We start from the raw sequence: 70229 nt of genomic DNA, 5'->3' as shown, positions 1-70229 counted from the left end.
TGATCGATCCTGGGTAGCCCGAAGGGGTCTTTTGGGCAGTGTTTGTTGAGGTCGGTGTAGTCAACACACATTCTCCACTCGTTGTTTTTCTTACGAACGAGTACGGGATTGGCGAGCCAGTCAGGATGAAAGACTTCTTTGATGAACCCTGCCGCGAGTAGCTTGGCTAACTCTTTTTTGATTGCTCCTTGTCTGTCTTGAGCGAACCGGCGTAGTCGTTAGCATTTTGGAGTAGCTTTAGGGTCGACATTGAGAGAATGCTCAATCAGCTCCTTGGGCACACCTGGCATGTCAGCCAGTTTCCAAGCGAAGATATTATGGTTAGCCCGAAGGAAGCTGACGAGCGTGAATTCCTATTTAGGATCTAGCCCTGTTCCGATCAGGGCTGTCTTGGAAGGATCACCCATATGGAGGTCAACTGATTTGAAGTCTTGCTCACTGGCGGGTTTCACCTTTGTGGACCCCGACTTGTTTTCCGGGATCTCCAGTTCGGTTGGGTGGAGCTTCTTTGAAGCTGTGAAGACTTGCTGCATGGGACTAGGAGATTGAGTAGTCGCAGCAATTTCCACGGCTTCGGTGTCGCATTCATAGGATCTCCGTAGATCTCCTCGCAGTGTGAGTTCTCCCTTGGGGCCTAGCATTTTGAGTACCAGGTAACATAATGTGGTATGGCCATGAATTTGGTGAGTGCTAGCCTTCCGAGTATAGCAAGGTAAGATGTCTCGAAGTCGGCGACTTCGAATCTGATGTAGTTGGTACGGCAATGTTCCTTAGTTCCGAAGGTGACTGGAAGGACAACTTGTCCTAGTGGTATAGCCGCATTTCGAGGGACGATGCCGTAGAAAGGCGAATCCATTGGAGTAAGCATTTCAGTAACGTCGAGGCACATCTTCCTCAATGTCTTGGCGAAAATGACATTGAGTCCGCTTCCGCCGTCGATGAGTACTTTGGTTAACTTTGAGCCTGCCACAACCGGATCCAGGACTAGTGGGAAACGGCCTGGTTCTGAGAACTTGGTCCATTGATCTTTTCTACTGAAAGAAATGGGAACTTCTGACCATTTTAACGATGTTGGATCCATTGGTTCGATGGCCATGATCTCCCTGAGTATGAGCTTGTTGGCTCGCTTGGATGCGGTGCCTGGGATACCGCCGAAAATGACATTGATGGTTTTTGAGACTGTCTGGAAGTCGCCTTCTTCGTCTTCATCATTGTGGGCTTTGTTCTTGCCCTTATCTCTTTTCTTGGTGTACTCTTTGGGAGGTGGTGGTGCGGGTAAATCTTGCATGACTCGGCGCATGCTGTAGCAGTCAATGGTCGAGTGTTTGCTAGTCGGGTGCCATGGGCACTGCTTTTTGACTAGTTCAGTGAAGGTTGGCCCTTCATCATTTTTACGGGGTCCCTTTTTCTCGAAGTTGGTCATGGCGGCAACAGTGTTGTCGGGCTTCCTTTTGCGATTGTGATTACTCGAATAATTGTTCCGAGCATCATTATGTCGAGTTCTATCTTGGTCGTTGTTGTGATTTTTGTCGCGTCCACGGTTACGGTGGGAGCCGAATCGTTCTCGCTCTTTGTCTTCTTCATCCGCCCACTCCTACACCATGACTTTGAGTTCTTTGACATCAGCTGGTCGTCGACCACCGAAGTCTTGGTATGTTCGTCGATCATAGAGTCTGTTCTAGAAGCACTCGATGACGTCTGTTTCGGAGATGTCAACTATGGTAGCCTTCTTTTCAAAGAACCATCGTAGATAGTCGCGTAGGGTCTCGCCTTCTTTTTGCTTAATTTGACTCAAGTCAATCTTGTTGCCTGGTCTAGCCATGGAGCCGGTGAAGTTGTTGGTGAAAGCCTTTGTCAAGTCTGCCCAGGAGTCAATGGACTTGGGTTTGAGCGACTCAAGCCAGGTCAACGGTGCGGGTTCCATGCATATGGGAAAGTGATGCGAGGGCGGATGCTTTTAACCGAGTTGGTGCAGCTAACCTCGCCAACATCCTTATGGCGAGCTAGGGATTTGTGCTCGCTTGGGCCTTGGATGTGCTGCCTAGGTTGGTTAACTTCATAGCCGTTGTTTGGGACATTGTTGTTATCTGCAGCTCCCCTACTGCCTTCTTGGTGAGCAGTGATGCGAGGAATAGATGGAATTGCTGATTCTTTGTCGAGTAACTTGTAAGCTTGCTACGCGAGTTGTGAGATCAGTCCGTTACCGCACTGTACGAGTTGAGCTGTGGCTTCGTTATCCTTATCCTGGGGCATCAACGTTGTTAAAAGGTTGATTGAGGCGATAGCCACGAGTGGAGTATTGTGCTCTTGAGCCTGAACTGCGTTGAAAGCCCTTTCAAGATTTGTGATGGGAATATTTGTAGCCATCGACTATCGTCACTCGGCTCGAGTAGCGTTGCGCGTCCTTCTTTGGTTACGTTGCTCGAAAGTTTCATCGTGAGGGGCGTCAGCTGTAGACTCATCTTCGGAGATGTTGTCGATTTGTGCTAATTGCCTAGGGGTTCTGTTCTGGCTAGTACCCGGGTTGTTATTCTGAGTAATAACAAGTATCTCCCTGTCCAGGTAGTAGCTTCCGGAGCTTGATGTTGCAATTTCCGTGGAACTTTCCTCGCGGTTGGAAGTGAGTGGAACGCCTTCTTGATACGGGAGGTTGTCTATATGAGCGACAAGGCGCGAGTCGTAGTCACGGTTAAGGAGAGATGGGCGCAATCTCGGCCAGTGGACGAATCTGCCTTGTGATGTTGAAGTTATTACCAATCCTTGGGCTGGACCAGATAATGGTATCTCTGGCGAATAGGACGAGTCAGAGTCGATGTCTTCGTCATGCCCGAGTTCGAATCTGGTTTGAGTAAGAAAACCTTGGTGGACTTTGGTTGTGTTGCGGAGTCCGTGCGGGAACCGCTTTGAAATCGAAACCGACTTGGACACTGGCTAGGACCGACTTGTTCGAGGCAAGTCCGACCCTGAGTTCTGGGGTTAGCCAAGCCCGGCCCTTTGGGGGAGTAGCTCCGCTTCGCCCGACCCCAAGGGGTGAAACTCCGCCTCGCCCGACCCTGAGTCCTGAGGTCAGCTAAGCCCGACCCCTAAGCAGAGGGTTGGAGTAATCCGAGGCGAAGTTGAATCCGACGCGTAGTCGAACTTGAACTCGTCGACATTGAAATTTTGGTTTTTTCCGATCAGATTTTCTGGTTTCTTCTCCTGAACGTCGACGATGTGGCGTCAGAATGAACCCGAACCTTCGGCGACGCAAAGCCAGGATCCGAAAATGAAGGTAGTGCCGGCTTCGATGAAGAAAACGGGCTTGATGATGACCTTTGCCATTGAGTTCACGCTGAGAAACTCGACGAGTCCCCCTACCTTGCGCGCTAGCTATCGGTGTTTTAGACTGGCAACCCGCCTAGGGGGTACCCTAGGTGGTCTTTTGTGTGGTAAGGGTTGTCGAGAATCAAGGAATCAATGGTGACGCAAGGAACACGATTTAGACAGGTTCGAGCCGCTAGATCGTGTAATACCCTACGTCCTGTGTGTTGGTTTGTATTGATGAACTAGAGTTGTTCTTGTATCTGTTTGAGGGGGGGTCCCTGCCCTTCCTTATATACACGGGGGGGTAGGGTTACAAGTCTGAGTCCTAGTCGAGTACTATTACAGAGTTCTACTCGGTAAAGGCCCGAGTAGTTTTCCATAAACATACTTGACTAGTCCAAGTAGGATATGCCCATCCTTGTTCTGATCGTCTCTGAGTACGTCCCTTAGTGGGCCGTCCAAGGTCTACTTGTGGGCCTGGGTTGTATGCCCGACAGCACCAGGAACTCCTGCATCGCCGCTACCTCGACAGCGGCAACGATGAATTCCGCGTGCTGCGCAAAGAAGGAAACAAGGCTGCTCTTTTGCTAGCCTTGTCGAACCGTCCCACACTGCGGCCACACCTCCACCTCTAAGAGAGCGGGATAAAGACCGCGGCACTCATCACCCATCACCCACGAGTTCCAGCGCGCACCCGGCTGGATCACAAGCTGCAAGATGAGGTGCGCGATGAAACCTCCTATGAGGATTCTTCTAGCATCGCGGCTATCCCTACGAGTGCTAGAGTCTGTGGAGGGAAGGTGGCTCTAACCTACAAGGAATCTTCTAGCACCAATGTACTCTTTGAAGGCTCTCTACACTCAAACAACAGCAACCGAAGGCAATCCATCACTACTCAAAGCCTGATCCGGGTCGACCTCTATGGTGGTCTATTTATAGCCAAGCGCTACAACTACCAACCACCTAGGAGTTACTATTCGCTTATGAAATGATGAGTCTGGATGACCTCTGACTCTGCCCATGTGAAAGCATTCACGCCACAAAAGACAAAAGAGTACAGTACACCCGTGCACCCCCCTCCCATCAAAGAGTAAAAAAGTAGAGTACTCGATAAACAGCGCGACTACTCAAACTCAACACTCGGAATTACCCCATACAACAAGGGATGGACAAGTACCCACTTTCAAACAAAAACATTGTTTCAAGTACTCGGAAGCTTACAAGAGTACAAAGCCTAAGGCTCCTCCAAAGATACAAATTTAGACATCTTCGAAGCAATTGACTCAGCCTCCTCGAGGTATTGCGCATAGGCTTCTTCCGTCCAGTTGCGAGGAACGCCGTCACCAGCCACTGTCAAATCTGCGCACGGGTAATACGACTTGACCACAGCAAGGACTTGTTTACATATAGCCTTGCAGAGGCCAGCAACCTTGCCCGGAGCAGCCTTCAAGTGCTCAACTAGTGAACGAGGTCCTGTGTCCTCTTCAAGGGGAGCAATGGCATTCACCAAGCCCTGAGCAGCATCAGTTAACTCTTGAAGCTCGACTTGAAGTCTTCCTATAGTCTGGCCATGATCCCTACAGGCTACCATGGCCATAGCAAGCATCACTCCATTCTGGTTCTTCCTGTCCCTCTGATGCTCGCAGGCAGCCTGCGCTTCAGCCAGCAAAGCCCGAAGTCGATTAGCCTCATCAGCTACTCGGTCATGCGCGTTCCTCCAATCAAGGAGCTGGCTACTCGCAATAGCCTCCTTTCTCTTGAGCTCTGCAACAAAATTACCAAGTTCAACAAACCGAGTAAAAATGGACATACTCGAAGAATATAAAATACTCACCTTGATACTTTTTATTCAAAGACTTATAGCGGCTCTCCAGTTTCTCCTGCAAAACCTCGTGATCTGTCTGCTCAACGGCAAAGGACTTCGCAGCATCTTCATGAACTCTCAAGGATTTCATCAAACGGGCGCACTCCTGCTCCAATTGTTCATTTCGTTCCTGAAGGGCCCGAGCATTCCTTTGAGTTCTGCCATACAGATCCTGCAAATAAAAGCAAATCGTCAAGTTTTTTCAGCAAAAACAGTCAGATGAAAGAAACAACACACCTGAAAGCTCTGCATAGCTCTCTGAAACTCCGACTCCGATGGAAGCCCGAGTACTGGCCCTTGATCACTCTTTGCAACATGAGGCTCTAGGGCTATACCCAAGGCAGTACCTGAAATGAGGAACATTAGTCAACACAAAACGATGACTACAATACCAGTATCCCGAGTACATACCTGGCGCAGTCGCCTCTCTGGCCTTAGCCACATCAACCAAAGCCAAAACACCGCCAGTAGACGTCGATGAGGGTACACCACCAGAACCTGAAGCAACCGCAGGATCCTCTACCGAACGGATCACTTCTTGAAGCATAGACATGGTGGCTCCAAGACAACTACTATCAACTTCGGATACATCATCCACAGATAGATCATCCAAGGGAGCAGAAAGAGTAGTCGAGGGACAAGACTCTACTCCTGCCTCCACAGGGATAGTATCCTCCGCATCCCTACATCAAAATACAAAGTCGTCGCATGACTTTCAGAAAGCTCAAAGATACAAACCAAGAATAAAAAACTCACCGAGTTGATCGTGGCAGCAATTGCACGCGCTTCTTCGCGGCAACAGGCGGCCGAGTACTCGGCACCGCAGGAGCAGCTGAAGGTGCAGTTTTCTCGCTAAGTCCTGCAAAAACAGGGTCAAGACTACAATAAACTCAGACTAACAAAAATAGTCGGGGAGAAAGCTCACCACTAGCGATCACATTGGATAATAAAGAGCCAGTAGCAACTACTGGCCATCCTCCCTTCGCAAAATCCACCACTCCAGCAGGCAAACCCAGAACTGCCTGGTCAGGGACCAGCAATGCGGTAGCCGATGGAGTCTAGACTGATAGCTCGGGGGCTACTCCAGCATCCGCTGGCGGCACCTCCCCTAGAACTTCTTCAACAGACACAACATCCACGTCCTTGGCGGTCGTGACTACCTCATCAGAAGTAGCCTCATCGCCACCAAGGGTCCCGTCGACAACCTTTTCAAACAAATAAAGTGATCAAGAGGCTATAGGATAAACTCTACCAGTTACCAATGAACAAACGACTACACACCTTGGTACTCTGTGACTTCTCAGGAGTCAAAGTCGAGGTAGACTTGGCAGCAAGCCTCTTGCGAACTACTCGACATTTCTTCGTAGGAGGAGAAGGCTCGTCATCTGACTCTTCAACAACCAATTCTTCGTCGGAATGCGCCAGATAGCTGGAGAGAACCCGGGACTACAGAATAAGTTAATATTCAAACAATGTTCCAACATCTCGAAAAGTACAAGTTAAACAAAAAAATATACCTTTGATGACCCATACGAAGCATCAAATTGGCGAAGAGTTGAAGGGATAACGGGTACTCCTTGATAGTTCCTGAAGAACTTGGTCAGCAGTGCCTCCACATCATCGTCAGATATATCCTTAGGGGACATACGCGACGAATCATCAAATCCCGAGTACTCCCCACCCAAGTGAGCCCGCTGCTGCAAAGGCTGAACTCTCCTCTTAAGAAAGCTGGCTGCCACATTAATGCCAGTCAAGCCTAGTGTCTTCAACTCAGCAATTTGGGTTAGCAAGTTGTCCAGCTCTGGCGTATCTTCAGGTTCGCTCACCAGTGACTACCGGCAAGCGAGGGCTATGGTTCCCAATGTAAAACCACTTCCTTTTCCACTCACCATGAGAATCCGTCAAGTTATAATCAAGATAAGCGCCCGAGTTCCTAAGTTTCAACCCGGCGCCTCCAAAAACCTCTGTCCTAATAGCACTAGGCTGAGGCTTGCAACGGAACAATTTCCTAAATAGCTCAAGGCTAGGAGGAACGCCGAGGTAAACCTCACACAGGTGTACAAAAATGGACATATGAAGCACACCATTGGGGTTCAAGTGAACCAGCTGAAGTTTATAGTACTCGAGGATACCTCTGAAGAAGTCGAATGTGGGCACTGCCAGTCCCCTCTCTATAAAATGTGCAAGCATGACAGTCTCGTTCGAATGCTTCTCGAACTGCCACGCGGTAGCAAAGGCAGGCCTCCACTCGAGTACCTCCTTTGGCTGCAGAAGCTTGGCATCAACAAGCACCTGAACGGCCACCTCCTTCATCACAGAATTCTGCCACATAATTCCAGGCGGTGGCGGCACAGTCTGGTTCGTCAGACCAACCTTCGGCGCCGGCAACACTAGCTCCTTTCCCTTCTTCGATTTCACCTTACCCGCCGCCAGAGCCTTGCCCTGAGTTTTCTCAGGTTTCTTCCCCATCTTCTTGGTGCGCATCAGACGATCTCAGCCGCAGCAGGGAAAAGTCAACCTAGGACCTCTCTCAAAAAACAGCAATGGCGGCGGTGGCGCTGGAAAAACGCAACGGCGTAAAAAAGGAACAGAAAAATGGGGAGAAGAAGAAAAATAGATCTGCTACAATGGAACGTAACCCTAACCGCAAGGGGGCCCTCTAGTTATATCTCCCCCGCCTCCGGATTCCAAGCGTCAGTTACGCAACAGTCAGGTTTAAAATAGATTTATTGCCATAATACCCAACAGCTACTCAAATCAACGGGCTTTGACCACTTCATCGACAAAAATTGCCTAAGTGCTCGGGGGCTGCGGGTACCGTACCCGATGGACAAAGTTTTCTTTTTCAGACTACCAGAGGGAAACAGCCAAAGAACAGATTTGACCCTAAGCCTGAGTTTTCAACTCAAACTAAGGCTCGGGGGCTACTCCATATGGAGTGCGATTGTCATCGCACTACCATATAAAAAATTTTCTTGGAACAGAAGCAACTCGGAGGAACAAGAAGAGTACCTTCCAGCCACGCGACAGTACTCGAGCACTTTGGACACTACAACCACTACGAAGAACCACTCGGATGGTGCCCACACTACTCGTGACTACGACGCACGACTACAAAGTACTCGGGGGCTTGTCGGGCATGCTCCCTAGGCCCATGAGTAGGCCCTAAACGGCCCACTAAGCGATGTACTCGGACACGATCAAGACAAGGGGGGCTACGCAGCTATAAGCGTATCCCACTCGGACTAGTTAAGTGTGCATAAGGAAACTACTCGGACCACACCGAGTGGAACTCTGTAATTGTACCCGACTAGGATTCAGACTTGTAACCCTGCCCTCCCGAGTATATAAGGGCGGGCAAGGACCCCCCCCCCCCCTCAAACAACAACTCCAGTTCATCTAAGATCAATACAACCAAACTCACAGGACGTAGGGTATTACGCGATCTAGCGGCCTAAACCTGTCTAAATTGTGTTCCTTGCGTCACCATCAACTCCTTGATTCTCGACGGCCCTTACCGCATAAAAGACCACCTAGGGTACCCCCTAGGCGGGTTGCCGGTCTAAAACACCAACAGTCCTCAAACTAGAAAACAAGTTCTCAAGCTTGGAATTTCATCATGTTGTCCGCGACAACAATGTAGCTGTTGATGTATTGTCAAAAATAGGCTCAACTCGTGCCGAAGTTCCAATAGGAATTTTTGTACACGAGCTCCACAAGACATCCATACTAGAACAAGTCATTCCAGCAATTACCAAACCTCCAAAAACCAATCGAGAGATCATGATGATCAAAGTCAACTGGAGATCACCCTTCATCGACTACATCAAAGATCAAAAGTTGCCATCCGATAAAAACCAAGCTGAGCAAATTTCACAACGAGGAAAAAGCTATGTTCTAGTCGGAGACAAGCTCTACAAAAGGAGCGCATTGTCAGGGGTACTCATGAAATGTGTCACCCGAGAAGAAGGCCCATAAATCTTAGAAGAAATACACAAAGGAATCTGTGGAAATCACGCCTCTTCGCGAACAATTGTTGGCAAAGCCTTCAGAGCAGGTTTTTACTAGCCCATGGCACTAGCCGATGCAAAACAAATAGTCTACAAATGCCAAGGCTGTCAGTTCTTCACTAAGCAACAGCATATCCCCGCCTACAAGCTCATGATGATACCTCCAACATGGCCTTTCGCTTGCTGGGGGCTTGATATGATAGGACCACTACCAACTGCGCCAGCAGGGTTCAATCGAGTACTCGTAGCCATCGACAAATTCACCAAATGGATTGAAGTCAAACCTGTTACTTGTCCCAAGGCAAACCGAGTCCTTGACTTCCTGGACGAAATTGTACACCGCTACGGCTTCCCCAACAAGATCATCACTGACCTGGGATCAAACTTTAACAATCACAACTTCTGGGAATACTGTGATAATAGCGGAATTGATGTACGATACGTCTCTGTTGCTCACCCAAGGGCCAATGGCAAGTCGAGCGTGCCAACGGCATGTTACTCGAAGCTCTCAAGAAAAGGTTGCACGACATCGGCAACACAAGAGGAGGCAAATGGCTCAAGGAACTACCCAATGTTCTTTGGGGATTACGTACTCAACCATACAAGTCTATTGGGTTCTCTCCCTACTTCCTCGTATATGGGTCAGAGGCCATCCTCCCCGCAGACATCATGTGTCAGTCGCCTGCAGTTGAACAATATGACAAAGGAGTAGCAGAAGAAACAAGACGCCTGAACCTCGATAGTTTGGAAGAAACAAGATGTGCAACTCTAAACAAGATTATGAGTACTCACCCTGATATTTCTTGTTCAAAGATTTATAGCGGTTCTCCAATCGCTCCTGAAGGACTTCATGGTCATTCCACTCTACTGCAAAGGACTTTGCAGCCTCCTCGTGAACTCTCAAGGACTCTGTAAGTCGGCTACATTCTTGCTGCTGTTGCACCACTCACTGCACAGTGTCATTACGCTCCTGGAGGGCCCGAGTATTCCTTTGGGCTCTGTCATACAGATCCTATAAGCAAAACAAGTCATCAAAACTTATCAAAACACAACTAGTCAAAAGAAAATAGTTCACACACACCTGAAAGCTCTGGATAGCTCTTCGAAACTCTGGTTCCGACGGCAGCTCGAGTACCGGACCCTTGGTATTCTTAGCAATCAGAGGCTCCGAACTTTCACCCACAACAACCCCTGACAACAAAAACTCATGGGTCATTATAGGATACAAAATAAAACCCCTTCAAAGCATCTATACTCCAGCAACATACCCAGCGCGCTGACTTCACCCACTTTAGTCTCATCAACTAAAGCCAAGGTGCCACCAACAGTCGTTCAAGGCGGCACACCCCCAAAACTCGAGGAAACTGTTGGGCCCTCCACTGAGCGGATAACTTCCTGCAGCATGGAGATAGTGGCACCAAGACGACTTGTGTCCTTAACCTCAGGTGCGTCATCCACCGACAAGTCGACTAAGGGACCAAAGAGTGTAGTCGGAAGACCAACCTCCACTCCTGTATCCACGGGAATGGTACCCTCAGCATCCCTAGGTCAAAACACTAGGTCATCATCCATTTTTTGGAAGTTCAAAAATACAAGCAAAAGAAAGATCACATAAAAACTCACCGGGATGACCGCGGCGACAATCACACATGTTTCTTCTCAGTAACTGCCAGTTGAGTACTCGGCACCACAGGCACCGTGGGAGGTACGACCTCTACTCCGGCGAGTCTTGAAAAAACCAAGGCTGAGACTACGCATGCAGGACTACCAACATAAATAGAGTACTCACCACTGGCGATAACATCAGACAACAGGGCACCAGCAGCAACCACCGGTGTCTTCACGATATCTGCCACCTCAAAAGATGTAACCCTGGTAACCTGCTCGGGGGCTACCAACTCGGGGGCTGCCGATGTCGATGCTGCCCGCTCAGAGGCTACTGTTTGCGAGTTCAAAACCGGCACCCCCACAGGCAGCTCTTCAATAGCTGCGACACTGACAACTGCGTTTTTAGCAATCGCGACTACTTCACCAGAAGTAGCCTCATCACCGCCGGTGATCAAGTCGTCGGCCTATACAACCGACTAACATCATCAACGACCTACAAAGAAATAACTTTCCAAAAAAAAGTGCTCGGATACACGACTACGTACCTCGGCACTCTATGACCCCTTGGGGGTCAAACTCGATGAAGAAATAGCTTAAACAGCAACTTTCTTTCAAACTACTCGTCGTTTCTCTGCAGGGGAATAAGGATCATCGTCAGTGTCAACCACCGCAATCTTCCTACCCTCAGACAATGGCAAGAATCCGAAAAGCACCCGGGAGTACAAGCCAACAATTATTACTCCAAAAAGTGTTACCATGCCTCGACTACACAAATTAAGCAAAGGAACATACCTCTGTTGGTCCATACCAACTATCAAATTAATGAAGAACTCCTGGAAGTACTGGTACCCCCTGATAGTTCTTGAATAACTTCCCCAATGATGCCTCAACATCATCATTAGATATGTTGTCAGGGGACATCCACGATAGGTCATCAAAACCCGAGTACTCCGAGCCTGAGCGAGCTCATTGTTGCAAAGGTTGAATCCTCCGCTTGAGAAAACTAGCGGCCACATTGATGCCAGTTAAGCCCAACGACTTCAAGTCGGCAATCTGAGTCAGCAGATTAGCAATTTCAGGGGTGTCCTCGGGCTCACTCACCTAATTATCCGCATGCTTTGGAGCTTGACCGGTGACCACTGGCAAGACAGGATCATGATTCCCAACATAAAACCATCTTTTCTTCTAGTCGCCATGAGAGTTAGGCAAGACATACTCGAGATAAGCACTCGAGTTCCTCAGCTGAAACCCAGCCCTCCAAACACCTCTGTTCTAGTTGCATTGGGCTGCGACTTACAGCGAAACAGCTTTCTAAAAAGATCAAGACTAGGAGGGACACTAAGGTACACCTCACACAAGTGTACAAAGATAGCCATATGGAGCACACCATTTGGATTCAAGTGAACTAACTGAAGGTTGTAGTACCCGAGAATACCTCTGAAGAAGTTGGAGGTGGGCACTGTTAGTCCTCTCTCGACGAAGTGTGCAAGCATGACTGTCTCCTTCGGGTGCTCCTCAAACTGCCACGCATTCCCAAACGCAGGCCTCGACTCAAGTTCAAGCTTTGGTTGAAGAAGTTTCGCATCGACCAAAGCCTGGACCACTGGCTCCTTCATCACAGAGTGTTGCCAGGTGATCCCAGGGGGTGGCGGCGCAGTTTGGTTTGTTGGACCACATTTTGGCGCCGGCAGCACGAGCTCTTTGCCCTTTTTGGATTTAGATCTCAACCTACTGGTGGCCCCGGTTTCCCCCTGGGTCTTCTCAGGTTTCTTCCCCATCTTCTTGACGCGCATCAGTTGATCTCGAGAAAGGTGGAGGAGGGAAGGAGCAGCGGTAGATCTATCTCAAGAGCTAGGACGAAGCAACAATGGCAGCAGCGGCACAAGGAAGAGCGGCCGCACCAAATGCACAGGAAAGGCGCGCAAAAACAGATCTGCTAAAAACTACGTACCGCTAATCACCACTAGCCCCCCCTATTATATTAGTAGTATCTCCGGATTCCAAACGTCAAACAAGCAACGGCCAGAAATAAATCAGATTTACCACCATAATTATCAATGGGTACTCTGACCAAAGGTTTGACCTCTTCACCGACTACAAGTAATCGACTAAGTGCTCGGGGGCTGCGGATACCGTACCCATTGGATAAAGTTTTCTTTTTTCTGAAGACTACATAAGTCAGAGCGGAATTACAGATTTGACCCTCAGCCTGATTCTCCGATTCAACCTAAGGCTCGGGGGCTACTCCATATGGAGTGCGATTGTCATCGCACTACCATATAAAACAGTTTCAAAGCGAAGGTTACTCGGAGCAAACATCAGAGCATGCTGGGAGTACCTTCCAACCATGTGACAACACCAGTACTCGAAGGATTGGCTGCATCTTCAACTCAGGAAACACCAAGGGAAACTCGGGCGGCGTCCTCAAGTACCCAGAGTTGTTCCTCTCGACTACAAAGTACTCAGGGGCTTGTCGGGCACACATCCCCGGGCCCACGAGTAGGCCTCGTACGGTCCACCCAAGGACGTACTCAGATGTGATCAGGACTTGGAGACTACGCTGCAGGGTAGCGTTGTCGGGGATAGATCCCTAGTACCCGCAAGGAAGGAAGAAGTTGGACTCCTACTAGGATTCCCCTGTAATCCGACTAGGACTCATACCGTGTACTCCTACTAGGACTCCTCCTTGTAATCCGACTAGGAATCCCACCCCCTGGAGTATATAAAGGATGGTGACGGTACCTAGATCAACAGCTCACCTAAGTTCAACACCAAAGCGCAGGGCACAATATACAACACCCCAAAACAGGATGTAGGGTATTACACTACTCTGGTGGCCCGAACTTGTATAAATCCGTGTCTTGTGCCCTCACTTTTACCTTCAGGTTCCAGGTCTGGCAATCCCCCAACCGACTAATCGACTACCTCGGGTACCCCCTTGGTAGGCTGCCGGTATAAAACACCGACATCTGGCGCCCACCGTGGGGCGGATTGTCGAGATCATCGGGCGAGCTCGAAGGACCTCATCTTCGAAATCAATCTATTAGATGGAGTGTGATGTTGTTCTGCATTGAATTATCAGCGGCTCAACACGCTCCCACGCTGGGTCCTCAATATTTGAAGATTACCAGCTCAAATACGGTCGCATCGACAAAAGAATTCTGTCTCGACGTGTGGTAGATGCAGTCCGCAATCAGCTCTTATTCGGCGATACATGTCTTCTCCAATGTCGAATCAGAGTTCTACCAGTATTCATTTTTGCTTGTCCGAGTCAAAGCAAGGCACTTGGGCTGCACAGTCCAAAGCAAAGTTGATCTGCTGCAACCATAACTGACCGATCGGACTGATTCCCATGTCATATATTCCTACTTCCCCAAGGTGCAATGAGGAGGGCAGAAGCTTTTTGCAATGCACAAAGCTAAGAGCAAGTTGACAGAACACAAATTTCAAGCGGAACAGAGCATCAAGCTGTGCTACTCGGAATTAAGCGGGCTCAGCCATACACACACAAAAAAAAAACACACCAGAAGGTTGCATGCTCATCAAGTACGGAAGCAAAGCTCCAAGATTCGCACGTGCATCGAGATGGAAAACTGTTGTTGCGGTTTGCACTCCTACTACGGCAAATAAAAAATCTCGTAGTACTCTGCTACGCACACAACAAAAAGGCTACCAATGCACTTCAAGATCTTCGCTTGATGCACACACAAGATGTACGTGAGCCCGGCTACTCCGACATCCGGCCCGCACACTACCCCGCCGATGACTACTCGTCTCGACTAGTTACTAGTCGAGGACGGCTACTTCGACTACTCTCCTCGACTACTTCGCTCGGTGACACACTGATGACTACTTCGTTGTGACGCTTGCCAACGACTACTTTAAATTTGCGAAGGCACTCGGCGACTCACCGATGACTACAGGCGGCTCGCCAATGACTTCTCCGACCATATCGCAGCGCTCACCGACGACTACTTCTACTACTCATCTCGACTACAAGGCTAGTCGAGGGCGGACTACTCCAACTCCTCGTCTCGACTAAAAAATTAGTCGGGGCAAACTTCGCATCGTCGACAACTAGTCAGAATCGCCTCCGACTAGTCGACTTCGTCAACAACCGTCACGGCTTCATCAACAATCATCCACGAATCAAGCTAAGTCACTTTTCTAAATTATTTTCCGGCTTATTTTCTGCTTGCGCACAACACACGCTCAACTCGCCGGAAGCTCTTGCGCACAACACGTGCTCTACTCGCCGGAGGGCAGCAAACTCTTTCATGCTACCACGCTCTTTTTGTCACAACAATGACTATTCCTTTTTGTCTTCTCTTAAGGTCACTACTCTTCTCGAGCAGAACACGCCTTAACTCGTGAAAGCCTCGGGTGCACCTGTGATGCCAAATGCTAGCACACATACGCGTGCAAACAGCAATGCCCATACGCGTACACAAGACACAGCTCCGACACACGCAGCGGCTACGGCTAAACGGGGACTGAGAGCCTAAAACGTAACAGCCTAAACGCAGCACACATACCTGTGATGACTGGAACAAGAGTATGACACACAATATTTACATTGATCGCTGAATAAATTTCAGTAGTTTCAATATTCTGCAAAAAAGCTACATAATGTACGCATCTTTTCTTTCATATCAAACTTTGGTGATGATGCTCAAGGATGCCAAGCGTACACACTAGTTCCTGAACTCGAGGGCTAAGTCCCAATAACTACTCGACGTGGCTCCTACGGCTCACCTGGCACATAAGCTCGGGGGCTGGATGCCGCAAAAACTACTCGGATGATAACTTGAGTGAAGATTCAAGACCCTTGAGTTGATTTTTCAATCAATTCAAGGCTCGGGGGCTGATAAGCTACACCCAAGACTTTTTTCAAGCTGAAAGAAGAAGATTCAAGATTTTGACCCTCAGCCTAATTCTGCGATTCAACCTAAGGCTCGGGGCTACTCCATATGGAGTGCGACTTTCGCCGCCCTCCATACATGAAGACTACAATATCAAGATGATCAAGGCTTTGAGCACACCATAGCCTCATAGCAGCTTTGAGAAGCTTTGAAGATTCCGCCAGATAAAGTACTCGAGGAACACCAAGACTACTCGGCGAATAACTTAAAAGTACTCGAAGACTGCTGCATTCAACTATGAAGCGCTCAGGGGCTCATCGGGGATAGATCCCCAATACCCGCAAGGAAGCAAGAAGTTGGACTCCAACTAGGACTCCCCTATAATCCGACTAGGACTCATACCGTGTACTCCTACTAGGACTCCTCCTTGTAATCCGACTAGGACTCCTGCCCCCTGGAGTATATAAAGGAGGGCGAGGGTACCTAGATCAGCAGCTCACCTAAGCTCAACACCGAAGCGCAAGGCGCAATATACAACACCCCAAAATAGGATGTAGGGTATTACGCTACTCTGGCGGCCCAAACCTGTATAAATCCGTGTCTTGTGCCCTCGCTTTTACCTTCGGGTTCCAGGTCTGGTGATCCCCCAACCGACTAATCGACTACCTCGGGTACCCCCTTGGTAGGTTGCCAGTATAAAACACCGACAAGCATAGCCTACACGGACTCTTGAAGACTAGTCGGATAACTCAAGGAAACTACTCTACTGATTTGGAGTAGAACTCTAAAACCATGTTCGATTAGGACTCTACCCTGTAACCCTGCTCCCCCGACTAAATAAGGGTGGGCAGGGATACCCCCCCCCCTCAAGAAAACAGCTAAGAAGTTCAATACAATCAACACAAAGGACATAGGGTATTACACGATCTAGCGGCCCAAACCTATCTAAATCGTGTTCCTTGCATCACCATCGACTCTTTGATTCTCGACGACACCCACCGCACAAAAAACCACCTAGGGTACCCCCTGGGCGGGTTGGTAGTCTAAAACACCGACAGAGACCTGTATACTTTGTCAGCGAAGTACTCTCGGACTCCAAGACACGGTACCCGCCGGTTCAGAAGCTACTCTATGCCATTTTACTCACTTCGCGAAAACTGCAATACTACTTCCAGGAACACAACATAACCGTCATCACTGACTTCCCGCTCGGTGAAATCCTCCACAATTGGGACGTCACGGGCAGAATCTCAAAATGGGCAGTAGAACTCGGGCATTGTCCCTAAAATTTCAACCCAGAATAGCAATTAAGTCCCAAGCTCTAGTCGACTTCATGGCTGAGTGGAGGGAAAACCAATTACCTACACCGATAGAACGCCTTGAACACTGGCTCATGTACTTTGACAGATCTCTCAAGCTTGAAGGAGCCGGTGCGGAGTACTCTTAATATCCCCAAAAGGTGAACAACTCAAGTACATTCTTCAAATATTTTGGGAAGCGTCAAATAACGAAGCCGAGTACGAAGCACTTCTATACAATCTTCGCCTAGCAATTTCACTAGGCATCAAAAGATTATTAGTCTACGGTGACTCATTAGTAGTCATCAACCAAGTCAACGACAAGTGGGATCGCAACAAGGAAAACATGGATGCATACTACAGGGAAGTCCGTAAACTAGAGAACAAGTTCTCAGGCCTCGAATTTCACCATGTGGTCCGTGACAACAACGTTGTTGCTGACGTTTTATCCAAAATGGGTTCAACACGTGTGGAAGTCCCAGCAGGCATCTTTGTTCACGAACTTCGCAAGCCGTCCATAACAGAACAAGCAAGTCCAGCAACCACTAGTAAGGATCCACCAGACTGGGAGATCATGATGATCGAGGTAGATTGGACGACTCAACAAGCCGGTAATTTTGCAACGGTCTGATACTATCCAGATTTATCACAAGAATGAAGTCCAACGGTTACATTGATCATGGTTGACCCCTTCATCGCCTGAGTGTAGTCGATCAAAGCGCTCGGGGGCTGCATACACCTCGCCTATTGGACAAAAATTTCTTTTTCTTCAGTGATTAAGGAAAGACGAAGCAAATTCAGCTTGACCCTCAGCCTGATTCTTCAATTCAACCTAAGGCTCGGGGGCTACTCCATATGGAGTGCGATTTTCATCGCACTTCCACATTAAAGACTTGATGACAAACTACTCAAAACCAATATTAGAATGGGGCAGGAGTACCTTCCAGACGCATAACAGAATTCAAGTACTCGAAAGACTAACCACGACAGAAGTACTCAACAAGCACTGAGGACTAGTTGAGCAATATCTGCTGAGTACTCGAAACCCTTTCATTTGACTACAAAGTACTCAGGGGCTTGTCGACCATACATGCCCGGGCCTACCAGAGGGTCTGTACGGACCCACTCGAGGGGACGTACTCGAGACGACTCAGGACATGAAGACTATACTACAGGGCAATGTAGACTACATGGAACTCCTGAAGGACTAGTCGGAATATAAGGAAACTACTCTGCCGAGTTAGAGTAGGATTCTATAGTCTTATCCGACTAGTACTCTTATACAAAAGACTACTCTGTAACCCTGCTCCCCTGATATATAAAGGCGGGCAGGGACCCCCTCAGAACGGGTTCAATCGAATACAAGCATACAATACATAGGACGTAAGGTATTATGCGATCTAGCGGCCCGAACCTATCTAAATCGTATCCCTGTGTCACCATCAACTCCTTGATTTCAGCGACACCCACCAACCAAAACTCTATCTCGAGTACTCCCTTGATAGTATGCCGGGTTAAAACACTAACAGGGCCTTTAGTCCCGGTTGGTGTTTTCAATTAAGACTAAACATCCCACCAGATTGCCTCCATTACAACCGGGACTAAATAGGGCTCTTTAGTCCGGGTTGATATTACCAATCGGGACTAAAGAGCCCCCGTCGATGGCCGTCGGTAGTGGATTTTTGAATCTTTAGTCCCGGTTGGGGTTTTCAATCAGGACTAAACGCTCCACCAGATTCCCTCCATTACAACCGGGACTAAAGGGACTCTTTAGTCCGTGATATTACCAACCAGGACTAAAGAGGCCCCTGTCGATGGCCGTCGGTAGTGGATTTTTGACTCGGGACTAAAGGCCCTTTAGTCCTGGGTCCGAAGACAATCGGGAAAAAAAGTTGGACGGAAGAAGGAAGAAGGGTATAAATTTAAATTAGTGAATGTGGTCAAAGAAAAAAATAAAAATAGGCTATGGAAAGGAAAATCAAAGAAAGGAGTGTTATCCGCGTGGGCTAATTTTGACCATTCGCTTATTCGTACGACAGAGAAGAAGGGTACAAATTTAAATTAGTGCATGTGGTCAAAGAAAAAAAATAAAAATAGGCTCCGCAATCACCAGGGACAGGGAAAATAAAATAAAAGCAAGGAGTGTTATCCGCGTGGGCTAATTTTGACCATTCGCTTATTCGTACGACACCATGCATGCTGCACAGCCTGGGCATAGCTTGGCAAGTGGGCAGCACACGCCTCCCTCCTCAGTCGGCAGATACGAGGGCTCCATGCCAATCCCACCAGTGCTGAGCCTCCGCGGAGCGAGCGGCCGAGTGCCCAATCTCCGCTTCGGCCGCCGGCTGCCGAGCTACTGGAGCCGAGACTAGCCGCTGCTCTGCTGGGTCTAGAGAGGCAGGGGAGGCCTTCCGCGTCCGCTCTCGTCGGTGCTTCGCGCCCTACAGCAAAAGGGTACTTTCTTCTAGTTATATCATAGTTCTCTGGGGGTTTTCTTTATCAAGCTAAGGAGAACATGTTTGCGCTCGAGGTTTCAACTGCCGACAGCCTGTGAAATGTATTGCTATAATCAATAGGAATTATCGAATCCATGCTAAATATTGCTTTACGTCATCACCATTTTAGTCATCATGTTTGTCGCGGCTTCTTTTTGGCTGTGCATTGCCATCCAATAAGTTGAATTGATGATGCTGAAAATTGCCCAAAACCACTTATTACAATGTTGCTTGTTGGATGCCGCACCATATGTATGGTGCATTGGTGTACCAGGTTTGTTGTTGCCAGTCAACTTTGACCCTGGAGATGGCATTGCCGCAGCCACGTGTGTGCGTGACCGGAGGCGGTGGGTTCATCGCCTCGTGGCTCATCAAGCTGCTTCTCTCCCGTGGCTACACCGTCCATGCCAGTCTCCGCGACCCATGTACATATCTATCTATTCTCTTCTCAATGAACCTGTGGGGCTCTCTTGCTGCTAATTTTCCAGTTCTGTAATTTGATGACGTTCAGTAGGTCACCAGAGGCTGTGCAAGAAAGATGCTCCATAGTCCATACATACTGCCATAAACTGAACTGTGGCGTTTCTCCTAATTTAATTATTTCAATGTGATTGTAGGTGATCCAAAGAACGCCCATCTGATGCAGCTGGACAAGGCTCGAGAGAATCTGCACCTGTTCAAGGCTGATGTGCTCGACTGCGAAACTCTAACACCGGCGATTGAAGGTTGTCGAGGGATCTTCCATCTTGCCACTCCAGTGCCTGAACATAAGATTGTTGATCCTGAGGCAAGCCTTTGCTCGTTAGACAATTCTTGTTGATGTTGTGCACTGTAGTGAAATACTGAGCGTGTACTGATTTTGAAATAGATCACTGTAGTGCAATGCACTGTTCTAAAGATACCTCTCGGCTGATGCATTTCCAAATTCCTATAATTTGATCTATTTGCTAATATATGCTGGAAATATAACATTCGGTCATTGTTCTTGCAAAACTAGCCTTTTCCACATTTAGATTTATTTGAGGGCTAGAAGTGCTCTTACATTTTATATGCATATGTGCAGCGTGAAGTACTGGATCCTGCTGTAAAAGGTACCTTGAATGTTCTAAAGATTTGCTCAACTCTGAAGGTTCACAAAGTTGTTGTGATGTCCTCCAATGCTGCTGTTACTTCAAACCCAAATTGGCCTCAAGATAGACCCAAAGATGAGAGTTGCTGGTCAGACAAAGAGTTCTGCGAGGAGAAAGAGGTCAGAAATTCTAGTTAGTACCGCAAGCTGAAACATCAATGAACAAACACCACAATGCATAGGCGAGCACATAACTTGATTTTATAGATAGTCCGTTCTATTTGCTGGTTTCCTTATTAGTAGTATATAACTTTTGAATGGTATATTGTGATACATGACATTTTCCTAGTGATGATTTTGTTGTGGGGAACCAAATTAAGACCTCTACTTATTTGTGCTGGCAGGATTGGTATTCTGTTGCCAAGCTTGTCGCTGAACAAGAAGCCTTGGAATATGCAGAGGAAAATGGACTAAATGTTGTTACACTTTGCCCACCTTATGTTTTTGGTCCACTACTGCAGTCTACAGTGAATACCAGCAGCAAACTCCTCATCTATATTATAAAAGGTTCCCTCATAGTGCCGGTGAATGACATTCCTTCTCCTTTATTAACAGTCGAATTGATTTTGCTGATTTTCTGTTTAATCACTAGTAAAATTGTGTTTGAATCCTCTACCTATTTTGTGTGAGCTGATTTATTTGGTCGAACCCATGGCTTTTAGACTATCATATCGGTTATTGCTAGATGCAATGGTTGATTTAAGTTGATGAGATTACACGGAATCTGTTGATCGTTCCATTTGCTGTCCCATGTTAGTCCATTTTCTTTTTAAAAGTAGCTGACATGGCCTTTTCTGATACTCCGCAGCTGTTAAATGAGAACCATCATGCAGAACTGGACTCTTTAGGATCTATTGCACGTTATTCCACACTTGACTCATTCATTGTAAACGTTGCGGGACAAAACCATGCATGGAAAATTCTATGCTAGAATTATTGCATCTCAGAAGCAACTAGTCCGCATTTTATTTGTGCAGTCATTGCGTTCAATGAAACTGTAATTAATAAAATTACAGTTCTCTCATCTTGTTCTCCTGTTACGCATTACAGCAAGTTATGTGCTACAAGATTGTACTAGTGTTCTCCTGGTTATGTGCTACAAGATTGTACTAGTCTTTAAATTTGTTGGATTACAGGAGGCCCTGATGTGATGACCAACAGACTCTGGGACATAGTAGATGTGCGTGATGTGGCTGATGCTTTGCTTATTTTGTACGAGAAGAGTGAGTCATCTGGGAGATATATTTGCTCGCCAAATCTCATTTGCACGAGGGATTTGGTGGACTTGTTGAAGAAGATGTTCCCAAAGTACCATTACATAGATGAGTAAGTTTTGCCTTTCTGCACTGTGAGAACTTGGAATCCATGCATGTCGTTTGTGTACATGCATGATCTGATGAACAACACTTTTGCTGTTGCAGAATCGTTGATGCCGACCATGGAGCAGCACCATTATCATGTCAGAAGCTGCGGGATCTGGACTGGGAACCAAGGAAGCTGGAGGAGACGCTCACAGATAGCGTCGAGTCATATGAAAAGGCAGGCCTACTCCAGGATGTAGCTGGAGATCCTTGCCGACTTCCATCTCTCATCCGTATGTGGCTGTAGCCTGTAGAAGGTACCATGAATCAACTGTGACCACCTTTGGAACATTACTGAGCTCAACTTGAAGTAACAAGGAGTCATTTTCCTCAAACAAAATACACTATATGGGGTCATGTTCCATTTTTCCAACTCTGCCCTTGTATATTTTGCTGTGGTTCCATTCCCAGATCGCGAACATAGAGTAGAAACCACTACCAATCCAATATTGCAGTAACAATAAAATATTTTTCTTCGTGTTTAATTTGTCCTGCGTGCAGATCTATCTAGCTGCACAATTTGTGAAGGAAGTGTCCTGTGCCCATGGAAACCACCTTTGTTAAGGTTGCTAAGGATTGTCACCAACATCTGAACATATATACTGATATTTTGGATGACAACCTGTAGGCCCGCCCTCCTTGGGGCGGCTTCGGTGGAACCGAGAGCCGGCGCCGCCACAGGGCCGCCTCCCCTCCTTGCCGTCGCTCGAGCGGCCACCGGAAGCCCGCGCGACAGCAAGGAAGGTGACGGCGGGGCTCCACCTCCCTCCTCTCCTTTCCTCCCTCCTCACGCTCTCCTTGGTGGTGGCCATGGCGGAGGCGGTGGTCGCCGGCTGGCCGCGGTCGGATCCGCACCCTAGGCCGCCGGATCTGCTTCCCCGAGGCCTTGGTGCGTCGAGATTGCGGCTACGGCGGCAGGCCCGGCTATAGCGGCCTTCTACATCGGCGGAGCTTTGCCTGATCGCTAGCGGCGCTATTGCTGCGGCTCGGGCAGCGTGGCTCGGCTACGACGGCATCGGCGGCCGGTGCGGGCGTGGCTCAGATGCGGCACTCGTGGTAGGCACGTGGTGGCTGCCTTCCAGCCAGCAGCAGATGTGCCCAACCGCGGCGGCGCGTGCGGCCGGCGCGCAGGAACTGGCTGCGCCGACGCCCACAGTGGCCTCGCGGCCTACCTCGGCGGGTGGGCTCCAAGGTGCTGTGCAGCGGTGTGTCGGTGGCGCCGTGGTGGTGTGGCCGACAACGGTGTGCTCGGGCGCATTCCAGCATCACCATGATGGTGTCATTGACTGTGACCGTGCGGAGGCTCATCAGCAGTGCCATGGTGGTGGGGCTGGTGGCGCCGACTATCTCTTTACACCGTGGTGACGATGCAGGTGAAAACCCATCCCTCCTTGGGACGGCATCGATGGCGCCATTAGCGTCATGTCCTTCCTGAAGGCGACGTCGGGCATCTCTTGCGCAAGCCTTGGCTCCTGTCTGGCTTCCCTGTCAGACGAGGCGGGTGAAAACCCAACCCAGTTTGGGCTGGCATCGATGACATTTTTGATGCCTTGATCTTCTTGAAGGCAATGTCCAGCAAGGCAGCTTGCTTCGGTGATGGTGGCTCTCGAGGGGATACTTTCTTTCTTTTCCTTTCTTTATCTTTCCTTATTAAAAAAATTCCTGTCTGTGGCGCTGGTGGTGTGGTGGCCCGTGTCGACGTCCCAATCCGACTGGGCAGAATTCATGGAGACTCATGTCGATGTCCCAATCCGACCAGGCGGAGTCTTCATTGAGGCTCGTGTCGATGTCCCAATTCAACCGGGCAGAGTTGAGAGAGATCCGGTTGATGTCCAATCCAACTGGTAGATGTTGTGTGCTTGAGTTGAGTTTGAGTTGTGCATTGGCGTGGTACGGCACGGGTTGATGCCGCAATCCAACCGGCCGGTGTTGTTTCTTTGTTGTTTGCTCAGTCTGAGTTTATTCTTCTTTTTTTAATATAAGCCGCAGCTGCCTTGTTCGTTTCGGAAGAAAAAAGATATTTTGGATGACCGGAGTGACGCTTTCATCGCTCCCTTTTCTTGCGAAGGCACTGTGTTTTTTCGAACGAACACGAAGGCACTGTATTGTCTGGGGTCAACGAGAACTTGCACAGTCTATACCAATTTCTACCACTACTTGCTCTAGATGCATGTTGTTTATCCAATGTGTCGTTGGATCATCAATGCGTGCTACTGATGTGAATTCCCCTGTCATTTTTTATATCACTAGGACAACAACCTTTACATATGTGTAAAGCATAACTGTTTTATCTCGCTTGCAATCGTTTGTTTACTGGCATGCCTTGTTTATTTGCCACATTGCTTCGATTGTTTACCAGATTGTGGATGGACCCACATGTTAATTGATACTCCCTCTCGAAGTAGTTGTTGTTATTGATTTTTTTCTTGAATGTTTTGACTATTCATTTTATTCAAAAATTTATTGTAAATATACGAAAAGATAAGTCATTTTTAAAATACCTATAATAGTAAAGTAAGTCACAAACAAAATAAATGACACTTACATAATTTTTAGAATAAAACGAATGGTCAAACGTTACGATGATGACATCATCTGCTCGGATACAACCACATTAGTAACTTTTGATTTAAAGGTGAAATAATTCTTCATCATGATTGTATTTGATACATTTAATGAATTAATGCTGCATCATGATGTGTGTTCATTGTCATTTTTAAAAATATATACGTGGATGAAAAAGAGTGTTAAACACACATGGAAGGCATGGAGGATCAAACAAATTGATTGGGGGCAAGTCTAAGTATTCCCAACGTCCTCCACTAGACCACCACGTCACTTTTGACCCAAGAAAAGAAAGAGATCAAATCCAACACGTTTCGGAGTTGGATTCGGACTGTAGAATAACACCAACTTGTGATGGTCATCACGGTCGCATACGGACTCGGATTGGGCTGTTCAAGTATTTCATGGAATCCTTATGAAGTTTATTTTCATATGAATCCAGACTCATGTCCATGTCTGTTCCGAGGCGGCTGCAATGATCAAATTACTGCCGAGAGGTTTTTCTGTCCAAGGTGTTGCGTCGCCTTATTTTGACCCAGTGGGTCGTGTATCAAGTTGGATCCATTAGAGACGTGTCTTAGAATTGTGGGACGACCTCCACCACGTCCTGGTCGTCCTCTACCCTCTCATATACCACCATAGTCGCAACAAACAGATTAGGTTTTGTTTAGATGTAAGTTTAGCCATTACTACTTCCTTGTAGACGTGTGTGTCGACTAAACCATCCGTTCTACTCGATTCAAAACCCTAACTTTTTTATTCCAGATTGGTTTTTATCTCGATATTTATAATTGAGTTGCTTGTTCTACTTATTCTTGTTTGTTCCTCGATTGCTTGCAGGAATTATCCTACTGGTTTGGTTAATCGTGATCCACAAGATCGTGAGTGATGACCATTGGAGGTGGTGTATCGATTGCTAAGGCGCAGCATTCTTGGATGGTTGTAGTCAGACCGTGAACGTCATCTCCATCCCCAAATAGAGTTATCCCCCTTCTTTCATCGAAAGATCAGGAATCAACCCAATAAGTTCACATCACGTTATAATCAAAAGTCAACAAAAGTCAACAGTGACAAATATTTTGATACGTAGACAGTATAATCCATGGTATTTCTATTTTGTCTACAATCCATGGTATTTCTATTTTTTGACAACTTTGCAGTGGCGTCGCGTGTGAGCCCCATGTATTGAGGACTACGTAAGCTGTGTAGATGAACAACTATATCTATTATCTCATTTCCTCGGTAAAGTTTCTCCCGACCACAATTTTTATTTGGCTTGCATACGTTGTTCATTCTACTATGGCAAAAAAAAAAATTGATGCCGAGGCTAAGTGGATGGCTCTTGTTAAGCTATTCGAGCATGGTCACATTACCACATTTCACTACTACAAAAATGCTCATATTAGATGTCTCATCTCTCACATATTATTCGGATCGTCTAAGACTATTTTATCTCTAACTACCCAGATTAAGAATTATATTAGATGAGCCACACAGTTTGGAACCTAAGAGACTTCCCCGTGTAGTTGTCAAAATCTCAATTCTATTAGGGCCTGTTTGTTTCATTAGAATCTGCTGGAATTGGAATTAATTTCCAAAATCACCCTGTTTGGCTGCCTCCGGAATTGGAAAGAGGGATTCCTGGTGATTCCATCCTTCCTTCCCCACATTCCGAGCAAAATATCAGGAAAACAATTCCCCGACTCTCCCGACTCGCCTCCCCCCGACTCGCCTCCCCCTCGACGCCTCCCGACTTCTCGCCCCTGTGCCGCCGCCCCCGACTCCGTGTGCCACCTCCCGCGCTGCCACCTCCTCCTCCGGCGCCCCCTCCGCCAGCCCCTCCTCCGCCACCCCCGAATCTGCGCCGCCCCACCCGCGTGGCGGTCGTCGCCGCCGCGGCGCCAGAGCGGAAGCCACCGGGCGCGGCGGCATCCACCACCAACTACGTCGTGCCGCTCGACGCCGCGCCATCCGGGATCACGCGCCCGCTCGTCGAGATCCTCCGCGACCTCAACAAGCGCGTTCCGGACACCATCGTGCGACCCGCCTCACGACGCGCCTCCGCCTCCGATCCCGTCGTCCCCTGGTAACGCCAACTACCTGCTCTATGCTGGGTTTTCGCTCGGGATCCGCTTCCAAGCTGGTATCTCTGCTGAGTGCTGAGTAGCCGTTGCGGATCTCAGTGTAGTCAGTTAATTAAGCTGTTAATGCATCCCTAAATTCAGGTGGATCATCTCATTTCATAATAATCTTACAAATCACCAAGCTTCTCCCTGTCCTGATAGATCTCAGTTTACTGTTGATAGATCTCAGTTTACTGTTGATAGATCTCAGTTTAGTTCATCTATGCGGTACCACACTCCTCGTAGTTTCATACTCAATTGCTAGACATAAGAGTTCACGGTTCTTGCATCAGTTGAACCAACTTATCTTAGCATTTCTATCAGAGCTGTTACTTTTGTCCTAGTTGAAGTTCCCATCTGCTTATCTGTTACTTAAGGCCAATTATTTCACTGTCTCAGATTCTTTTCTCTTTTGTTAGCTACTGGTTAAGGCGTTGCTGGGCGGCTTCAAGAAGGGTGCAAGGAACTGATATGCTGAGGCATTGATACATTGTAAGTTCAAAGATTAGCGAGTGGATCCTTAGTTGAAAAATCATAGTTCCTCGTGTGGACTCTTAATTATTGAAAGGATGATGTGTTGGTGACTTGTTTAGTCAGTTCTTGAATTGCTAACTATATGGTTGAAATGATTGGAAGCAGCTCGTGTTTTGTCTTGTTCTATTTAAAGAAATGTGTAGTACCTTTTCTTTTTAACAGCACTTAAAATTTAAAAATCCATAACCATAGAGTTCCCATAAGGGCACCAGATTCATTTTCTAACCATGAAACAATTTTCTAATATTTTTCTTAAACGGTAAATTTGGTTTCTTGATTTACTTCTACTCAGCCACTGATTAGTATATCTTGACATTTGACTTTGATTTGTTCTTCAAAAATCAGGAGATAATCCGAAAAATATTATATAGATCCATAAGAATTCTCAGATTATCAGATTTGAGCAGATCATATCCTGTCAATGCCAGGCATGCAGTAGTCTGTGATTATCAGATTCACCGCGACCTCCTGATTATCAACAAAGCAGTAGCAGGACCAAGATACATCAGAAACCTTTCTTCAGATTAGGAACACAACTACACATGGTTTATTGATTTTATCAAGTCATATCATAGGAAGCCGTCTTCTTACCAGCTGGTTGGGCAGGTCCATGACCTGGCAAATAATTTCAGTAGTTTGCAAATTCTTTCTAAATTGCACACGATAGTACATGAGTAAGCTGCTCATTCTGGAGTGAAATTGTCCACTGTGTGAAGACATCAATTCAACCTTGATCTCGTGCCCTTCTTTTAACTCTTCCCTTTGGTTGTAGAACAATGGGGATCAGTTTAACATACTATGTAGTTTTGCAATGAAACATCTTTGATCCACATCTTTTTTTTTCCAGCCTCCATTTTCTTTCCATATCGTGTTCGTCAGATCTCAAATAGATTGGTTTCCTGGCACCATAGAATTTTGCCCATTTCTGTGCGTCAAGTTGACAGGCCATGCACACCTTAATAGGATAGTACTTGTAGGTTGTCTGGTACAGCGAGGAGGGTATGTTTTTTCTGTTCTCCATGAAATTCTGAAGTTTTTTCTGTTCTCCATGAAATATGCTGTGGCCGTGAACATGCTTCCTGCTGGACTGCCATACAGGTCATCAATTTGCTGTCTGCCCAGCATAGGATGTTTTTTTGACATACCACTTTCACTTAGTTACTTTGATGCAGCCTAATTCAATGTTCGTCTGGAGTGAAATTGTCCACTGTGTGAATATTTTTTACTTGATTTTTAGTTACTGCAGCACATGGGCCTCATTTCTTTTCCAATGCTGGGTGCTAAGTTAGTTAATTATGAACCTTTTTGATGATAAATTAAAATATTTATTTTTGCATATGTGCTTTAGATGCCTGACAACAACATAGACTTGGTTAATACAAGCATGGAGCAAATGAGAGAGATGCGTAAGAAGAAGAGAAAACGAGTGGCTGCTTTGTTTGTTTCTGCTGTCATGAGCATGATTGTGCAATAGTATCAGCGTAAGAGACCTAGACATATCGTTGATCCGGATGAAGTGGCTGAGAGAGATGTAGCTACACGCAAACAAATGCTAAGAAATCTGTACCAAGGATCAAATGTCTATTGCTATGATAGTTTGCGCCTAACTAAGAGATCATTTTATGACTTATGTGCCATCTTACGTGAGAGATGTGGTATGTGTGATAACAAGAATGTGTCGGTAGAAGAAAAGGTAGCAATCTTTTTGCTTGTAGTGGGTCATGGCACTAAGATGAGGATGATTCGTAGCTCATATGGATGGTCACTTGAGCCAATCTGCCGTCACTTCAATGAGGTGCTTAGAGGTATTCTATCATTATGCCATGAATTTATCAAGCTTCCTGATCCATCAGTTGTAGAACCTGAGGATTCCAAGTGGAAGTGGTTTGAAGATTGCCTTGGAGCATTAGATGGTACACACATTGACGTTTTTGTGCCTTTGGCTGACCAAGGGAGGTATAGGAATAGGAAGCAACAGATTACCACCAATGTTTTGGGGGTTTGTGATCGTCACATGAAATTTGTTTATGTCTTAGCGGGATGGGAAGGATCGGCTTCAGATTCACGTGTGCTACGTGATGCAATGTCTCGGGACGATGCATTTGTTATTCCAAGTGGGAAATACTATCTAGTAGATGCCGGATACACCAATGGACCGGGCTTTCTTGCTCCATATCGATCCACTCGCTACCACTTGAATGAGTGGGCTGCTCAAGGGCATAACCCATCCACTGCCAAAGAACTATTCAATTTGCGCCATTCAACTGCTAGAAATGTGATAGAGAGAACATTTGGGCTATTAAAGATGAGGTGGGCTATATGTAACACCTGCCATTTTTAGTCATCAAAGTGACTTTGAAGAATTGAAAGCAATTCGAGAAGAAAAGAAAAAGGAATTGACCGAAAATCAAATTCGGGTCAAATTTGGCCGAAATTTGAATTTTGAATTTGAAATTCAGAAAAATTCGGTGAAAATATAGAGTGGAAGTGTAAAGCTGATTAGAACTTAAGGGTCAAAAATTTGGAGTAATATTTGATCCTAAACACTCAAAAGAAATCAGAGAAGGAAATGAAAAGCTACGTTTACTATTCACCGTCCGAAAACAAGAAATCAGAAAAACAGCTCAGAGTCCATTTTGGAAAGTGAATTCCGATGAATTTCTCAAATAAGTAAATCAGGGCAACTATACCATGTTGAAGTATGAACTTTGGACTCCTAACTCTGGGTGTTGTTGATCAGGAATAGCAGAGGGAACTATTTCAAGTGGAAGCCTAAAGTTGGCACTTTGTCACAATAGGCGGTTTTGCTGGATTTTGGTGAAGTCTGAAAATGGTATTGAGTACAGGACTTTAGAACCAATTTCTGGAGAAATTTCCTTAAAAGTGAGCAGATGTTTTTGGACATTAGTGTAATATGGACTATGGAGAAGGTAAATGAATAGTTGTTGTCCAGAGAAAGTGGAAGGTTTGAATTCAAATTGGAGCCAAAAGTCAGCAATTGAGCAGGTTTCGAGCTCCTTGCCGAATTAATTCTAAGTCTGGAAACATGATGAGTATCTATTTTTGAAACCGAATTCTGCCCAATTTTTCAAGTAAGTGAGCAAAGGCAACTAGACAGTGGTGAAGTATGATCCTTGGACATGTTTAATAAGGTGTTGTTGCTCAGAGATAGCGAAAGAATCAAATTTAAATCAAAGCTCAAAGTCAGCACTCTAGCTATTTCGGCCAACTCTCGAAGCTGCATAAAATCTAAGTCTGAAAATAGTGTTAACTAGCGATGTTTGGAGCAAATTTCAGGAAAATCCAGTGCAAAGGTTATATGGTTTCTGATGCAAAATGGAATCCTTATTAGTTGTAGAACACCAATAGGGAGTGGTTGGCCTATATGGAATACAATTGGGCTACTGAAACTTGTGCCAAAGAAGGGTAAACGACCACATTGGAAGACTGTCGGAACTGAATCCGAAAATTCAGTTGACAGTAAAGTGACAGGAGCTTGGAGCTCCGAAATCTCGACCTTAGGGTGCTTAATTCGGTTGGAGGCCAATCTATCAAATGTAGTGCTCGGATTAATCTACAAGTTTGCTTAAAGGAGTTCTACGAGTTGAGATAGAATATCTTGAGAAATGGGGGGTTGAACAGATCGCTTTGAAAGGAAGAGATAAGAACAGTAAGAATAGGCGACAGGCAGAGCCGTGCCGTCGCCGGCTCTCGGGCATGTTGGCCAGCGCGACAGCCACGCTCGCACCCCGCCGCCTACCACGAGCTAAGCTGGAGGTCATGCACGATAATGTTGCGTCGCTATCGCCTTGCCCTCCTCCAGTTAAACTGCCGCCCTGGGTTTTTCTGCCGTGCAAGCAGAGCTTGCGCAATCAGTGCCGCCGCCGGCCGATTCACCAACATCGCCACCTCTTCTTGCAATTCCATCCACCCAAAGTTCCTCCAGCTACTCCTCAACGTCCCAAGCTCCTCCATTTTCCAGCTCCCCGCCGTCAAGCTCCGGTGTGCCGCTATTTCCATCCGCCGGCCGCCGTCATCCAATCCCCAAGGTGAGCTCCTGAATCGGCTTTTCCTTCTTGATTGGCGGGCCTAGGGGTGTCCTGCAAGAGTGTGGAAGCCGTAGGGGGAGTTGTGGGAACAGTTTATGCCACCTCCGTGCGCCGCCATGGCCGGCCGATGGCCAAGCCGCGGCCGCCCGTGGAGGGGCCGGCTCGGGCCGCCTCCCGGCGAACGGGCAGTGGGCGCAGGTGCGCCTGGCCTGGGGCGCCGCCACCCCGCCCCTCTCGGCCGCCGGCGAGCCGCCGTTGGCCGGGGCTGCCCCGTCTTCCTCACGCCAGCGCGCCCCCTGTTTTTGCGCCGAGAGGAAGAAGCCGTGCGTCAGGGGGTTGTGAGGAGAAGAAGGAGAAGAAGAAAGGCCAACCGCCGTTTTGGGCCGAGAGAGAGACGCCGGCCCAGCTAAAGCCCACGCGGCATAGAAGAAAAGGGAGAAAGAAAAGAGGGGCCACCGTCCGTCGTGGGCCAAGGGGAGGAGGAGGCAGGCCGGTTGATGAACTTGGGGCAGGAGTCCAAGTCTCGGTGGGGGAGGCCCAGGTGGAGCGGGAGAGAAGGAGTAGGCCGGTCACCCGTCTTGGGCCAAGGGAAAGAATTGGCCCAGCTGGCCCGCGCGGCATAAAAGAAAAAGGAGGGGTTTAGCAGGCCAGTAGAGTGTTGCTTGGGCCGTGTTGCCCAGTTGCGGTGGAGGAGGCCCATTAGTGCGTCGACGTTCGTTGGGCCGATGACCTTTTGAGGAAGAAAGGGAGGACCGGTGGGCTGACGATCGGGTTGAAAAGAAAATAGGCCGTGCGACCCAGATAGAAGTAAAGGAGAAAGAAGGTGGGCCGGCCGGAGTTGAGAAAGAGGAGAAGAGGAGGAAGCCGGCCCAAAAAGGAGATACCACGAGGAAGCCCACGCGCCACGGGTTAAGAATTGACGGGCCACCTTTTGGCCCGAGGAAGGGTGCCGGCTGTGGGCCCCACTTGTCAAGGAAGAAAAGAAGAAGGAGAATAGGAAACCGGATGGGCCCTAGGTGGAAGTGATAGTGGGTAGAAGAAGGTTAGGTGAGGAAAGTTTGGGCCGGGGGTTTTTATTAAATCTTAGGTTTTCTTTTAATAGATAAATAGATTAAAGGTTGTTTTCACCATTTAATTCACAGGAAATTCTAGAAGTGCCCAAAATTAGTGAAACCAATTTTATTAGGATTGTTTTATTTTCCTTTATGCATTAAAATTCTTAAACCCTAGGAAAAATAATAAAAATTTAGGTATTTATTTAATGCCTTTTTATCTAAGGTATTTAAATAAATGCTTAAACTTTAATAAATGTATAAAAACTTGAAAAATGCTTTATTATCCACAAATAATTATTAATTCATAGGAATTAGGTTTTTGAGATTAGAAAATTATTATAATGCTTTTAAAAATAAATAAAAGGGCCTAAGGTAGGGTTAGTAAAGGAAATAAAAATGGTGGGCTAATCTTTAGGGTTTTCGTGTGTTGGCTTGCAACTTTATCATGATAAATTGTATAGTCCTTGTTGGCTTGCAACTTTATCATGAAGGAAGTTTGTATAGTCTTGTATTCAAAAAGTTTTGCATCTCTAACTCCTGCATACTACATCGTAGACGGCACAACTCCTGAAGTGGGAATTCATGGAATTCAGCTGGAGATGGACAGCATTCGCAAAATGTGGAGTGCCTCTGTTAATAAAGAAGATTTCCGAAGAACTAACCTTTGTTGATCCCAGGCAAGCCCCGGTGCATTTATACCTATCTATTTTGGGAGTCGTTATTTCATGTGACTAGTTATAGGTTATTTGTTTATTGTATGCACTAAGTCTAGGAGTTGAATGAAACCTATTCTTGTGTATGATTATGCCTTGATTAAGGACATCTTTGCCACTTGTTCAAATCCTAGAAACTACCCAAGTCTAGAATTGCTTACTTGCTTACATGAGTGGTTTACCAACCTTAAGGAAAACTCTTACGTCATACATGTTGCTTATGAAGGATAGTCTAGAATATGAATACGGACAGAAGCTAGAGATGTAGTTCTGTCTGCTAGATTAATCTGGTTAAGGCCCGATCTGTGTCTTAACCGCTGATCAAGTGATAACATCTGATCACTTACTGGGTATGGGACCAGTAAAGCCCAGTAGATTAGTAAATTCTATGATCAGGAATGCTTCGTACCCGCATTTGACGTGTTGGAGATTGGCAGGGGTGTAGCCTGAAACTCACATGGAGATCAGGCCAGACGTGGGGTCCCATGTGGGGGTGCATCCCTGGGTCCGGGTAGTTGTATTCCTAATCATTGACTTTGCTAATCGAGAGGTTGTGAGATACGACCGGAACAGTCGTATAATGCTGGTGATCAGGGTACTCTCCTGCAGGATGTAAATGGATCCGGATCGCCGCAATTCTCGGTTATGAATGCACTTGATCACTGTTGAGCATCGTAGTATCAACTCATGCAATATAAAATCTCCTGTTGTCAAGTAATGTATGACTTAACAGCTGTGGTTGTTTTTTTTACTTCTGCCATCATTTAGAATGATTAGGTAATAACTTAACCCAAATAAAAGATAAAACTAAGGTATCACTTGTAGTAAGCTTTTCGGCAAAAATTGCATTAGCCAAGTACACCGAAAAGCTAAGCATACACTTCCAAAGAAAGCTATTATATTGGTTAGTCGGGTAAGACTTGCTGAGTACTTCGTACTCAGGGGATCCCTTGTTGTTGTTTTCAGAAAGCCAGCAGGGACCCACCGAAGAGGAAGCCCGAAGACCTAGGGTATCTTATGAGTCTCATGATACTCTAGAATAAAACTTCAATGTTTATTTTTCTTCCGGACTGGCTCATGTTTTAAATTCTTAGAAACATACTAACCTGCATTATTAAGTTTGTTTCAAACTATGGTTGTAATATATCGTACCTTTGTTATATCTTTAAAAATGTAATATTTGTTGATATTATCCCATCGCGGATATTATCCTGATGTATGGCTATGAAACACGTCGTGGATCCTTCGAGGAGTCCTAGGGACACTCGACGGACTACCGGACTTATGCTGTTTTAGGTGCGTTTCGGATAATTGCTGTTCCGACAGCAATTAGGCGCACTTAAACCAGCTTAAGTTGGGCGGTTCCGCCACACTATACTAAGAAGCAACTCATATTTTGACTTACAAAATCAGGTATTCCATAGTAACCTAGCTTGAAATTCACCTTTGAATGACCTTAGCTAGCATGTAACTCATTTCTACTAAATTCTTGCAGATTAGGATCATTAATGCTTGCTGCATATTGCACAATTTTGTAATTGATAGACAGAGAGATATGGATGATTTACTTATACACCAAGTTGATCAAGTAATATCTTTTGAACCTCATGAAGTTCAAAGTGAAGTGGGTATGATTACCAATGTTCAATCAACAAATGAATGGAGCACTTTTAGGGATACCAAAGCTAACCAAATGTTTGTTGATTACCAAGCAAGACGTGGTCAATGTATGATAAATTCTATCATCAATGCATGCTTAAACTTATGATATTTGGTTTTGCTCCTAATATTTTACTAATAACCTTTTGTGAATATTTTTCCTGTAGGATATGGAGAAGGGCAAGAAGTCAGGCTCGGGCAGGGGTTACATTTCTTGGAATGATGACATGGACAAGGCTCTTCTTGACACATTTGTGGAGTACTATAACAAGGGTGACAGATGCCAGAATGGGTGGAAGTCTCATGTCTATACAGCTGCTATCAAGAATGTCCGAGAAAAGTGTAATGTGGATATCTCAAAAGACAATATCATGGCGAGGAACAAGACCTTTGACAAACACTACACTATCATCAATGGTATGCTGGAATCAAGTGGATTTGGTTGGGATTGGAACAAAAACAAAATATCTGTTGATAGTGATGCTGTATGGGAAGAATATGTGGCGGTAAGTTTCAAAAACCACTGATTTACTTAAATTTGTGTTAAGTTCAGAACTTGTTAGGTTGTCACTTGTTAAGGTAGACCTAATATGTAGTAAAACAGGGTAGACTTTTTAAAATAGGACCTGTATGTTAACATAATGATTGCCCATAGCTAGCATAGTTAGTCAACACACTGAATGAGGCCTAATCACTTGTACATAATGATTCAGTGTGTTGCATTCAGTGTGTTGACTTTTCACAATGATATGCTTTCTGCCTTTTGTCCTTCCCAGTTTCATGCTGTTTCATGCTTGTATGTCTATATAACCCATTAGCAGAGAGAGCCATCATATATTAACATAATGATTGTAATCCGGTTGGTTAAATACTACAATCTCATCACGATCATTCTTCTGTTGAGATGCGGAAATATATAGTTGTTATTTTCAGGAAACTAAATGAGGAACACGTGGAAGCCTGCTCAACTGTGCTTACAAACCTAGTGGCATTCCCTCTGAACAAATGATGGGTGGTTTCTGCAAAATGAAGATCTTAAATATTGTTATCCTTTAGAGTCTGGAGATTGGCTGCTCAATTTTTTGCTTTGATTATAGACCTGATTGCATTTGGATATTTGTTTGCATCATTGGATTGTGGGGGGAGTGGAATGGTTCTAGGGATTTATCATTGTGTCTCCTCTGATTGGCTGTCAATTTGAAATAGTTCCCTTTTACTTTCATCGTGTCTGCTCTAGTTATCTAAGAATGTAGTTGTCCTCCTACAATTTTAGTCAGAAGATATACTTGCTTTACAAAATATCATCATTATCTATGCAGTGTTATCTCTACAGTATAAAACAGAGTTTAGGTTGGATATACATGTGTTAACCATTTGTTTTTTGTAGAAAAACAAAGAAGCTTCTGGGTATAGGCACAAGACTGTCTTGTACTGGGACTCAATCAGCTTGGTGTTTGGCAAAGACCATGCTACCGGTGAAGCGGCAAGGACTACAGCTGAGAGCTCAAAAGACATGAGTAAGGAAGATCTTAGTAACAAAGAGCCCACATCATCGGCAACTTCAGGAAGTTTAAAGAGGCAACGGTCAGGTGACTCTTTTACCTCTATGATGGCTAAAAAAATGGACAAGTTTGCTGAAGCACTCAAGGAGGAAGCACCTAAAGGTCCAACATCAAAAGAAATTCTCAACACACTGAATGAGGTACAAGGATTGGATGAAGACACTTTGTTGGACCTATTTGATATCCTGACCGGTGATGCACGCAAGTATGAGTTTTTGTTGGTACTTCCAGTGGGGATGAGGAAAAGGTGGCTCTTAAAGCAACTCAAAAAGTGATGCATGCTTAGATGCTGATTACTATCACTATGCTCATTAGTCATGTCATTTTGAGTGTGTATGATCATAATGTATGACTTTGTTTAGACTTTGCTGCTACTGGACCTTGTTTGCTGCTACTGGACCTCATGTTATCTTTCTCTGATCTTCGGGGATTCTTGTTTTGGTATACAGCAAAGTCATGGAGATGTAGCTACTGGACCTTGTTTGCTGCTACTAGACCTCATGAATATGGAATCCAATATCTGTGATGCGGTTGTCTGTGATGCGGTTGTCTGTAACAAACTGGGCTATCCCAACGGAATATGGAATTAATTCCATATTTAGCTATCCAAACGGAATATGGAATTAGATTCATGGAAAAGAATTCCATCAACACCCAAACAAAAAAATTGAATTGAATCAAATTCTGAGTAATTCATTTTCGGTGGAATCCAATATCTAGAATGTATTTCTTGGAATGAGTTTCAATTCCTACGAAACAAACGGGCCCTTATGTGATTTTACGATTCTCCTAAGTAAAATCTACTATTTTACAATTCTAGCAGTTATGATCCTATGATTTTGCGATCCTACTGTTGTAGTTCCGATCCGATTCAAAATAACCTTGTCCTATGGTTCCAAATAAGAACCATGGTCGTTGCATTATCTGGTTTCCAAATAAGAATCATGGGAGCCGGTTTTAAGTAATATCCTAAGTTCCAAACATAAACCATGAGGATATATTTCACAAAATTATTTTATTTTAAAATCATTTTAATAGATAATTTTAGCCAAAATTTTCTTTTATATGAAAATATGTGTTGTTGTTGTTTTGGACAAAAAACCATATAGACAATAATAATTGTTTAGTCAGGGTGGCCTCTAGGTCTAGAAAAAAGTTATGCCAATTATTGATCATATTCTTTTTACATTCGACCGTGATATATATACTGATTTTCTATCATGGCTAATTGTCTGCGATTACTATTGTATATTTTCATTTAGGAGACATGCCCTCGACAACAACAAGATATTTATAATGGCTTCTTAAAAATAATATATGTTATTCTGTTCAAAAATATACTAATAATTGCTCATGATATCATGTGGCCAGTTTGAGGTGCAATTGTCACATTAAGAGCGTATTTGGCATGGCTCTAAAGCTGAACTTCAGCAACTCCAGCCAATTTTCCAGCCAAACACCCCAACTCCAAAACTTCATGGAGCTGCCAACTCCATGGAGTTGTAGTGCAAATAGGGGGTGGAGTTTTGGAGCACCTTTTTTGCAGCTTCAAAACCACCCAATATGAATCTCCTCGTGAAGTGCCACTGATTAAAAAAACGGTTCACTTCTTTTTCTCCTGAGACCCCCCCCCCCCACCCCCCCGCGCCGTGACTCCCTCCCGTGCCTGTTCCTTGCCCGACCCCCGCCGCCGCCTAGGGTTTGGCCGCCGCCAGCCACCAACCACTCATGCCACCGGCTGTCGTCGTCTACCCCCGTTGCCAGCCCTTCCTGCTGCCCTTCCCGTCAACACACCGCCGGCCGACCCCTCCTGCTACCCCTCCTGACCACCGCCGGCCGCCCGACCCCGCTGCCGGCACGAGGATGAGGCACCCGAAGCACCAACACGATGCAGGCGTGTGCCCGTTCTGCCTCCGGGATCGCCTGTCGCACCTCTCAGCCGCCACCGCCGGCGCGTCCACGTCGTCGTCGTCGGGCTCCTCCTCCCTGTGCTCATCGTGGGAGGAGACTGTCGCGCTGTCGTCAGCGCAGGTGCCGCGGCCCCGCCGTGGGAACCTGGGCCTGCTGCGGCGGCAGGAGGGGAGGAAGGCTGCGGCGCTGGCCGCGGGACGCCGCACGAAGCAGGAGCAGCATCGGGAGAAGGAGAGGACGGCTAGGAGGGGCAGCAACTTCTAGGCACGGCTGCAGCAACAGCTCTACCACGGGGGCTGGCATAGGAAAGACGGGTGCTCGGAGGCCGCTAAGGAGCATGCCGCGGCGGCGGCAGCAAACAAGTGAGCGCCTTGGGTATGATGCAGGCGGCGGAGGCCAACTTGAGCGGCGAGGTTGTGTGTTGTTCGCCTGTTGCTGTGTTTACGCCATTGATTATCTTGCAATCCCTTCGGTTTCTTTTCTTTCTATCCTGTGAATCTGTGATCTGCTGGCCAAGTAGCAAAATGCGGCCTAATGGCTCGCCCATTTTGTAAACATCACCAAATGAAGGCTTTGCACTCGGCTCATTCGTGTTCTTCTGCAGCCATGATCAGGAAGCTAATCGTGTTGGTCAAGCTTATTGGCATGTAGTGACACGCATTATTCTAGTTGTCAAGCAGGCACAACTGATGCGTAAAGAACAGTTTGTCTTTTTGAACCAGGGGCAAGAATGGCAATCTACCCTCAAACTCCTCTTTTCTAGACACCCTCCCAAAAAGAACCAGGGGCAAGAATGGCAATCTACCCTCAAACTCCTCTTTTCTAGACACCCTCCCAGTCAAACACCTGCATCAGACAGTTCCAACTCCACCTAGAGCTGGCTCCACCTGGAGTTCTGGAGTGGAGCAACTCCACCCAGAGTTAGAGTCATGCCAAATAGGACCTAAAACCTACAACAAGCACAAGAGATGGGAGAGGCTATGCATGAGGTGATGGCATCAATAGCCGCACGCATAGTTTCTTCTTCCTTTCTCTTGACCTTAACATACAATGAATTAGCTGTGAGACTAAAAATTAGATAATTTTTTTGTTAGAATTGGAGTTTTTAGATTTTCAACTTTACTGAACTTAGATCAATTAGAACTTCCGTGATATCCCTCCGACCCTAGCTACACAAAGGGGTAGAAAATATTAAAATTAGTAAGAATTTTGTTCTCGTCTTTTTTCCAACTGACTCAGAGAAAGTGAAATATCTTATCAGTAGTTCAGTACTTAAGCATCAAATTCGATGTCCATCTGACTCTACCTTCTCTAAATTCGCCTTGGAGCCTGATGTTTAGACGGTTGTTTATATTTTTCTTACACAAAAAAGGCGAGTTTCCGTCAAGGCTGCCTTCGTGGAGACGTTGGCAGCAAATTCACGTGAGCTGCGAGATCTCAGCCGTACGATCTCCCATCGGACCGCTTCCAGCCGCACACCGCCCATCCCCAACCAAACACCGAGAAGGTCGAGAGAGGGACACTGCTGTGCCTCCGTTCCATCCCCCACGAGATCTGCTCCTCGCGCTCCCCCTCTCCTCCCCGGCGCGCCCCGCCCCGTGCCGATCCACCCCTCGAGCGGCGGCCTCCGAAGTCCACCGGCGATGGTCGTGTGCAAATGCCGCAAGGTAACTCCCCCTCCCTCCCCGCCGATCCGGCGATCCCCGCCCCGAACCCCCGCGGTTTCTCGCGTCGTCTTGTATTGCTCCGCCGGCAGCATACGGGCGGATTTGGGATCAGGGATGCTGGGTGGGCGGGTTCGGCGGCGGCGTGGTCCGGATCCGACAAAGCGGCGCGAGAAGTGCGGATTTTGGGGGTTGTATGGGTTCACGGCGGGCGTTGGGGGTTTTCACGCTCATCCCTTGGAATGAATGTTGGGTTCCACGCTTGGGCATTTCGTCGAACACCTCCCATGTGTTCTTGTAGTTGTAGCCGATCGTGTTGGCTGTGTTCTGAGATTTATTTGGAGTGGGTTTGGTTGATCTGCTTGATTGCTTGTGGTGGAGTTTGGAGCTGATGATTTTGTGTGCCTGTTCTGCTGTTTCAGGCGACGAGGCTTTACTGCTTCGTCCACCAGGTCCCTGTCTGTGGCGAGTGCATATGCTTCCAGGAACATGAGCTGTGCGTGGTGAGTGAGCTTCCCTGACTTCTTTTATGGTCCTGGTTGCATGTGCGCAAACAAATACTCCCTCCGTTCCAAATTATAAGTCATTCCAACTTTTTTGGAGAGTCAAAGCATCTCAAGTTTGACCAAATTTATACAATAAAGTGCTAACATTCATGATATCAAATAGGTACCATTGATTTCTTCATTAAATATATTTTCATAGTATATCTATTCGGTGCCATAAATTTTTGTAATTTTCTCTATAATTTTGGTCAAATATAAAAATGTTTGACTCTCCAAGAAAGTTGGAATGACTTATAATTTGGAACGGAGGGAGTAGCATCTAGGCCCCAAAATGATTGAGCTAGTGTTATGTTATCATAGTATGACCAGTTCTTTTCTATGCTGTTTCCTGGTTGTAGTCATTCACAATAATTCCTGTCTCATTGCCCTTATTGTACATTGTTTTGGTTTCCATTGAGACTTTCAAGAAACAAGGGATAAGCTGTCAATTGTTTACAGTTTGATAAGAAATGGATGGATGTGGATTCCATGACAAGGAATTGGTTGAGCAAGGTTTTCATTTCACTAGTGCGTCTGCCAGAGCATCAGCTTTTCCTTTGGATGCATATGCATTGACCATCTTTTAATAATGACGCTTATGTCTCAGGTTTTTATTTCGAGTATCTAAAACCTACAAAGCTTTCATTTTTTGTATGGAGCTTGTCCTATACCTGCTGCTATTCATTGGTAGAATGCTGATTTTCCCATTTGGCGGTGTGATGAAGTAGACTATGGGTTATATATTTGAAGGCAAAACTAAGAATAGGATGTACAGCCTCTTGTGTAAGTAAGAAAATCAGCATTGTGCTTGCAATTACTTTGGGTCCAGGTTTCATTTATTGTGTAGTATTAGATTGCAGCATCATATGGGTGCATTGTGCATCATATTATCCTTTTGGCTCTATTTACTTTGCACGAGCAGAAAGTTTAGAATTTTACGTTACAGTGCTAGTTACATCTTATCTGCCCATTAACATCTCTGCAAGTTTTGTTAGATTAAAAGACAGTGTTGCATTAATTTAGGAACTAACATCTGTCCTTGTTGTGTAGGTGAAAAATTATGCTGAATGGGTTGTTAATTCTGATTATGACTGGCCACAACACTGCTCATCTTGCAATTCAGTTCTGGAAGCCGGAAGCGAAGAAACTACAAGATTGGGTTGCTTACGTATGTGTTTTTCTCAATAGAATGCTTAAATTCATTCATTCATGATGCCTTATTTCTTTAATATAACTGGATATTCGTTTGCTGACTTCCTTATAGATGTGATGCACACAAAATGCTTGATATCACATATCCAAAATTTTCCAACCCAAACAGCACCTGCTGGATATGTCTGCCCCTCATGTTCTGAGCCTGTGAGTTGAACTCAATTTCCCTCTGCATGGAAGCGCATGTGCAAATCGGCTGCTGCAACTCTGAGGATCTCACATTTTTTTGATCTTTGGCTATCCTAACAGATATGGCCACCATCAAGCATTAAAGATACAGGTTCTCGTCTTCACGCAAAACTGAAAGAAGCAATAGTCCAGGTTAGATACTTCAAACCTATTTCATATTTGCCTACTCAAAAGTCAAAACCACTGATTTTCTCCTTATTAAGTTTTCATAACATTTAAGCTGCATCTATTCGAGTGTTAAAATATCTGCTGATGAAAAAGTTCTTGGTGCAATATTCTGCATTGGCTAAATACTACTATTTCAGAGTAACCCGTTGATTCTGTATTTATCAGGGATTTATTTCAGACATATATTTAATCATTTTCTGACATATAAGCATTCCAACTGTTGATGCTGTCCAACTGTTTTTCTTCATTTGTTTCTTATGAACTATGAAATTTATGAAACTGCATTGTATCATGGAATTTAAAGTGCAGATCCCAAATTAACCTTCATGATTTTATAATTGATATTGACTAGTATTCATTTTATAATGCTTTAACGACTTTGAGATTTTTTGTATATACTTAAACAAGTTTGTTTCGATTGTTCAAGTACATTTAGACTTCAGTGTATGTTTACTGCAAGATTTTTTTTCTGTGAGACATTAGGTTATGATAAAACTTGTGCTTTTCTAATATGTTGCAGACTGGATTGGAGAAGAACGTATTTGGAAATCATTTTGTGACAATGCCTAAAGCTGATACTCGGACCCCTCCTGCTTTTGCATCAGATCCTCTTAAACGTTTATCCAGTTCTGGTGATAGAGAATCTAATGGTGCAAACATAATTAGCTCAGCTAAAGATGCATCTTTGCCATCAACATTGCATTCTGGAATGTACTCTTCTGCTAGTGTAGGATCTGGGGCACCTATCCATGTTGAACCAGAAATTGTTGAAATAGAGGGTCCTAGTCCAGTGATAACACAATTCCCAGAACAGGAGTCCAACTTCATCAGAAGTCCAAGCCCACATGGGGTAAGTCCTGAGATATCCCAATATTTTGTCTTCTTTTGAGCTTTACTTATTCACAGAACAGCAATCCTATCTCTTCATTTGTAGCCTGGTGCTATGACAAGAAAAGGTGCTACCAGTGTTGATAGACAAAATTCAGAGATTTCTTATTATGCTGATGATGAAGATGGAAATCGCAAAAAGTATACCAAAAGGGGTAAGATGCTATGGGCAGGATGATTTGTTCTATTCATTCATCTTTATTTGTGCCTATGATTCCGTGTATTATGCTATGATTTTGTAAACGGATGACTTGAACTAAACAATTAGTGGGAATGATGCTGTTCCACAAGTTAGTTACCATGCACTATCATATCACTAGTTACCTTGCAAACAAGTGTGATGATACTTTCAGTCCCTGTTTGGTACATTGAAGTTTTACCAGATTCTGCTGGCATTAAAATGTTTGTTGTCAAAATCCTGAGTACTGAAGATAGCTCTTATTTTATGGCTTGTATGTACACTTTTACATATGATATCTTCCTGCTTTGAGCATCTATTGACTTAACTGACTAGACCTTATATTTTTTTAAGCCCCTGTAGGGACAAGTATTCCATATCGTGCTCAAACTAATATGTTTCATGAAATTCTTGTGTAGCAAACATGATAATTTTATTTTTTATTGGCTATTTTACTGCATGTATGGCACTGTCCTGTTTTGAGCGTATATGGCCTTGCCTGAGCTTGATCTAGGCCTAATAAAATGTGATTTATTCTTATAAAAAAGATTGTGATTTATATACCAGACCATTTTTCTTTGCCTTCTGGTCCTAAAAATATGCAATAATAATTGGCTTGGGAAAATTATTTGCGTCTGTTTGAAATTCTTGAATTAATCTCAGGACTGTTGGATGGTCAAACTTGTTGGGCCATAGCGGATTTAAAACTTACATATTCATGAGCACTGACAGCTGCAACACCTTTACTCTTGAGAAGCAACACCAGAAAACTCTAGCAACTAAGTGTGAACTTAAAATTTTTGCCTGCGAGATATTTATGATTGATTATATGAAGTACTGTTGTATGGTTGAAATATACTGAACTTAAGAATTTAGATTCAGTTCATGCTTTTGAGCAGTTGAGTTTCACTTTATTCTCAGTCTTGTAATAAGCAAATGTAAAACCAACTTATTTGAAAACCCTGCATGTGTATACTAAAGCTGGCTTTATGACAAGATTGATGCTAAAATAGCCGTTTAGTACTTTTTTTCCTAGTGAGCTTGAGGTCATAAGCTACCTCAAATCCAGCTTGCTACCATTTGATGCTTACATCCCTTGTACAGGTACATTTCGTCACAGATTTCTAAGGATGCTGCTGCCTTTCTGGTCTAGTGCACTGCCAACACTACCAGTCACGGCACCTTCAAAAAAGGAGAGTGATGCTCCAGAGGGTCGCATCAGGCAAAGATCATCAAGAATGGATCCCACGAAGATCTTACTTGCAATGGCTATCATGTAAGTCTTCTAGCATGCTTTGATTAGTTTCTCTGTTTTTTTTTTCCTGCTTATATACTCTCTCACCCTCCCTTGCCTCTCTAGAATGGGTGCTTATCGTGAATATCTGTAAAGTAGGATAAGAGCCTTTTTTTCCCTAGTGTGTGCTCTAAGGAACAGGACATTTTCCTGCTTTGCAGTAAACTAGGATAAGAATTGAATTACCTTGTAACATACTACATTTGGCAATGGTCTCGGGTGTAGAAGCCACTTAGGCTGCTGACTGGTACTTCGGATATCTCAGATCAGTAGTGATACTTTGTCATAGTTAGAAAACAACATCCACAGCTATGTGGCAATTTTGCAAAGATAGTCTGGCATATGTGCATATGTGACAGGTTGCTAAGGAATTGGCATGCCAGAGTTGTGAGACATGTAAATAGCTGCCATAAAAAAGAAAGGAGTCACTGAGTTTTCATTATCTTCAAGTGTTGCACTTCTACTGTAACATGTGTAGTCTTTAATAGATAGTACTTGATGTTTTGAGTATCAATAAAACCTGATATTTGTCTTCTTCATTAATTATGATAGCCTTGTACTATAACTCCAGTTGATATTTGCAATTAAACAAATAAACTTAAATAGCCTTTTACTTGATAACCTTATTAAGCTAATACGCTCTGTTACTTGATCACGGTACCCTTTGTTGTCTTTTATTAGCAACCATGTAAATTTATTATCCTGCATTCCTGCTCATATTTTTCTCATCTCTTGCATGGTTTAAAAAGAAAAGTGTTTCTTTATGGCCTGTATGGATTAGGGGCTTCCAATCCAAATTGTTCAGATTTTGTTGTCATCTGTTTCGAACTTTAACCGAAATCTAAAAATTTATAGATAACCCTCATGCGTGCACCCCTATTTTACAAATTTGGAGAAAGAATTCAGACTATTACACAGATCATTGATTAATATTGGTTGCATAGTCTTGCATTTCTCTTACCTTTCCATGTCTGGTTTTCAAGATGATAATATCTTACTCTTTGTTAAAGAGAATTTGCGCTAATGTACAAAATAATATGTTGTTGCAGGGCATGTATAGCGACGATGGGAATTCTCTATTACCGGCTGTCCCAACGCAGTCTTTCTGAAAACTTTGTTGAGGATGAGATTCAGTAGCACTATTGAATTTTCGACCTTGCAATCTTGTACTGCTATGCTGCTGATTTGAAGGGTTTTACCCTCCCTGTATTTTTTTTCTTTCCCCTTTCTGTGGGCCTTTTTGGTGGTTTGAGGATGGATAGTTGTTAGTTACATATAAGAGTTATAGTTGACTGCTTCCATCTCCTGATTGATGCTCATGTTTATGTAACTATAATGCCATACAATATTGTATTACCTGCCTGAGGAGAAATCATAGAAAATATACCGTCTACCCTTTGTTATTTGATGGGAACGGGAAATATTTATTCATTCTGGGGCCAAAGCTACTCAGTTTGTCCAATTAACCCCTCTCGTGCAAAATTCCCATATTTAACATATTTAAATTGGGATATTTTTCTTTTAAATTTATTGTCTAAAAGTTGTTTTTATCCTTTAAATTTTTTAGGAGAGAGACAACATTGTACCCTATGTGATGAAAATTTGCTTAGTTTTTTTGTGAATATAATCAGAATTTTGTGTTAGAATCTATACCTGTTCAACTTTTTCTTAGAGCTACTAGGTTTTAGTGCGGTTGAATTGGTACCTGTGCTACGATTTTATACGACTTCCAAAACTACACGTTTTATGTTGAACAGTAGCTGCTGATGTCAAAACCGTAACTTAATCATTATGGATACGAGCTCATTTGAGGCTGTGGTTCCTCTGTAATTTGTCGATGAGTATGTCGCTCTTTTTTATCTTCATTATCACGAAATATAATAATTTGAGGAGAAGTTCAAATTACTGCCCTCAAGTATAGCCGAAGTCTAAATAAACTCCTAAACTATATCTTGATCCAATCATTTGGTTCAATTTACCCTTAACATAATTTATTTTTTTCTCCATACACAAGTTGAATTTGATTTATAATTTTGCAAGATGGTAGCGGACATAATAATATATATCAAAAATAAGATGAATTTCTATCATTATTTTTCTTATAATTTTGTATCACATGTATTAATTTATTATTAAATGTCTTATCTATCAAAATAATGATAAAAAAATCCATGATATATTTTTCTAACATGTGTTATGGTATCTATTATCATTTCGCAAAAATTTAGTTTAAGATTCCATTTGTGCATGAAGAAAAAAAAGACAAATTATGTTAGGGGTAAATTGAACCAAATTGCACAGTGCAGGGTAAACTGAAAAAAATAGTTTAGGCTATACTTGAAATGAGTAATTTGGATTTTTTCCAAACTTTGTTTATATTGTAGTCTCGTCGTGTGTTCTCTCTTCTCGTAATGGCCTTGCCAAGTTAGCAAAATTGCTGATGTGGTATACAATTTAATGCTCATGAAACCTTCCATTGAGACCGACATAAGGAAACTGTTGTCATCACCCCCAGCGAACTCTCAAAGGAAAAGTACAACAGCTATTCATGTAATTGTTGTAGAAGGTGGCTATATTAGGGTATGTACAACAGTTTTGACAGCTGTTGTCTGCAAGTTTTGCCACATCACATAAAGACAACAAAAATAGACGGTTTGTCTGACTGCAAACGTTTTAATTTGTCTGACTGTAAACTTTTTAATGCACATCTACATTCATGATCAATTATAAATAAGATCTCTGTATACTATTTTGTTGCTTCTTCGATACAAATGAGATCAGCATAAGCAAGATAAAAATAAAACAAAATTTGTTTAGAACCATCAAAATATTCAAGCACATCATGTAGGTCTTTGACATTAGAGCTCATTTGCCTTTTTATATAAAGGCACGTGGAGACACAAGGAAGAATAGCATGGCACCTAAATGATATTACCACTGGAATTATGCAAAGAAATATCACAGAAAGCCATCTCCTGCGGCCACCATTAAGACTCATATGCTACTAGTACTTCAGTTTGAATAAAAGAACTAGCCATGAAGTAGGATAGATTGCTGACATTAATAATCTTACATTTTCTTTGATTGGATTGATGATTTCAGATCATAACATTTATCTATTTTGCAACTCTTCAAGAACCTGGGCTTTCAAAGGGCAAAAAGACAAGCTGGAGAGGACATGTAAGAAGTTCAGTCTCATAAGTAGGATAGTTCTTGTAATTGGATGGATGAGTTCGGATCAGACAATGACATGCAGTTCAAGTAGACTAATGCAAATTCCGGGAGCAAAAATTGTACAAACATCAACATAACTCCAGATGGATGGCCAATCAGTAAATCCAACGATGGAGAGAACACGAGTAGAGTCTACTCTGAGAGCAGCCTGTTAACGATACAAAAGAAAATTCAGATTAAGAAATATACCAATTGATTGAATTGCCAAGCGGATTACAGCCATTAAGCAATCGTTACGATCAGAATTCAGAACAGACAAGAAAATAGCTGCCCTTTCTTCCTATACTACATATTGATCGCAGCAACAAATTGGCGCTGGAAGCCTGAAATCTCGGTAAGAAGAACAACCACCTTCTGCTCGGTGCCAACGTGGTGCGCGGCGGCAGCTGCGCTCCAGCTGCTTGCAGGTTGCCTTCTCGCACGACACGCACACAGGAGCGGCTGGCCGTCCCCTCTACTTGATTTGGCGCGGCCGAAGGGGCTTTACGCGCCGCCGCCGTTCATCCCCAATCCGCTCCTAGCTCTGTACTGCATCTGGCGGGGGAGGGGAAGAGATGGTTGCATGGGAGGGGATTTGGAGCACGCCGAAGCCGATTTTGCCACCATCACCGCTGATTTTGCGCACACCGCATCCGATCTGGAGGAGCCATGGCCGGTTGGAAACGAGGGAGTAAAACGGCAGGTTCGGCATGGGAGCACGAGCCCGTGCCGTCGTTACGTGCTGGGTTGTACATGCTCTTATTATTGTGCGAGTTGGCGTTAGATAATTGTAAAAGACGCTCAATATCGAGATTTGTTTTACTCCTATGCTTCATACCCTTTAATCTCTCATAAATTCCCCGCCACATTATGCAAAAATACTAACATGAAACGTTACAGAATGAGCACGATCTTAAAAGGGAAATGGTGTGGCTCATGGCTAATCCATCATGATAAATTGAGAATTGCTCTGAGCGTTATTATTTCTTTTTTTAAAAATTGCCATTCTTGTGCTTCAAATAGTCCCAGTGATACAGAAGTAGTAAATATGGTGTTTGAAGCACATTTAAGGATAAACAAAGAATTTTAGTTTGTTACCCCCTCCTACTCCAGATTAAAGTTCTAAGTCAACCATCTTTAACTTTTACCAAAGTTTATAAAAAAGATACTACCTTCATATCAAAATGTTTGATGTTGATTAGTTCAAAAATAAACTAAACAACAACAAGTACTTTGATATGGAGGTACTTATTAATATCTATAGTTTGATTAAAAAAACTAATTGGATTTGTAAATGTTGGCATTTTTTCAATAAATTTAGTCAAAGTTAGAGATGTTTAGGTTAGAACAAGGCTAAAGCAAATTATAATTTAAAACGGATAGAATAAGAAAAATAAACATACTGTATGCTACCACATTGAGTCAGAGCCGCAAAATTTTAATGGCTCTTGAGATTCAACGATTAATAAAAGTTTCCTGTATTTTGCTTATGCCTCAATACAATAATCCAAAAAGGCGAACAATGTCAGAGAAAATGGTCTGGGAGTCAAAACTATTGTTTATTCAATTGTAATGAAATAATTAAACATCTTTTTTTATTATCAGCGTGCTAAGATTATTTGGGTAATTGTTAATATAGCTATTAGGTTAACCCCACCCAAATCAGTGACTCACATGGTTCGAAACTGGTTAATAGGCATAAGAAACAAAGAAAGATTACTGATTTTCTTGAGGATTGCATATAACACCCCACGTGTTAAGTTAGGGTTAAACAACTTCACTTAAGCAAAATGAGCATCATGGCATTGCATCAATTTCTTTTCTTGTTAAGAAAATAGGATTTTCAAATTTTTGTTGGTTGTTCTACCGACCCGAGTTTTGATTATGAGGTTTTTCCAAAATCGTGTCCCCACCTGTCGTCCTCCCTTCTTTCTGTCTTCTTTGGAATCCTCTGTTCGGACCGATGGGTTCCGCCCGATGGATGTCGTGCCGCGCATCGTTCCGTCTAGCACCGAAAGTTAGCGCTCGCGTGACTAAAACCGCACGCCGTTCCGCCTCGTCCCATCGCCTACGCCTCTGCGCGCCACTGCTCCTCCACTGTAGCGTTGACCCCGCCCCGCACCGCCTGGTACCGCCGTGGACTGCCATAGCAAAAGGGTAACCGTTCCCTATAAATAGCTCCCGACCGAGCAGACCTCGCTCTTCCGCTCACTTTCACCCCTCCACTCTTCCTCAGCTAAAATAAGCAAGCCGAACGAACTCTTCTTCCACCAACTACGCTCAAAAGATCTATTCCAAACTTCCGATTCACAGTTGACACCACCTCGGCGACACTCCTAGTTAATCTCCAACCTCACTGGTCGCCGCCGGAGTTTCTAGCGCCAAGAAGTGAAGTGTTGACGGTGCCATCACCCCCGCGTTCCACCCTTTCCAGCCCCTTCTTCTCCAAAACAAAGTCTTTGGGTAAGCTCTCATCGAGGCGTTGTGTTTTCTAGGTTTTTCGGGTAGTCGAGAGTCCCACGACAGTGCCTGTGTGCAAGCACCACCGGACGTGTGTACTCCGAGTAGTTTCGGAGCCACGAGTAGTTGGAGGAGTGTGTCTGAATTGTTTCAAGGCTGCTTGTAGTCGATTGGGCACCAACCGAGTTGTTTTCTAAGGGCCATGAGTAGTCTAAGGTTGTGCTAGAGTACAGAGAAGGTAGTCAGAGTAGTCATCCGAGTAGTCGAAGGACCCTTCTGCCATTTGTTCAAGGGTAATCAGTAGTCGATTGAGTTGCGCAGAGTCTTGGTGTTTCCGTGGTTTCTAATCCGATGATTTGGGTTGTTGCACTTTTCAAATCGCATGTTGTGCATGTATCTTATGTTTCCTTCAACTCATACATATGCATTGTCGTGTAGACAATCCGCTAGTGGACGGTCTCTACGAGTTGGTGGCCGTGTCCGAGAGTAAGTAGCTCGAAGCCTCTTCAAAGGAAGCGCCGCAAGGACTGTACCAGAGTACGGAAGAGCCCAAGGCTGATTCCGAAGGCAAGTCCCAAAGCATAACCCCTAATTTCAAAACTACCATGTCTTATGAGTAGTAATTTTTACTGCATTAAGTTCTACCCCTAATTTCAAAACTGCCATGTCTTATGAGTAGTAATTTTTACTGCATTAAGTTCTAGGAGTTGAATGAAACCTTAGTTGCATGATCCCTAGGATTCCCAGGCTCAAATACTAGTATGTGCAGGACGAGTAGTGCCATGCTTAAATCAGGAGTGATAAAAGTCAAGTGATCTCCTATCACTCGCGAGACATAGGACCTCTCGGTTCAGGGAAAAACTACTTGAAACTGGAATTAAAAGATGGAAGAATTGGAGACCGGGCGGAGATAGAAAGAAAAGAAAGTATGGAGTGTTGGTTACACTCCGGCCGTGTCGATTAAGGCTCGTTCGTTGTGGCCGTGCTGATCAAGTTTGAACTGTACTATGCACCTGCCGGAAGGAAGAGATAGTTGAAACTGGTAAAGCCTAGTACCTTATTGCGCGATAGTAGTTTGAGTTCGTCCTGATCCCTATTCGTGTACTGGTATGTAACTCATGGCAGGCCCTGGGAGGTACCGGTAGGGATTAGTACTCGAGGGGCGCAGGGGTTCTCAAATGCCCTCATTCTTTAAGGGAATCATTTGTCATATGTTGCTCGACGGGGCAAGTCATATGCCGGGTGTATAGGTCCACCTTGCAAGGTTATAAATCGAATCGATTTGCCGCCGCTCTCAGTTAAGAGAGCCTTGATCTCTTCATCACATCGTAGTAAGAAGTGGAAACATGCTCTGTTAAATTGTTATCTCACTACTTGTTTACCTTACCTCGGAAAAGTTTTGCAAAGTTGCTCACCTACAGTAATCTAGTTCAACTATAAATGGAGGTTAACACTTGAAAGTAAGGATCCACCCTTAGTTGTTTTTTGTTGGCAAAACAAGCCCCCCATCTAAAAGCCTTGCATACTAGAAGTCGGCTAAGTATAGTCCATGATCGGTTAAGTCTTGCTAAGTATTAGTCTACTCAGCCTTGCTTGTTGATGTTTTTCAAGGCTTAGTGCTGACTTATTTGAGCTAGTTGCTGATCAACCCTGGGACGGCCGTCCTCTACCCGAGGGGTGGTCAGTCGAGTGGTCTTCAGACTCGGCGTAAGAGTACTCGGGTGAAGGAGTACTCGGACGGATGACAGCGGACGGGCTACCCATGTCACTATGTACTTGTTGTCATCGTATCACTTAGACTTCCGCTGTAGCTATTTTATTTCCAACTCTGATTTGTAATCCGCTGCGAACTTCAAACTTGTTCCAAAACTTGTGTGTACTTATTAGGTACTCGGTTAATGAGTACTCTACGATGTTATCAAATGTTCTGTTGTATCATCTGTTCTCACCGTCGCGTGAGCTCTGTGCATATGGGTTCGATTGAAGGGATCGGTGGTAGAATCGGGCTTGACCCGACGAACTGTCAGATTACACCGTTTTAAGTGCACGTTGACCCGACTAGTTGTTTCAAGGATGGTTAAGTGCACTTAAGCCGGTTTAATTTGGACGGTTCCGCTACATTGCAGCTCGTATCGATTTGGTTTTCAGAAATAATGATTTATCTCTTTTATGCATGTTGTTTCTAGTGAAGCATATATGTTGCGGTTTTAATCTCTATTGCATCGTGAGGAATTGAAGGAAACTATATGTTCAACAAGCAAAATGTTGGAGATTATCACTTTGGATATCTTTACTAAGAATGGATGGAAAAGCAATAATAGACTTTGCTTTTGATTAATTCCTTTTGTATGCTTACATCTTTTCTATTTTTTATCACCTTTTGAGCTGAGAATGTTGTAAAAATTTAGCTATGTTGTTATGTTGTAGAGGTCAGAAACATTTCCATTTTCTAAAAAGAAAAATGTGGATAGAATTTAATCGTATTTGAAATCCTCCACTTTTCCCATGAACTTCCTACGAGCAGGTCAGTAAAGAGTGTTAGCCTTTAGATCGTTCAGTTCGGATCATGTTTTTTCATGTATGGATTTGTGTAGCCAGACCAAGTTATAGGCATGCTCATTGTTTCATGGTTCAGTTTTCAAATACGTTTCTCAAATTACACACAAGTTTCAATTGTTCCCAGAATATTTCAACATCTCATTAACTCACTTTGAACAAATTTTAACATAGTACCATCCATGTTTCAAGCACCATTATAAATCATGGAAGCTTTCAATCCATGTTTCTAGTGTTACAAGTACATGATGTGACCACAGATGGTACAGATGACGCAAGGAAACACACATTTTGACGACAAAATATCAGGATTCCAAGAAACCGACAAGTTCAAATCGGAAAGTAAAGTTTCTCCTGTTGACAAGAATGGCTATTATTTATTTCCAGTGTTACAAGAGAACTCATGTAATGTAGCACGTGTTACATCCAACAAACAAGGTTGTCCAGAGTCTTCCCGGGCGCCATTGAGTGGAAAACTCGAAGATGCTATTACATGGACCAGCAACAAGCCAACAAAACATTCATAGGCTAAAAAAACTATGAAAACTGGACTGCTCAACAAAAAAAAACCTACAGATGTACACTCGCATAAATGGAGCTTACAATGTTATACAAGATGAAACTGCTCCCAATAAATTAGCAGGTGAATAACATACCCCTATTCGCTCTAAATAAAACCATTATCACCTGCAGTATCAGTTTGTATACGTCATCACTGCTCAAACATTGCGTATCCTCCTTGCTGTCACTTAGGCCATATGGGCCTACCATGTAACGGTGTGTGCACGTAAAGGAGACATTTTATGAACGATCTTCTTCATGTGTATGATTTGGGACCTCTCCTTGATTGTCCAGTGGCATATACTGTGCCATAATAGCTCTGATCTCAGAGTCCATGTAAGACTGAAAGATCAAACAAACAAATGGAATTCAGATGATGTTAGTGAGCAAAAACTAGTACAAGCATACATGGTAGTTGGAGCAACTTTACAGTACCCTAAATCATCATTAGTAGAATGTTTTATCAATTAATGTATGAATGACAATTCAACAGCCAACAAAATATTTTAGCATACTGGCAACAGAAAACAAGTTACTGCTCTATTGACCATTCAGTTGGAAACTAAAAGGCACAAAATCAGCACATAAAGCTGCCACATATCATATGCCCGTTAACTAGGAACCTCTGGTTAGAAATGTGTGTGGGATAAGTAATACTCCATCCATCCCAATTTGTAGGTCGTTTTGGCATTTCTAGATTCATAGCTTGTACTATGTATCTAGACATAGTGTATATGTGCATAGCAAAAGCTATGAACCGAGAAATGCCAAAACAACCTACAATTTGGGATGGAGGGAGTACCTCATTTCATAGTATTGAAGAATGCAGCATGTACCAGGTCTCAAATCACAATATCTGATTTACAAATTAATGGATGCAGCATTTCTGCCTTGTTTTCAGAATAGTTTTATAAACTGACGGATAACTCCACTAGTTCTCAATCTTCCAGGGTTGACAACCAACACGCGGGTGGGAAAAGGTAAAACGTATTTAGTGTCACACAGAAAATAAATTGCTGAATTTGCAACTGAGCTTTCCAGAAAACAGTAATTCCAAGGAGTGCCTTATCACAGCCACATACAACGATGCATGTATAAGTATAACAAGCAAAGAGTGGCACATGTTACATGGACACATGGTAAAGTCAAAGTGAATAAAATTGCTGCAGACCAACAAGAATGTGAATCACAAACAAGTACCAACATGAGAAATCTGTTTTGCTGGCCATAGGTTTTACTTCCATCTCTATGTTTTAGATGCCATAAGTCAAATCTTAACTGATAGTTAAATAGCACAAATTTATAGATCAAGTTGATCAAAGATGTACTTATTTTGCATGTAAATTAGAATAGTTGGATCATGTCTACACATAACAGCACAAACCCAAGCTTGTGCAAGTATTTCAGAAATGGAATCTATTTAATGAAATAGAGTTACTCCTAAGTCAGTAACAGGCTCAAAGGTAGCAAAATTGTTCATCATTAAACAAGGTCACAATGAAACTGTATGAATGTAGCAAAATTGTTCATTGTTAAACAAGGTCACAATGAAACTGTATGAATGAAAGAAAGGTTATGCATGTGCTAGCTTACCCTCAGTCTGTATTTGTATACAATATAACTTCCCGCTGCCACAACAACGATAACTATCAAGATACCCCACACTGCAGCCCATGCTGCTTTAGCCTGAACTGCTGTCTTGCCTACAGATTAACCAACCATATAATAGTTAATTGATCCTCTAAAAGATCACTGAAAAAAACATCAGTTAAGTTGGAAATTACTTATGCACGTGTCATGCTCTCTGATGTATAAAAGGTCACCGCTGCAAGTGCAGTCATAGCCACCCCATGTATCTCTGCAGTTGCATTCAGGGCACTGACAAGCTTTTCTCTCCTTGCACTCATTAATATCTGCAAAGGTAAAGTAAAAGAAATATGGTTTAAGGCATGATGTATATTCTGCACTGCACTAAACATCTACGTCATTGCCAAATAAATACTACCACCAGTCCAAAATGGATGTATAGCAAGTTGATTTACAGTGCAGATATTTCGCCATTTTGGTTTCCCAAGCTAAAATGTTGCACCCAATGCCCCTACAGCCCTACAGATAGCTTGTTGCTAGTGCTAATTAGATAGATGATTTTACAAGGAAAAAAGGGCATTGTTTCCTCATTCCATGATAAGGGAATTAAACAAGTACATAATATTGCAGATTTTTTTTTGAAAGAACACAAATCTGATGTTGCAGATATTTGAAACAAGACAAGTCAAATACTTAATAAGTATATATCTATCAAAGCATACTTCCTAGTTTTGTGCATATATTTACAAAGGCTAATAACTGTGAGATCAAATCATATACTGTCACTAGCACAACAACGAAATAACTTTTAACATCATAGAAATAAATCTCATTAGAACCATAAGAGAGGGAGGAAAAAGTGGATGCTGAGGCAACTCATAGTATTAGACACAGCACCTTCACATTTTTTAACACCATCCCCTCGGAAACCAGCTGGGCACTGGCATTTCCCATCTCCAGATTCCTGGAAACATTTTTTAAAAAAAACTTTAGTAAAAAAAACAACAGATCAATATTCAGTAGCAAGTCCTACACCTACCTGACAAGCAGAGAATGTTTTCCCATTACGAGTTTCATGCCAACATCCTCCATGGTTTATCAAGCATTTTCCTGGTCCGGCAGCTGCAAGTAACATAGATAACCAATATAAACTTCTCCTATACAAACTGTCTAACTGGCCTGTGCATGTTTCAGTGCGTGGTAAAAGGGATGCATATTCCATAATTAAAAGAAGGAAACTGCATATAAGCTGTGCAAGTTCATAATACCAAAACATAATTCAATACCAGAATCACAATGATAAAAACTGTCACTGCTCAATAGCTCAATAGACCATTAGCACAAAATAAATATTTTGTGAACCTAATCAATAGTGCAATGAAAGTTTTGTTATCGGTGCTGGGTCCTCCATTTGACCTGTTTATATGAACCACTTGTTGAGCATGGACTTAAACCATGCAGATTTGACTATCTGGATACACTAAAGAAAATGAAGCTACCAAGTGGGACAGACACTTCCAAATGCAAACACTTTTCTGCCTCCTTCACTTCTCATTGCATCACTTCTCACTACATCTTTACATGTACAGAAAAAAGGGCTACCTTATTGCACCTGGCACAACTAATCTCTACAATCGAGGGGTTTTGATTAGCTGGCTAATTATTAGTTTCCATATTGATATACTCCATTCCCTACTTCAATCTATCTCTTTGATCATTTTTTTGGAGAACCCTCTATTAAATGGATGAACTTATGCATGAGAAAATTCTCTTAAGTCATTGTTTTCTCTCAACTTGCCCGTACTCCTCTTCAAGTCACTAACATCCAGCTTCCCTCCTATAAAATTACTCCATTATGATATACAGTACATAACAGGCAGAGTGCAACATCTCATCAATAGTGTTTTAGCAGATTTAGGTGTCCTATTTGATGATGGTTTACCATAATACCATCCCAAAGAAAACAATTCCTCCATAGTTCTTGGGTATTCAAAGATAACACAATTTTACGCTGGAAGCTTATTGTTTCAAAATGCCAATTCCTATATGCAAGTTGTTAATATAGCTGATACCAAGGTTATAATGCCAAACAAGTCAAAGTTAGGTGTCAGAAATGAGAACGGAAGATATTACGTTCACAATTGCTGTAGCCATCGCCTTTGAACTGTACGCCATTGAACGTGGGGCATTCACACACTCGGCCACGGAAGGTGTCCTGGATAAGAATTGACATCAAAGTGAGAAAATCGAAGAATTATTCAGACAGCAAAGTCAATAAATATCTTCTAGTTATCCACACGTACCCTGCAGGCCGTTACATTAGCAGCTTTGTCTTGCCAGCAACCTCCATTGTCATTCAGACACTCATTAGTTTCTATATCTGTTTTGAAACAGCTCAAGAATCAGTAGCTAACACATAATAAGACCTACACAGTGTACATTTGGGTGTTGAATAATATATTGTTCTTACCATCACTCAGGCAAACATTTGGTTCAGTAGTTTCCTCAAAACCAGCACAAATAGCTTTGAGGACAGCTTTCCTCTCAAGCTTCCCTGTATCCTTTTCCAGGTTAAAATCATACAGGGTGAATGTAAGCTTGTAATAGTTCCTGTGAAATATTTACCTCGATATTGCCGGTTGTTCACAACAAGAGTAGGCAATATAGTAACATCTCCTCTTGAACCTTTCCCAATCTACAGAACATAACAGCAGAAGTTAACCCATATATAATTAATGATGGTAAATGTTCAGTGAAAATAGTCTGCACTGACTGCTCACAAAACAAACTCTACGTTGCTTTAGTTTTCTAATAAAAGCTCCACAACAAACTATGTAATATACTAAGTCATTTCACCTGAGCATCTTGCTCCATTTTAAGCAACGGGTGATCAGAATCAGCATTTGGGTCTCCCATGCACTTATCAACCTTCTTCACATCCAGACCTGTTTCAGGTGTAAAAACATTAAAGCAGTTACATTTATACTGAAATAGCAGGCCATTATATCTACAAGTTAAATGTCGGATGACATATCGTGCTATGAACGTGTACATTAGTACACTAATTTAAGTGTGCAGTAAACAGGGATTAGCAGTTAAAAACTTAAAACCAAGATTAAGAAGTATACATACAATGTGGATTCTTCAGTAAGGGAAGAAAGAACAGAACCAACCTAGTGATTTGATGACAGTTTCAGCACATTTTTTGTTGTACTTCTTCTCCTTCATTGGGCACCTAATGTGAAAATCAGTGACATAGTCCCACCAGACCCATGGTTTCTTATTTTCATTTGCAACTTTAAACACACATAACTGTCTGAGGTTCTCTACCACCACATCCTTTCCTTCATAGCCTGTGCTAAAATCTTGTTCTGGATCAGGTGCGCAGTATCTCCCATGGTTTATGCATTGGGACTTGCATTGTTTACTGATCACAAATGCTTGAGGGCAGTACCAAGTAATATAATGGGGTGTGAACTGACTATAGCCGCCTTTCTCAAGTAGTTGAGCAGCTCCTTTAAATTCCTTTAGAAAATTCATCAGCATATCACATTTAGGTCCACATTCATCATTGCTGTTTGTCCATAACTCATACTCAACACGGTCATCAGGATGTGGAACAGCCTCCCTCCAATCAAGATTCACATTAACCATTTCTCCATCTTTAACAGCCTTCTTCAACTGCTCACCAAATTTTTTATCTATTAATGCAGAAGGAATGGTTATGTTCTGTATATACTTTGCAGCCTCATCATCTTCCCGAGGTAAATCCATTGTTATCAATGGTTCATCCTTGTCATCAACTACAAGTACAGCAGAGGCACCAGCATTTTGCGCATTCCAAACCTTTTTCGCAAATAGGCAATCTGGAAAAACATATATGGAGGACAACTAGATTATCATGATGAGGAAATAAAACATTAAACATATATGGGGAGCATAGACTACAATATTATGACCAATAATGTCACTTCCACAATCAAAGTTGCACATCACATATATTTGAATATAAAGGAGAAGAAATCATCATGATCAGTACAATATCTGAAAAGAGAAGTATATGAGTATATCACTACCCAACCATTCAAACCTACCAAGATATAAAAAAATTAAGAGAGGGAGAGGGAGGGGCAAACCCATGTGGCCATGTGCCTATTTAATAAGTTACTAAGAACGATCAAAACAGCAGCTAATGCAGTTGGAAAGCTAGATAAGATCAGAGTCAAACATATCAAATTTTCTACACAATAAGAAACTAGTGCCAAAATAAGCCAGAGAATCAATAATTACTAGTAAGCTATTTTTCCCGACGGATTCATGCACAGTTATCCATTGAGTTAAGTTGGCATCCTAAAATAACCAATGTACCACAAGAACGCCAATTCAGCAATACAGATTGCAGCACTCTTCACATCATCGTTGAGTTTACTCAGTAGCAGCATAAACCCCATACAGATTGACCCGATCAGCTGAAACCACCAATTAGGCGTTGTACTTACAGGATCCCATATTCAACAGGCAATGCATGGATCCACCGATTTATTTGTTTAATAACAAAATGGGGAGAATAAAAACCGGATTTGGTATTACTATTTATAGCTGTGCTCACTTGGTTGCCAGATAGACTACTAGAACATGCTAAACTAGCCACCACCTTTTACACCTCGTTACAGGCAAAAGCAATAAATTGATTGATTGATTTGCAGCTAAGTCGCAATCTCCCCCGCTCCATGTCTCAAAGCACTACTACTACACAACAAAGCGCATGGCGCGACGACAGGAAAATCGAGAGATCGGGGACGCTCACCCCCGCGGTCGACGAGGAGGAAGGTGGGCATCGCGCCAGGCTTGGCGCGGAAGGGGTGCTTGCCGTCGAAATCGTCGCAGGCGTTGGAGTTGTCCTTGGGGTAGACGACGGCGCCCGCCATGCTCCCGCCGTACTGCGGGATACCGAAGTTGCCGATGGCGCTGTCGCGGCGCCCCCGCAGCGACGTTGGTGACGTGACCATCAGGCTGTTCTTCTCCACCACGAAGCGCGCCTCCACCACCACCGCCGCGGCGGTGAGCAGCGCCAGCAGCAGTAGTGGCAGCGGCCGCCGAAACCCTAGCGCGCCCATCGCGTGCGAGCTCCGGCGGCGCGGCGAGGGTTTAGATCGGAAGCGAAGCTCAACGGAATCGAAGCCGAAGCAGTTTTTTCTTTTCTTTTTCTCTCTCTTTAATGCCCCACTGCTATCCCTATCTCTCTCGTACTAGCTCTCAGCTCGTGGCTCGCGTGGTGGAGCAGCGCGAGTGGTGTGAGTGCTGGGTGCGTGCACCGTGCACTAGGTCTTCGTGGCACGTCTCACTGACATGAGAAGCCGGCTCTCGGGTACGGCGTGGTAGGCCTGTACACCGGGTGCAGAAAAACGATTGAGTCAGAAACAGTATCCCGCTGGTACGCTGACATGTGGGCGCTTGGTCGGTCGCCCTACCGGTCAGTGAGCGGCGATCACATGGTCGCGGTCCTAGGTCGTGGCGTGGATTCGCGAGTCACTGGCGACTTCGCGTGGTGGTCGCATGGTAATCTGACGGATGGCCGGAACGGCCTGGAACGCAGCTCAATCCGGACGGATTGAAACGGCCGAAATGAATACAACCCAACAATTTTTGTTCGGTTGATCAGCCCGGAACCGAACTTGGGTCGGTTCGGTTTCACTCCTTCACTCCGAGGCTCGGAAGCAATCCCCACCTCCAACCCTCCGAACGAATCCTCACGAGACGACGGGCGGCGGCACGAGCTAGCAGCGCGTGAGGCGACGAGGTGGCGGCGCGAGGTGGCGGCGTGGCGGCGCAGCACAGCCCGGAAGGAGACCCTCTCTGCCACCTTCTCACCGGTAAGGCGCCGCCCTATCTTCCTTCCCCTCTCCTGTCCTCGTATTCTTATTCTTGATGTTGCCGAGTTGAGATCCGTAGCGAGTTCTTGATGGCCGCGCTTGGGTGGCTCAAGAATCGGCTGGAGGAGGAGTCCCTGCCTACGGAGGAGTGGGAGTGGCGCGGTGACGCCATGGGGCTGAGCGCCGGCGTGGAGTAGATGGAGGCAGCCGTCTTCTCGCGGTTGTGCGAGTCCCTGGAGGGGCTCTGCACGTAGTAGATGGGGCGCGTGCGCGGCGGGGAGCGCGGGGACGGCACCAGGCTCGAGTCCGTCTTGGTGTGCGACATCTTGCCTGATTTCTGATGCTACAGCCTGGCTGGAAGAGCTGCAGTAATGGCCTGGCGTCCCCTTCTTTGGATTGTCACTAAGATATCCATTTACTTTGGTCTTATCTATTTCATAATTTTGTGTCCAATCTAAGGCAGAAAAATATAACTGGTGGAAACATTTCAATTTAGTAACAATATGCAAAAGTTACTAGATCCTAATCAAGTGTTGGTAGAACAAAACCGTATCAAACTGGGTTTATACCTGTTCGAACTGTTATTATGCATCTTGGATGTTGGATACGCTACTGCAAGTTAATCATGCTTTTATATTATTGTTGAATTAAATCTTGCTATCTTTTAGCACATTTGATTCTTTTACCAGTTCGTTGTTGAGGTACACAGAGCCTCGTTGTGATTCAGTTCGTTGTTGAGGTACATAGAGTGGTTGTGATTGCAAATTTGAACCATGCTCAGAGACATGCCATTTTCTATGTGATTACCAGTTAGTTAGACAGCCTAAGATATGGTTTACATCAGTAAATATAAAATTAAGTTTTTAAGAGTAATACACTAGTGAGAAATATAATTAGTTTAGGTTATTGAATAACTATCATATTGACAGTAGCAGTACCATTCTATGTGATGTGACGACTTTTTCCATTAGACAGTAGCAGCACCATCCACCATCATCATGTCATAACTGTCCTTCTATGTGATGTGCTGACTTTTTCTTGTTACTTATAGATCCCACCAGTACCATTAAGAGTTGGGGAAGGTGAACCACCCCCTTCTTGGAATCCGGTACCAACTCCAATAGGTACATAATTCTATCTATGTTTAAGTCTATTCCAATGAGTAATTTTTTCTATTGCAATGAGTAAAATTGCCATGACAACCTGTATAGTATTCTCGTTCCTGGAGTACTTTGTTTAGAAACAAGTGGTCAAATTTTGAGTGGTTATATATGAAACCGAAAATGGATACTAGGCCTATGAGAGAAGTATAGTAAGTGTTTATTTGTTTTAAACTAGAAGACTTGAAAAAAGTGAGGCCTTAATGTAACAATTCCTATTCTGATTTTCTTACTTTAGTGTAACAAAAATAACATTTAAAGAATCATTATACAATTGGAGCTCAAGTTACTTTTGATTGATGGTAATTTTTGTCTTGTAAGGTGTCCTGGACCCCATGTTTGTGCTATACTGCTATTCGAAGATAATCCTCTTGGTGATATTGTCAAGTTCATGCTCCTTCTTTGAGTTCGTTATGCCAATTGAATTGGAGTAAATATTACCTGGCAGTTATATTAACCTCTTGGCTCCTAAGTGAAACTATGCAAGTGCTGCATATTTTCTCGAACACTCGTGCTGCAACTTTACACATGGATGGCTTTTATTTTTTTGTTACTGCAGTTAGGAGATAAGGCAGCTATATGCTTTGAACCGAAGTAATATAAGAACTAATATTATCGATATTGCATTATCTGATAGTCGTCTCATTTCACTATTATGACTGTAGCATGAGTTCATTCTTTTCTTCTACTTACATCCATAGTGCCAAATTAGTCCAGCCTTCAAGGGTGTTACCATTTCACCATGTTTATATCTTACACCCTAGATTGGTTTGCTTTGGCCACCTGCGAAGAGTTTTAATTTGACTTTGTTAGGCTAGGTTAGCATATAGTATCATTTATATGCTTCTATCTGACTATAAATTTATATGCTTTAGTTCTGCAATGAATATCTCATTGAGAGATCATATTAGAAAGAGGAGGGAGGAAGAAGATGATGACATGATGATGTTTCTATTCCCTGCCTTATATCTGATGGGTTCTGCTAGAGAAGGAGGAGTAAAGAAGAAACGTCATACATCAGAAGAAACAAGAGAGGTTAAGGTTCGTCGACTCCTTGAGGGACATATCAAGAACTGTCAAGTTACATTTAGGATGGAACCCCACATCTTCAAAGAGTTGGCGACTTATCTTAGAAGGAAAAGACTCGTTGTTGATACAAGGATTACGGTGGAGGAGAAGTTGGGTTTCTTCCTATACATGTTAAGTCGCAACGCCTCATATGAGGATCCTGCAGTGACCTTTGGGCACAGCAACGACACCGTCCATCGTCACATCAACCACTTCTTCAAGAAGGTCATTCCCACACTTTCTCATCGTTTCCTCCAGTCCCCCGATCCTAATCAAGTGCATCCGAAAATCCAAGATAATCCTAGATTCTATCCATTCTTCAAGAATTGTCTTGGTGCCATTGATGGAACTCATATCCCCGTTTCCATATCCCCTGAGAAGCATTCTCCTTTTAGGAATAGAAAGGGCACACTAAGCATTAATGTGATGGTGGCATGTGATTTTGATCTCAACATCACTTTTATTTATAGTAGATGGGAGGGATCAGCTACAGATTCCAGAGTGCTAAGATCGGCTATGAGCAAGGGCTTCCAGGTACCTCCAGGCAAATTCTATCCGGTTGATAGAGGGTATGCAAATACTCCATCTTTCCTCGCTCCATATCGAGAGGTTCGATACCATTTGAAAGAATTTGGAGCTGGACATCGAAGACCACAAAACTCAAAGGAGCTCTTCAACCACTGCCACGCACTACTGAGGAACCATGTCGAAAGGACTTTGGGAGTGCTTAAGAAGCGCTTCCCCATTCTCAAAGTTGCCACATTCCTACGTTAGAAAATCAAGTGAAAAATACCTATAGCTGCATCCATCTTCCACAATCTAATCCGATTACTTCATGGAGACGAGGAATGGTTGGATCATCAGCCGGATAATATTGATCCAACACACTTTGTTTCTTTACCCAATGGCGATCAAAACAATGACTCAGGCACTGCACAAGGCAATGCTTTGAGAGATACCATCGTCCAAGAAATGTGGGTTCAGTACCAGCAACATGTAAATTAGTTTTCATGAATTAATAAGCTTGTATCATGAATAAGTTGATGAATAAGTTAATAAGCTTGTATCATGAATAAGTTTTTTCTTTTGAAAAGTGATGGTTGGAAAAGGCTCCCCAAAGCTCAATGTGATTGCAAGGGGGTCGCCAAAGTTGAGTAGTTTCCTGCCTACAACAAGTGCTATAAAAAAAGAAGTCTTCTCCTACATGCAGTGGGGCAAAGAGGAGTGGAGGTACGGTGTTTAATGTTTCTTCATGCTTTCTTGTCAATTTTGTATTATTGATGCTATGAAATTTCTGTTACTAATGCTTGACCATTGTTTATGTAGGAAAACAAAGAGCGGACTGGAACCCAACTTTTGAGAAATCACTTGTTGAAATTCTGCATGAGTATAAAGATAGTGGCTATAGAAGTGACAACGGTTGGAACACTGAAGGGTGGAACAAGATGGTGAAGGAGTTCCATCTGAGAAACAAGTCTGTCTCATACACAAAGGCACAAATTCAAGATAAATAATGTCAGCTTAAGAGAGGCTACAAGATGCTCAAAGCGGCAAGAATGCAAAGTGGGTCAAAATGGAATGAGCAACGAAATATGGTTGAAGGATCAGCCTCAATGTGGGAGAACCTCGTAGTGGTAAGTTAATTTCTTGAAGTAATTCTATGGATAACCTCATAGTGATAACTTTGTATTTGATCATTGTTTTTTTTTCAAATATGCAGACTTTCCCCAAAATCAAGAAGTTTCAAAACAACAAGGCAAGCTTTCCACTTTTTGATGCTTTGGGAGAACTCTATGATGGTAAGTTTTGTATAGTAAGCTCTTTCCTATTTCTCTATGATGTAAAATAGGTGCTTGTCCTATTTCTCTGAATGCATTGTGCCAAATATAGGTCATCTGGCTGAAGGGACATACAATTTCACTTCTATTGAGTCAGAACGTGTGGAAGAGCCCCTTCAACAAATTGATGTTGTAGAGGAAGAAGCTGAGGAAGAAGCCCTACAGGAAATTCATGAGATACGTGATGAAGAGGATGAAGAAAAGGATGCAGGAGATAAAGAAGAGGAGGCAAGAAGTGGACAACGAAGAATGGCTGCATCAAGAAAGAAACCAGAAAAGGAAGGACAAAAGCCTAGAAAGAGTGCAAAAATTGAAGCTATGATGGAGAGATTCCTTGAAATGAGGACAAAGCAAGCAGATGATGAAGCTCAACAGCTAGCAAGAGAAAATGAGGCAAGAGATAAGGAGGTTGCTAAAGGTAATGAATACTCCATCAAAAGGTGCATATCGATTATCAACACAATGGAAGTGACTAAACAGGAAAAGGCCAAATCTTATGCAATCTTCACCAAGAGCAAAGAAAACAGAGAGACTTTTATTTGTGCTAGTGAAGAAGATGAAGAATCCGCTTTGATTTGGCTTAGGAATGAGATGGCCTAGCAGGTATGTTATGAGTTATAGCTCTTTTGTGGCTTCCTTTACTATGTGTACGTTCTACACTGCACGAAGTCACCATCCTTTTGCTATTTGATTATTATTGGCGTTGATGTTCAAGGAACTAGCTTTAGGAAACCACAATAGTTGATCTCTACTCAATCTTTTTGCATATCTTCTATATTGAGTTCTTGTCATTCACTTTGCTGAACACTGAACAGAGTCATTCATTTTGTTAAACTGTGTCCATGTCATTCAGTGTAGGAATGGAATTGAGTTCCGTCCTTCAGTTCACTAGCATTTACTGATAGCGATAGCTACAGATCTAGAGATGCATCTGTGGAAATGAAATTTTTATTCTAATGTTTGTGCTCTTAATGTTATTACGTTCAGTGCATAACTGCTTGTCATTCTTGTTGTAAGGAAGAAAACTCATGTTGTTTCTTGTCATTCTTTGGCAATTTGCTGCTACGCTTCGCTTAAAGATCATTTTTTTCTTGGAACTGCAAATTTGTGTCTGTCCTACTGCTTGGGCTGGATCTTCAGAATGAGAACGAGCTGGATGCACATTTCTTTCTTTCTTTCTTTCTTTCTTTTTAGCTCAAGCTTCATTTTCTGTAGCATAATAGTTTTGTTTGTCATCAGTACTGTTTGGGAGACTAGATTTCTAATTGCTAGAATTGCTTATCAAATTTAACTTGCACAACATGATTATGAAGAAGTGAGAATAATAGGTTTGTGTTTGTTCCTATCAGAGAAGTGAGCTAAACTTGATTTAGAAGAGTGTAGTCATGACTATGCTCATGCCTCTTTCTATGCGTCTGCTACATATAGTTAATTGTAGGCAAACAAAATTTTCAATTCTATTGGAAATAAGTAGGAATAAACTGACAACTAATTTTATAATTCACCTCTATCAAAGGAGGCACAAGCTTAGTCTTGCATACACTGTTCTAAATCAAGTCCATTTTCTTTGAGCTATATTTAAGGAGGCAGCTTGTCCATTTCTGTTTTCATGGATCGAGATTCTTTTCTGTTCCCCCAATTACGACAATGAACCATAGCCCCCTTTTTGTCTAGCTATGGTGATATGTTAATGCTATATGTTTAATTTTCAGGACCTTCTAGATGATGTTAGGATTGCTCAAGAGAAGAAACTTGAAGAACTAAAGAGGTAGTAGGAGGTTCCAGTTTCACTGCCTCTTCAGACCTCCTACTGCCTCTTCAAGACGCTCGTGTAATGTTTGTCATCTTGAAGACCTGATAATGTTAGGACTTTATTTTATCTTGATCAAGACTTAAAGGATGTTACTTTTTTTTTTCATCAAGGCTTTATTTTTGTTTGCTACTTCTCCCTCATTTGAGGCCTAAAAAGGATGTTGCTACTTTTTGTTTGCTACCTGTCAAACAAGTGTTTTCATTTCTGACCAAAACGAACGGCTATAAAAGGACCAGGTTTGATTCCTGGCCCGGATCCATTGGTGACCAGGTTTCAGTGAACCACCTGGATTCACTCCATCCAGCTCAGGAATGAAAACAGGCTTGTTTTCAAACCTAGCTTGCCGAACGAGGCCTTACCTGGTTTGTTTGGTTCCGTTCCATGGGTTGTGTGTGTTTCACGTGCAGAGGTTTTGCGTACGCGTGGTAGCCAGTGGACCTGGTTCGCGAGGCGTGTGTGGGACGACCATCATGCAGTGTCCCGCATTCGATTGGGAACTTGAAATGGACATGTGGAACGGTGTTGGACGGTGGTGCTCAAGAGTAACGGAATGGGAGTGATGAAGGGCGGACCTACGCCTAGGACCACAAGGTTAGTGGCCCTAGTCGTGGCTCAAGAACCCCCTATACCACCCACTAATTTTGTTCCAAGAATGACAGACACAGGCGCACAACAGAGGAGGAACGTCCTCGCCTGGTGTTGCAAGTCTCGGTGACGGAGCATCACGAGTTTGCAACCTGGCGTTTGACGCCGCCGCCGCCTATAGCTCCGTGTCTGCCGCAGCCCGGAACTTACGTCAATTGCTCATGAACTCACGAATCGGAGCGAACAACGTGCACAGGCGCACCATGAGCGCCCTCTGGTCCTCCACAGCAAGCAGTTTCAGACCTCCCCTCTTCAGGAATCTGAGGTGTTTTCTCTTCTACATAATTCGAGCTATACAAGCATTGTCCATCCAGTTAGCTTTATGCATCGATTCTATTGGAATTGCTGGATGACCTAGCCTACCATGCCATCTGGAACATGAACTTATTTACTTGAACCTTCCCTTGATGAATGCGACCCTAGAGGATATAGACCACCTTTACATCTACCTTGATGTAGAATTTTCTTCGTTTCCTGATCCTTGATGAGAAAGAAATTTGGGTGAAATTCAAGGAAAGTATTATTGTCTCGAGCTAATTTATGTACAGGGATAAGATTTTTGTGAGCGCTAGGGACATGGAGAATATTGTTAAGATGTAGATTTCTATTAGGGGTATGAAAAATTATATGCCCAATATTACTAATTTTTTATACCTGATCCACTGGCGGTATGAACCTGATCACACCACGTGTACTTGTCACGGACCGTCAGCTTCTCCAATTCATTGGTCACATGATCTGTGGCACCACTATCTGCATATTAGTTGGTGTCATAGCCATAGCCAATTGCTGCAGCGCCTGCTGTCTTGCCTTGTTGCTGATCATCATCATCATAGCGATACCAGCATCTTAGGGCTTCATGTCCTACTTTCTTACAGATTTGACACTGTGGTTTGCCGCTCTTCTTGGATGGATTTGCACCACTCCTTGGTTCTATCCTCCACGGCCTTAACTGAACTGACCACCACGGCCGCCACTATTACCATTGCCGTGGTAGTTCCCACGACCACGGTTATGATCGCGTCCACGAGAGGCAGAATTGGCCAACGACTAAAATTGTCCAGCTTCTTGAAACATTTCCAGGCGAAGATCATACTCCATCAATTGAGAGTAGAGATCTGACAGCGAGATCGGATCTACACGGCCAAGCATCGAGGATACAAGAGGATGATAATCAAAATCTAGACTATTGAGGATATGAGCAACAACCTCATCATCTCCAACAGGCTTTCCAGCAGTAGCAAGTTCATCTTTTATGTTTTGCATCTTGTTGAAGTAGGCCGAAGTAGTCAGGGTTCCCTTCTTTAGAGTTGCCAGCTGCATCCCCAGGTTGGTCACCCGCATTCTTGATTGCGCCACGAATTGTTGGAGGTATGCCCTAGAGGCAATCATAGAGATGATGATATTCCATTTGTATCCATGATTTATATTGTGTTCCTTGAATATCCATTAAAGGCTACTTGAATTGATTTGCAATTATGTGAATTGTATGTGAAACTCTTTACTTGTATGGTTATTCTAAAGTCGTCCCTAGTCGGAGTTCATGTGAGGACACACATGAATATTAGACTAGCACATGTATTAGTTGATGACTATGTTTCACGAATCATGGACATGGAGATGTTGAACTAATAAGGTGGGCACATGTGGAGACATGTGCTAGGACTGACCCAACACGAGAAGTAGTTCTCTCTTTACACAACATGTACGCTTTGTCCTTAGACCTGAGATTGTCGCATGTACTCAAGATATGGATCGACTTACTTAGGGGCTATCAAACGCTACGCCGTAACAGGGTAGTTATAAAGGTAGCTTTCGGGTTTGTTAAGAAGCATGCTATGAGACATGGTCAATCAAGATGGGATTTGAACCTCTCTGATTGAGAGTGATATCTCTGGGCCCCTCGAGTGATCGAATCCGAAAATGCATGGAAGCCCAATTCGGATGTGATCCGAGTTGGATTAGGTTTAGAAGTACTAATTGGCCTCGGACCCAGAGGCCCGTTAGGAACCTCTATAAATAGAGGGGGGGCGCCCTAGGGTTTACACCTTTTTGGCAAAACACATCTGCCGCGCCTCCGACGCCCTCGCCTGTTGCAACTCGTGGACCTAGCAGTCTGGCTTGCGACACTTCTTCCCTGCACATGTGGATACCTTGGAGGTGTTGCGTCTGCAACACTTGGATGAGCTGCCGACGAGCCACGACGAGCCACGACGAGCCGCGGCACGAAGACGATCTTGCTGCACGTGGACGAGCTGCTGAGGAGCTGCTGGACATCGACGTGATCGACTACGTACGACTACGCTGATCGACTTCGCTGCATCGACGCGAATCTATGTCTTCCGCATCAGTGCGTCGAGTGGTAATCCCGTGATCCTTATACGGCAGTTTTCCTGGTTTACGCGGTAGAAATTTTTTTGATTTGCGCTAGTGTAGCCTACCTCGTATCCCAACACGAACATAGTCTCCAGTGCCTTCCACGCTTCAGCGGAGGTGGTCGTGATCGCCACTCCTGCCAGCACTTCCCTGGTAATTGATTTTAAGAGGTAGCTGAGGAGTTCTTGGTCCTTGCTTACCCACGAGTCATACTCGGGGTTGGGAACCTCTTGCTTCTTGCCATCTTTCAGCACCTCCAGGGTCTTGCTCGGCTTAGGAACTTTGCCTTCGAGGATCCCGATGAGTTGGGCACCACGAACAGTAGGGAGAAATTGCGCCTTTCACAAAACGTAATTGTTCCGTGTGAGCTTCTCTGACACAACCGGCCCAAGTTGCACCAGTAGGGAGAAGGAGGACGCCATGGATGGAACTTCAAGCTTTTTTTTAATTTATTAGGAAGAGGTAGCCCTGATTACCATGAAAGATTTGGTGGAACTGTAGTTGCGTATCTCGACATGCTACAGGTTGCGTGTTTATATAGAGGAGTTCTAAAAGACTGCAAAGAGATTACAAGGAGAAGTTATTGAGATTCAGTTCTGTTGTGTATTGATACAACTTGTAGATAAAGCTATCAAACTAATCTATTTATAATAGAACCGGACTCTTTAACAACTCATTCATTTGTTACACGCAATAACAATATCTTAACTCTAACAATGTTATCGTATCACGACCAAGGGCCTCGTTCTAGCAATGACGACGGATCATCCTTCTCGAGACCTTAACATTAGCGATTGATTGCAACCTGAGCTATATGACTATACGAGGGCTACAAGGTTG

At 43.9% G+C, this 70229-nt stretch overlaps 5 protein-coding genes across 9 annotated transcripts; 4 read left to right on the top strand and 1 right to left on the bottom strand.

The window, feature by feature from the left end:
- Positions 1 to 19166: 19166 nt before the first annotated feature.
- On the top strand, positions 19167 to 22415 carry LOC101786573 (cinnamoyl-CoA reductase 2). The gene is made up of 7 exons (XM_004983210.2): positions 19167 to 19399; positions 19715 to 19865; positions 20058 to 20227; positions 20504 to 20689; positions 20914 to 21076; positions 21706 to 21895; positions 21991 to 22415. The coding sequence occupies exons 2-7, from the start codon at positions 19748 to 19750 to the stop codon at positions 22175 to 22177; spliced, it is 1014 nt and encodes a 337-aa protein (XP_004983267.1). The 5' UTR covers positions 19167 to 19399; positions 19715 to 19747; the 3' UTR covers positions 22178 to 22415.
- A 12228-nt stretch (positions 22416 to 34643) lies between these two features.
- LOC101786177 lies at positions 34644 to 36465 on the top strand. The gene is made up of 3 exons (XM_004983208.2): positions 34644 to 34696; positions 34796 to 35134; positions 36016 to 36465. Exons 2-3 carry the CDS (start codon positions 34799 to 34801, stop codon positions 36463 to 36465), a joined length of 786 nt encoding a protein of 261 aa, XP_004983265.1. The 5' UTR covers positions 34644 to 34696; positions 34796 to 34798.
- A 3143-nt stretch (positions 36466 to 39608) lies between these two features.
- Positions 39609 to 45670, top strand: LOC101785772 (zinc finger protein-like 1 homolog). The gene is made up of 9 exons (XM_004983207.3): positions 39609 to 39768; positions 40188 to 40268; positions 41361 to 41478; positions 41575 to 41669; positions 41772 to 41843; positions 42400 to 42729; positions 42814 to 42922; positions 44050 to 44221; positions 45289 to 45670. Exons 1-9 carry the CDS (start codon positions 39745 to 39747, stop codon positions 45374 to 45376), a joined length of 1089 nt encoding a protein of 362 aa, XP_004983264.1. The 5' UTR covers positions 39609 to 39744; the 3' UTR covers positions 45377 to 45670.
- Positions 45671 to 52797: 7127 nt separating this feature from the next.
- Positions 52798 to 59840, bottom strand: LOC101785368 (vacuolar-sorting receptor 3). The gene is made up of 12 exons (XM_004983206.3): positions 59424 to 59840; positions 57790 to 58482; positions 57473 to 57561; positions 57242 to 57311; positions 57087 to 57170; positions 56920 to 56996; positions 56750 to 56831; positions 55656 to 55738; positions 55514 to 55580; positions 54814 to 54942; positions 54623 to 54732; positions 52798 to 53371 (listed from the first exon to the last, which is right to left on the bottom strand). Exons 1-12 carry the CDS (start codon positions 59731 to 59733, stop codon positions 53270 to 53272), a joined length of 1896 nt encoding a protein of 631 aa, XP_004983263.1. The 5' UTR covers positions 59734 to 59840; the 3' UTR covers positions 52798 to 53269.
- Positions 59841 to 60446: 606 nt separating this feature from the next.
- On the top strand, positions 60447 to 66603 carry LOC105913562 (VID27-like protein). 5 transcript variants are annotated; one of them, XM_022822865.1, is made up of 7 exons: positions 60524 to 60857; positions 61541 to 61613; positions 63812 to 63947; positions 64044 to 64351; positions 64438 to 64516; positions 64608 to 65158; positions 66268 to 66603. In XM_022822865.1, the coding sequence occupies exons 4-6, from the start codon at positions 64256 to 64258 to the stop codon at positions 65153 to 65155; spliced, it is 723 nt and encodes a 240-aa protein (XP_022678600.1). In that variant the 5' UTR covers positions 60524 to 60857; positions 61541 to 61613; positions 63812 to 63947; positions 64044 to 64255; the 3' UTR covers positions 65156 to 65158; positions 66268 to 66603. The 5 variants fall into 5 exon arrangements, 1 of the variants encoding a protein (XP_022678600.1); XR_002675668.1 differs by lacking the exons at positions 64438 to 64516; positions 64608 to 65158; positions 66268 to 66603 and adding an exon at positions 60461 to 60489 and having other exon boundaries at positions 60569 to 60857; positions 61541 to 63947; positions 64044 to 64301; XR_002675667.1 differs by lacking the exons at positions 64438 to 64516; positions 64608 to 65158; positions 66268 to 66603 and adding an exon at positions 60467 to 60489 and having other exon boundaries at positions 60561 to 60857; positions 61541 to 63947; positions 64044 to 64301.
- The last annotated feature ends 3626 nt before the right edge of the window (positions 66604 to 70229 follow it).

Source organism: Setaria italica, chromosome IX (genome assembly GCF_000263155.2).
Source record: "Setaria italica strain Yugu1 chromosome IX, Setaria_italica_v2.0, whole genome shotgun sequence".
NCBI classification, from domain to species: Eukaryota; Viridiplantae; Streptophyta; class Magnoliopsida; order Poales; family Poaceae; genus Setaria; species Setaria italica.
The sequence above is the reverse complement of the archived record's forward strand: the minus strand, read 5'-3'. Positions and strand labels throughout refer to the sequence as shown.

Excerpts from the sequence above, each read along its gene's own strand:
- LOC101786573 (XM_004983210.2), top strand. The coding sequence starts at position 19,748 with ATGGCATTGCCGCAGCCACGTGTGTGCGTGACCGGAGGCGGTGGGTTC. Across the intron at positions 20,690-20,913 it reads AGTTCTGCGAGGAGAAAGAG|GATTGGTATTCTGTTGCCAA; the intron begins GTCAGAAATTCT and ends TTGTGCTGGCAG. Across the intron at positions 21,077-21,705 it reads CCTCATCTATATTATAAAAG|GAGGCCCTGATGTGATGACC; the intron begins GTTCCCTCATAG and ends GTTGGATTACAG.
- LOC101786177 (XM_004983208.2), top strand. The coding sequence starts at position 34,799 with ATGGAGAAGGGCAAGAAGTCAGGCTCGGGCAGGGGTTACATTTCTTGG. Across the intron at positions 35,135-36,015 it reads TATGGGAAGAATATGTGGCG|AAAAACAAAGAAGCTTCTGG; the intron begins GTAAGTTTCAAA and ends TGTTTTTTGTAG.
- LOC101785772 (XM_004983207.3), top strand. The coding sequence starts at position 39,745 with ATGGTCGTGTGCAAATGCCGCAAG. Across the intron at positions 41,844-42,399 it reads TGAAAGAAGCAATAGTCCAG|ACTGGATTGGAGAAGAACGT; the intron begins GTTAGATACTTC and ends AATATGTTGCAG. Across the intron at positions 42,923-44,049 it reads CAAAAAGTATACCAAAAGGG|GTACATTTCGTCACAGATTT; the intron begins GTAAGATGCTAT and ends TCCCTTGTACAG.
- LOC101785368 (XM_004983206.3), bottom strand. The coding sequence starts at position 59,733 with ATGGGCGCGCTAGGGTTTCGGCGGCCGCTGCCACTACTGCTGCTGGCG. Across the intron at positions 58,483-59,423 it reads CCTCCTCGTCGACCGCGGGG|ATTGCCTATTTGCGAAAAAG; the intron begins GTGAGCGTCCCC and ends ATGTTTTTCCAG. Across the intron at positions 54,943-55,513 it reads TGGTGTTAAAAAATGTGAAG|ATATTAATGAGTGCAAGGAG; the intron begins GTGCTGTGTCTA and ends TTACCTTTGCAG.
- LOC105913562 (XM_022822865.1), top strand. The coding sequence starts at position 64,256 with ATGCTCAAAGCGGCAAGAATGCAAAGTGGGTCAAAATGGAATGAGCAA. Across the intron at positions 64,352-64,437 it reads TGTGGGAGAACCTCGTAGTG|ACTTTCCCCAAAATCAAGAA; the intron begins GTAAGTTAATTT and ends TCAAATATGCAG. Across the intron at positions 64,517-64,607 it reads TTTGGGAGAACTCTATGATG|GTCATCTGGCTGAAGGGACA; the intron begins GTAAGTTTTGTA and ends TGCCAAATATAG.